Source organism: Phyllobates terribilis, unplaced genomic scaffold, assembly GCF_046119375.1.
Source record: "Phyllobates terribilis strain yellow unplaced genomic scaffold, ASM4611937v1 Scaffold_13__5_contigs__length_258822181, whole genome shotgun sequence".
Lineage (NCBI taxonomy): Eukaryota > Metazoa > Chordata > Amphibia > Anura > Dendrobatidae > Phyllobates > Phyllobates terribilis.
The window spans coordinates 226,042,319-226,114,407 of record NW_027362773.1 but is presented as its reverse complement, the minus strand read 5'-3'; positions in this window follow the sequence as shown (position 1 = coordinate 226,114,407).

Genomic DNA, 72,089 nt, shown 5'->3' with positions numbered 1-72,089 from the left:
TTGTGCTGTACATGACGTTCTCACTACATTTTGCCTGCTATCCCATACTAGACTGGTTCTTTAGAGAAGAACGTGTTTCGCTCTGTTGGAACAATTTTTTGTTTGCACTTTCCACCCAAATGTCAGGCCAAGGGCATTAGATGATTTTCTTGTTAAATTGTGCAAACAATAAGCAATTAATTGAAATAATGACAGGGACTATATTGTCTCTGTCTTGTCTTGCCAAGATGTGAGCTGGATAAAGAGTTCTGTTTTAGTTTAAACAATTCAGCTTCCTTGTACATTAGTTAATTATCTCAACATTCTTTGTAGGAAAAAAAATATACCAAAGAAGTTCTTCTGGTTTGGCAAAAACATTACTGTGTTCCTGAATTGTTGGTTCTCTATAGTAGCATCCTGTACTTCAAATCATCCATGTGCTCACACTGAAAGTGTCCCTTAAACCTCCTAGCAATTTCATCATATCCTGGAGCCTATAATCACTAGGTCATAATCAGAGGCATAACTAGAGTCTAATAGGCCCCAGGGCAAAATTTGGACCAGGGTCCCCACCTGCATGTTGGTGAGATGTATGGGCTTTCGACCCCTAATGAAATAATTTCCTCCATCCTTGCTCATTCCCATAATAATGTCCACTATCCTTGTACCTTCCTGTAATAATACCCGCTATCCTTTCCCTTTCCCGTGATAATGTCCCCCCATACTGGGCCCTTCGTATTATAATGTTCACTGTCCTGCACCCTTCCTGTAATAATGTTCCCCATCCTTGTCCCTGCCTATAATAATGTTTCCTATACTTGACCCTTCCCGTAATACTGGGCCTTTCCTGTTATTATGTTCTACATCCTAACCCCTTCCTGTAATAATGTCCCCCCATCCTTTTCCCTTCCCGTAATATTGTCCCCCATACTGGCCTCTTCCTGTAATAATGTCCCTTACTGCCATGTTCTATCCATGACGGGTACACCGACGTCAACTTGGCCGGTGGCATGTTTTGCAGTGCAGGGAGCTGGCTTGTCTCTGTGCTGCAATACAATGTGTGTCCTCGAATATACATCTCGCTGAAATAGGCTCTGTCATCGACCGGCCCCTCTCCTGCCTGGGCCCGGTCGCAGTCGAACCCACTGAGACCGTGATCATTGTGCCCAAGGATATTTCATTTCATCTAAAGAGACATTACATTGAAGCCATATTACCCTTATCCCTTTAATTAACTTTTTTTTTTGCTTTTACTCTTTAGATTTTTTCTCCCTTTTTTCAATAAAAGCATTCAAATGTACCCCAAAATGGTACCCTCAAAAAAGAACAGCTCAAGGTGCCAAAACAATCCCTCACACAGCTTCATTAATTTTATTTTGTATTCCATATCCTTTATTCACCACTAAAATAATAAATAAATTTGGTCATGTTTGGTATTGCTTAGGGATGAGCAAGCACTAAAATGTTTGGATGCTCGTTACTTGAACGGAGCAATTGCTAATGCTCAGACTCTTATTTCAAGTAACTACTATATAGGGAAATGGGAAATACAAGCATTTTTACAGCAGACCCCACAAAGAGGTCTGGTGGGCAGTAAAAATGTTGAAATGGATGGAAAAAGTGCTGAATAGAACCCGATAAAGTATCTCTGACTCCCAGATCGCTACTGAGAACAATTGTGTCTCACTTTTACTCCACTTTTAAGGAATGACAATAAAACATTCAAAATCAATGAGAAATTGGAGTTTACAGTAAAAAAATGTTAAGAAACATTTTTTCCTGTATGACTTGGCAAAATGTAAAAATGATTTTAAAAAATAATTTAAGTAAACCAAAATTTAATTTTTTATTAAAACATTGGAAATGTCAATGTAATTTATGAAGGAATCAATAATTGCTAAAAATGTGATGGAAGAGGGACTCAGATGCACTCTGTATTAGACATAAAGGAGGACCTCATGCACATTCTGTTCAAATTGTCATGTAGTGCCACTCCTAGACTCATAAAGGCTATGCACTAAGTGCAAAACATGCCAAAAATTACACGAAGGGTCATCTACACACAACTGAAGGCACCAAATGGAGTGCCTCATTAAAATATTGTAAACAATGTGTGGTTGTGGTACTCCTACGCTCATAAAAGCTCTGCACATAGTGCAAAGCCAGAAAAAAATCATGAAGAGGGTCATCCATACACCTTTGAAGGTAACAAATGGAGTGCCTCATAAACAAATTAAGAAAGTGTAGTTGTGGAACATCTAAACTAATAAAGGTTTTGAAAAAAGTGCAAAGCCAGGGTCATCCAGTCATCCATAGACCCTTGAAGGCAACAACAGGCTGGCCTCATTCAAATATTTTGAAAATGTAATTGATGTACTTACACACACATAAAGGCTTTGCACAAAGTGCAAAGCCAGGAAAAAAATAAAAGGAGGGTCATCCAGTCCTTCATAGATTCTTGAACAACTGGCGGGCCTCATTCAAATGTTAAACATTAAAAACACTTTATGTGCTGCAGTCTTCTGGTGGTGTGGAAAAGTAGGGGCTAATCCTGGCTTTGTTCATTTTTATCAGAATGAGCCTGTCTCCATTTTCTCTTGACAACCAAAAGTGCCTTTCTGTCATGACCCCCTCCCCCTGTCGGCACTAAAAACTCACTCAGACAAGACACTAGCAGTAGGACAGCACAACACCTACAAACACCTCCAAAGCATAGAGGGACAGCTCATGCCAGGTGTCCAGATTTGAGACCCAATACTTGAAGGTCACAGAGGAATTAGGGAGTATGCAGGTTTTGTCTGCCAGGTATTGCTTGACCATCTTTAAAAACTTTTCCATCCTTGTCAAACATACCAGGTCATTGGGGCAGGGACGCTGGGAGGGTGTCTTGAAATTGGTGCAGGCCTTTGACAGTGTACCGCTGCCTCTACTTTACCTGGTGTGTGACGCGCCCCCAGGGCCGTGCGCACTCGGCAGCCGGGCCTCTAGATGCCGGTTGGCAGGGAATATCACGGTGGCTGGCCCAGTCCTTGACCCAGGGCGGTTAGTGCAAAAATGGGTTATTTTTAGAAAGTTCGTGACGCCACCTGTGGTGTCTGGTGAGGATCACCAGCGCTGCAGCAGTCCTCTGAGGCAGATGTTAGGGCAGCTTGTGATGGGACGGCTCCCCACAGGTGGAGCAGGCTTCAGGGCAGTGTAAGATGGGGCGGTGGTTGCACTGGGCGTTGTAGCGCAGGGGGAACAATGGCGCCGATGAAAGAATGGATGGAGGCAGTGCAGTCATCCGAGGTTTTTACTCACAGTTCTTAAGACACTTCACAGGTGCACTGTACAGGTAAAGGCCTCCCACGTCGCGCTGCGTTCACCGGGCAGGGGTTCAAGCCTTCCTCAGGCTGCTTGGGAATACCTGGCAGAACCCCACTCTCTCGTGTTCCTATTTTGACCGACTTCACACTGGTCTTTCTCCCTCGTGCTCTGCGCTGCCCACTCTCAGTCCTGTTCAGGTACTCTGAAGTCCATGCTGTCCGTCGGAGTTACACACACTTGCTTGACCCTCAGGGGACTAGAATGCGGCGGCGATCCCTCTGTCTTCTGACAGATGCGGGGCGTACGGGTGCCGTCCTGCACGCGCCATACCCCCTGGGATCCTTTCTTAGAACGGAGCCTACTCCCTGCTCCCCTCCTGGGCCTCTGACACTGAGCCCTACTTGTGGAGCAGATCTCCTAATGAGACTCTGCTCTCGGACTGTTCTTCTGAACTGTTCCGAGCTGTTCTTCTGAACTGCTCCCTAGCACTGACCTGCCACCGTAAGATGGCTTCCCTATTTATACTCCTACTAAAGTGCTCCCTCTAACTACTTCCTCCACCCACACTCACTACTGGTTCCCCCCTACCTTTGGGTTCCCCCCACTCCAGCCAGGGTCAGGGCTCAGCAGAAACTTACATTGCATCTTGCCCTTCCAGCTGGCCTGGAGCAGTGTAGTGTTGCATGCAGGTGTTTGGGGTTCCATGCAGCACTTCCATCTTACCTGAGAGAAGGGAGACACCACACCTCTGGGTGAGGTGCAGTACCTCTGTGGCGACTGAACCCTCAGGGGCGCCACATGTGTATCTCTCCTGACTCTACTTTTTGGTTGGGCAAGGATGCTTTGTCCCTGCTGCTAGCATTATCTGATGGGAATTCTTTCAATATATTTTCTACAATAGCCTTCTGTTATTATATATTTTAAGTAGACCTCTCCACCTAAGGAAGGAGAGATGCAAGGTTCTCCTTGTAGTGAGGGTCTAGCAGGGTGAACAACCAGTACTCTTTTTTGACCAAAAAGGGTGAGGGTCACGGGAAAGGCAGTGGTACATAAAGTCATCCTTATGTGACAAGCTTCCTACAGCCAACACTTCCATGCCTCCACCATGATGACTACTCCCATCAACTCCTCCTCCATATCTTCCTCCTCATTCCCCTACTCTGTCCTGTCTACCTGTCAGGGCGGGACTCAATCCCAGCCTACAAAATGTTAAGCCAGTGTGCCATCAGGGAAATGCAGCATCCCTGTCCACAAATTACTGGACAATCCCAGTAACCGCGTTGGTAAGGACATGCTTGATGTTCCTGGACACATGCTGGTACAAGGCAGGGATGCTACAATGGGAGAAATAGTGGCGGTTGGGGACCAAATTTGTACACCTGTAGCAGGCCAAATTTGTTTTTTATTTCAAACATATGAAATTTCACGCAAACCGAATTCTACAGTATATATGACAATAGTGAATTTTTGAACAACCAAATTTGTAAATCTGTAATAAGCCAATTTTGATTTTTATTTCAAACCAATGAAATTTCACCCAAACCATTTTCGACAGTATATATGACAATAGTCAATTTTTGAACAACCAAATTTGTAAACCTATAGCAGGCCAATTTTGTTTTTTATTTTGAACTAACAAAATTTCACACAAACCAAGTTCTGCAGTATACGAGGGTCAGTCAATAAGTAATGCCTCCTATTTTTTTTCTCCTTTTAATTGGCAAGAAATTCAAATGCAATTACATAGGTTGAAAACCACAACATTAGCGATAAATTTGTCACTTTTCAATATAATCTCCATCCATTTCCACAGTCTTGGTCCACCGTTTAACAAGGGCATGTATTCCAGCATGGTAAAAAGCATTCTTGGGACCCACCGTGCACAAACTTTTCTGTATCCCAGTTGTCCAATAATTTTCATCACACTGCCTTTACTGAGGCCGATAATGCCACACAATTCATCTGCAGTCACCCGGCGGTCACCACGAATGATGTCATCGACTCGCTGAATGTTGCTTGGAGTCACTGCGGTTACTGGCCTGCCACTCCGCATTTTGTCAGCCAACTGTGATGGCCCTTCAGCTGTGTTACAGCGACGAACCCACTGTCTAATAGTACAGACATCCACTGTTGCATCACCGTACACATTTTTCAGTCTCTCATGAATTCGAATGGGAGTTTCACCTTCTGCATGCAAGAATTCAATCACAGAACGTTGTCTAATACGAACATCGATGTCAGACATTTTGCAAACGGATACAGTCCTGCCACCTATTGGTGCAGGAAGTTGCAATTGCTGTGGATTGGAGAAGAAGGTTTGAGGAATTGTGGAAAATTTGAATATTTAACATAACTACCTTATTTAAGGAGAAAAAAAATAGGAGGCATTACTTATTGACTGACCCTCGTATATGACAATGGTCAAATCTTATGAACTGTACCTGGCCAAGCGGTTTTAAAAAAATGTAACCCACTGTAACTTTACACGAAGCACGTTACACTATATGGGTGTGACGCGCCCCCTGGGCCTAGTGTGGACGTGTGTGGGTTACCCGGAGCCGGGTCTCTGTGGGTTGTAGTCTCTGTGGCGGCGACCTGGTCCCGTGGCTTAGGGTGGTCAGGACGATGGCAGTCTTTTAGGGGGGGTTTTAGGTTAATTGTCCGACTACGCCACCTGTGGATTGCGGTCAGGGTGTACCGCCGCTGCGAGGCAGTCCGTTGAGGCTGGTGTGGCGTGCGCAGCAAAAGATGGGATAACTCCCCACGGGAGGAGTATAGCCTCAGGGCAGGGAATGTGGATGATGGGTGTGATGGTGCGCGGGCGTCCCAGCACTAGGAGTGCTGGTGCGGCGATGAAGCAGGAACGACTCAGAGTCTTTGCAGTGCAGTTCAGGGTCTTTACTGGTGATATTAAGGCAGTACTGGCTAGCATAAGGGGCCTGGTCAGGCTGCGAGCAAACAGGAGTTCCCCTGGCCAGGTGGAGTTGTAGGCCTCCCCGTCTATCTGCACTCATTCTGGCTACCTTGCTGTAAGCGGGTAGAAGTAGCCCACGTCCCTGAGTATACCGTGTGGTGCTCACCTGTATGGCTGGTGACTTGGGGCCTTCTGTTAGCCTCCGCTCCTGGATGGCGGTGCTGGTCCCTTCCTTGTGACTGAGCCTCCGGGCTTCTATGGCCAGAGGACCTGGAATCCCCTGCCGGCTGGTTTCTGCTGCTGGGTGGATATCAGTCCCCACAGCCTCGGACTCTGGTGTCCGGTTATCAGATTCTTCTGCCAGGGCGAGCTCTGCTCAGCTCCAGCCCCTGGTCTTCAGCTGCTGCTCCTACAGAGCTCCTGCTGTAACTCTCCCTGTGTCTGGAACTGTCTCCAGGCTCTGACTCAACTCACTAATCCCGCCCCAGACCCAGTTTATAAGGGCAGATTCCTCCCCTCCCAGGTCTGGGCAGGAAGTGTTGCATGCTTAAGGGCTCCTGACCAGAGAAACCTCCCACTTGCTCTCAGACATAATATTTCTATTACTGTGGCAACCAGACCCCTGGGGTGCCACAGGTGACTAATTGAATTCATAAAAAGAACTGAATGTTTTTTGGGAGCTTTAGATAACATTGTAATGTAACAATAACCGTATTAAACTGTATCAATGACTAACTGAATCAAGAAAAATTTTGAACTTTTTTTGGGAGTTTTACATACCACCGTAATGTAACAATAATGACGATAACATTTGTAGATGACTAATTGAATCCAGAAAAAAAATTAAACGCTTTTTTGGAGTGTTATTTTCCACCAAAATGTACCGCAAAGCACATAATGCTGTATGGGTGAGTAGTTGAGTCCAGGAAAAAATTTCAATGCTTTTTGGACTGCTATATACCACCAAAATGTAACAGAAAGCACCTAATATTCTATGGATGATTAATAGTGATGAGCGAGTATGTTCTGTCAACCGTTTCGGCGAGAATGATCGCGTGCTCACCGAGTATCTTCAGCGTCCTCGGGTGTTATGCTTGAATCACTCCGTGTGCATGATTTGCAACTGTTTGACAGTTTTAATACATGTCAAGAATGCCTAAGAAACAGGCATCCCTCACATGTATTAAAGCTGTCAAACAGTCACAAATCATACGCACGGAGTGACTCAAACATAACACCCGAGCACGCTGAAGATACTGATACTTGGAAAACACCCGAGCATGCTCGTAAATCTCGAGTAACAAGCATTCTCGCTCAACACTAATGAGTAATTGAATCCAGAAAAAAAATTCAACGCTTTTCTGGTGTGTTATATAACACCGAAATTAACTGCAAAGCACGGGTGAGTAACTGAATCCAGAAAAACTTTTCAAAACTTTTTGTGAGTTTTATATAAACCTTTTGACCCTCCTCCTCCTCCGCCACCATGTGATACTGTGGCCCTAAATTCAAATGTTCAGAGGTCCTGCAGTAGGCAGGTAAGCTGAGTTTTGTGAGAGCCCTTGTGTCCCTGTAACATACATTTTGAAGTGCCCTCCTCTAGAAATTTTGGAGGTGCCTCTTGTGTACATTTGAGAGTGCCCTCACTTATTCATATTGTAGGGACCTCACTCTATTATTTAACTCATTTAAGGGCAGAGACTACAGAGAAAAAGGCCAAGAGACATGGAGTACTAGAAGGTAGCAGTGAGTGCGGCCTGCGATCCTCAGGTATGGCTGTACTCTGTGAACCGGAAAAATAGAGCTGCACTAGTCAACTGGATGATGAGCTCAAATATATCACTTATGCAAGTCAATGGACAAATGATATATGGTGCCCCCCTCCAGGATGGGTTGGAGAAGCTTCTCCAAATGGCTCAGAGATTTTAATTGTCAATATTCCCCAGATTATATAGCAAGAAAAGACTTCTTGATACTATACTACTTGGTCCAGTGCAGAATGTGCATTGTATTTAGAAAAATTACTCCTGGGGGCTGTGTCATAGGTGCAGGAAGATTCCATGACAAACATTATTTACGATGGAGTACTGTAGTAGTTGTGGCCCTCAATTCAAGTTTTCAGAGGGCCATCAGTCGGTCATCAACAGTCAGTGTAAATTTCTATTGAATATGTACCCCCTATCTCAGTCACAATGTGGCACAAGCCAGGCATGTTTTTTTGCCAAATAGGGTAACTGAAAGTACATTTCTATTGAATATGTATCCCCTATCTCAGGCACAATGTGGCACGACCTGTGACAAGGGCCTCCAATGACTAATATTAGTTTGGAAGGACCACTGTACATGCTAGATTTGTCCACTGCACAATGTGCATAGGGTTTTTAAAAAAATAGCCCTATGGGCTGAGTCATGGTTGACGCAGGAAGCCACCATCCCAAGGGCCTCCAATTACAAATAGTAGTTAGGCTGGAGTAGGAATACTGTCCTGGTTTGTCCACTGCAGAATGTGCATAGGGATTGTAAAAACACCTGAAAATCTGTCAAAAAAACCCAAAATTCCCAAAAAGCTTGTTGTTAAGGGACGTGGACGTGGTGTTGTCAGTGGTGCGAGAGAAGGCACTCAGTCTGTGTCAGGTCAGAAGAAGCTTGATGCATCCACTATGTTCCTGAGAAAATTTCCCGATCTGGAACGTAAACGTGTGTGGAAGCCAGAAGAGTGAGAGCAGATTCTGTCTTGGATAGCAGACGAGGCCTATATGCATTTGTCAAGCATCAACAAATCTTCCACGACCACACAGTCTACTGTGGATATACAGAAGGCTGGCACATCCAATCCTGAAGCTGGTTCTCCTTCCTCCCACCATTATCAGTCACAGGTTTGGTACATAACCTTTGGTTGGCTCTGGCCTATCACCATGAAGCATTGAAGAGGGACAAGAGGAGGTGGTATGCGTTGATGCTCAAGTATTTGAGGACCTACGGCAAAAAGAAAGCCACTTGGAGGAACGTCATTTACTGTCTCTAGAGGTGGAGACTGATGATGATGAGACATAGTTGCCAAATACCAACAAGAGGAATATAAATAGCCCGGAGGGATGCTTATGCAATATTTACCAAATGGGGAAGCCCCATATAATACCCGCCACTAAAGACTATAACATTTAACTTTTATTAAATCTTCAATTAAAATGCACACTGGGTATTAAAAAACATCCCTGATCTACCTAAATTTTCTATTATGATCACTCATATGTTTGTTCTGATGGCCTCATAGGAAGCCACTATTCATGGCAGAATAGGAAGGTAGTTTATACTAGCACATGTCACCCCAAAATGTTTCACCGCTTCAGCGGCATCGTCAGGGGATGGGACATTGGCTTGAATCATGTTGGGGGGACATGTGCTAGCGTAAACTACCTTCCTATTCTCCCATGAATGGTGGCTTCCTATGAGGCGATCAGAACAAACATATGAGTGATTATAATAGAAAGTTTAGGTAGATCAGGGATATTTTTTAATACCCAGTGAGCATTTTAATTGAATATTTAATAAAAGTTAAATTTTATAGTCTTTAGTGAGGGGTAGTGATGAGCGAGCATACTCGCAAGTACTCGGTATTCGTCTGAGCATCTCAGTACTCGAGATGCTCGGAGCTCGCCGAGTACTTGTGAGATGCTCGGGCGGATGCTCGGGTGCCCTCCCTGCATGTTTGGCTCTCTTTAGACAGCCAATCAACATGCAGGGATTGCCTGCCACTCATTGTAATGCCGCAGCCATGGTGGTTATGGCATTACAGTGATTGGCTGGCCGCACAACGTCAATAGGTCTATATCAGACCTTGCACCGCCGTGCTCGTCACAGTCACTCTGGAATCAGGCAGTGAAGGGACAGGTGCTGCTGAGCTAGGGAGAGATTTGCTTGTGTATTAGGTAGTGTAGGGAGAAAAAACGTACATTACACATATCCATCTTAACAAACAGTCCTTCTGAGGACTAATCCATCAGCAGAGATATCAGGCAGTCAGTGTATGTAGGCAGGCAGTGTACATAGCAGACTGCAGTGCACATAGCACAAGAGGCTCCATTCCAGTTCTGCCTTCTGCTGCTGTTTTTTGTATTTTAATCCTCATTATTTGCTTAAAAACCAATCCAGAGAACACCGTTTTTCTGCGCCATTTGCTTGTTGGCACTGCAGAATACAGCCAGGTCCTTTCCATATTACAGCGCAAAAAATCCAGCTATTTAAAACTGTGTTTTCTCCGTCACACGGATCACATATACGTTTTCAGAAAATACTGCCGTTTCTGGCCTCCATTAAAAATTTGTTTCAGTGTGTCAGTGACGCAATTGACACCAGTTTGCTGTTCAAAATAGTTACCTACAGGCCAGGTATTTAAAACTGTGCTTTCTCCGTCACACGGATCACATATATGTTTTCAGAAAATACTGCCATTTTTGGCCTCCATTCAAATTTTTTTTCACTGTGTCAGCAAAGTTTTTGACACCGGTTTGCTGTTCAAAATAGTTACCTACAGGCCAGGTATTTAAAACTGTGTTTTCTGTGTCACACGGATCACATATACGTTTTCAGAAAATACTGACATTTCTGGCCTCCAATAAAAATTTGTTTCAGTGAGTCAGTGAAGCAATTGACACCAGTTTGCTGTTCAAAATAGTTACCTACAGGCCAGGAATTTAAAAATGTGGTTTCTCCGTCACACAGATCACATATAAGTTCGCTCCAAATTCAGTCATTTGTAGTGAGCGTGGAAGATATTGTCCTCCATTTAAAATGGATAGGCACGGGGAACTGGACGTGATGGTGATGGTGCATGCAGAGGCCGAGGACAAGGCCGTGAGCAAGCTGAAATTGTGCCACAACAAACACCAACATCTTCTCGCCCAACCTTCCTGTCCCAATTCCTAAGGGACCGCAGCACACCACTATTGAACACAGAGCAGTGTCAAAAGGTTGTTGGTTGGATAGCGGATAATGCTTCCAGTCACTTAGCCACCACCACCATCACCCTGTCTTCCACACGGTCAAGTCTCAGTAGCTGTGAGTCTGGACCGCATATTCCTCACCCTGATCCTCCTTCCTCCCACCATGCCGAGTGCCCGGAGACAACTGATCCCACACTTGGACACTCTGAAGAGCTGTTCACTTTTCCATTTATAGATTCGGGCCTCTCGCCTGGTCCACTTGAAGCAGGGCAAGAGGAGATCGCATGTAGTGATGCCCAAATATTTGAGCAGCCACGGTCACATGAAGGCAATGGTGGGAAAGTGTCACAAGAAGTGGACGATGATGAGACACAATTGCCAGAAAGTCAGGAGGAGGATCAGGGTGCAGAAGTGGAAGACGAGGTGATGGATGATATAGTAACTTACCCAACCTGGAAGGAGGACATGCGGAGCGAGGACATAAGAACACAGGGGGAGGGAGGCAGAGCACCCCAACAGGCAGGAAGAAGCAGTGTAGAGGCCGCAGACAGAAGGCAGGCAACCATTCCCTGTAATACCAACATGAAGGAAGTTGCCAGTACAGCAGTTAGGTCTTCTCTAGTCTGGTGCAAAAATAAGTCCATTTGCACCACCTACCAGGCCAGGATCATAAGGGGTGGCAAAACTAGCAGCCTGACCACCACCAGCATGATCAGGCACATGGCAGCAAAGCACCTGACTTTGTGGGCCGAACCCCAAGGTCCAGGAACAGTGTCTGCGGGTGGCACCATTGCTTCTTCCGCTGTTGTGCATGCAAGCCAATCCCTTGTCCATGGTGCATGCGAAGATGCCTCCTGCCCTGCATCTGTCGTTGCACACTATCAAGTAGCATCATCAGGAAGCACGTCCACGTCCTTGTCCCAGCGCAGCGTTCAGTTGTCCATATCCCAGTCCTTTGAACGCAAGCACAAATATGCAGCCAACGCCCCACAGGCCACACTACTAAATTCTCATGTTGCCTTTTAGGCTCGTGGAGACGGAAGCATTCCGCAACCTGATGGCGGCGGCAGTCCCTCGGTACTGTACTCGGTCTCCAGCCGCCACTATTTCTCCCGGTGTGCTGTCCCAGGATTACACAAGCACGTATCCCAAAACATTAGCCGTGCCCTCAACAATGCTGTTACCGGGAAAGTCCACCTAACCACGGACACGTGGACAAGTGCTTGTGGGCAGAGATGGTACATCTCACTGACGGCACACTGGGTTAACATACTGCAAGCCGGGACCCAGTCGGACCTTGGGACGGAACCTGTCCTCCCGACGCCAAGGATTGCGGGTCCTAGGTCAATCAGGGTTGCCCCCATGGTCTACAGCTCCTGCACCTCATCCTCCTCAGCCTCCTCCTCCTCTTCAGCCTCCATCTCCAAAATGACCCCATCAGTCACAAGCTGGAAGCACTGCAGCACTGCCTCGGCCAAGCGGTAACAGGCTGTGCTGAAGCTAATATGCTTAGGTGACAAACCGCACAATGCTGAAGAGTTGTGGATAGCTCTGAAAGAGCAGGCAGATCTGTGGCTCACACCGCTGAACCTACAGCCAGGCATGGTCGTGTGTGACAATGGCCAGAACCTGGTGGCGGCTCTGAGGCGAGGCGAGCTCAAACATGTACCATGCCTGGCCCATGTGTTTAACCTCGTGGTTCAGCGGTTTCTCAAAACCTACCCGGAGCTGCCGGATCTGCTTGTTAAAGTACGCCACGTGTGTGCCCATTTTAGAAAGTCAGCTACAGCTTCCACTACTCTTGCCGTGTTTCAGCAGCGTTTGCAGCTTCCGACTCACACACTGGTGTGTGATGTCCCCACGCGTTGGAACTCTACACTGCAGATGTTGGGAAGGATTTGTGAGCAGAAGAGGGCAGTTATTGAGTACCAGCATCAACAAGACCGTCGGTATTCAGTTCAGACTCCACACATAAGACCTCAGGAGTGGACATGGATGTCAGACATATGTACCATCATCCAAAACTTTGAGGATTCCAAGATGGTGAGCGGCGATGACGCCATAATTAGCGTCACTATCCCGCTTCTCTGTCTTCTGAAACGCTCTCTGCTCACAATCAAAGAGGATGCATTGCAGGCAGAGCACGATGAGATGGAGCAAGGAGCCATACAGGGTGATTACACACAGCCCAGCCTCATCTCATCCCAACATGGATTGGGTGACAATGAGGAGGAGGAGGAGGAGGAAGAACAGGAGCTAGTTTCATGTGCTATAGATGGTACTACCTGCACAGCTGTCATACCGTCTGTTCAGCGTGGATGGCCAGAGGACAGAGAGGAGGAGAGCATGGTCAGTCATCCTGTTGGTGAGGACACGGAAATCTTGCCTGTTAGTAGTCTGGCACGCATGGCTGAGTTTATGTTACGCTGCCTTTCCCATGACCCTCGCGTTCTGAAAATTTTGGGTGACAGTCATTACTGGTTGATGACACTTCTAGACCCACGCTACAAGGAGAACTTTATATCTCTTATTCCTGAGGCGGACAGGTCTACAAAAATGGGGCTGTACCAGAAGGCCCTTGTTGCGGATGTATTAAAAAAATTCCATCTGAAAACGCTGGCGGCAGAGGGCACATTTCGTTGGACAGCCAAGGAGTACAGGCGAGAGAGACAGAACTTTAATCCAGCAGAGGCAGGGGAACACTGTCAAAGTTCTGGGAGAATTTTCTCAGCCCCTCCCATCGCACAAGCCTTGAGGCGCAGGGTACTCGCACAAGCAGTGCAAAGTTTCGGAAGATGCTGAGGGAGTACCTTGCCGATTGCACCAACGTGGTCCGTGAATCCTCTATGCCTTATAATTATTGGGTATCCAAGCTGGATACGTGGAATGAACTGGCTCTCTATGCCTTGGAGGTCTTGGCCTGCCCTGCCGCCAGCGTTTTATCAGAGCGGGTTTTTAGTGCCGCTGGTGGAATTATAACTGATAAGCGCATCCGCCTGTCAACTGAAAATGCTGACAGGCTGACTCTTATAAAAATTAACAAGGGCTGGATTGGGCCAGACTTCTCAACACCACTGAATGATAGCAGCGTAGCATAAACTCAAATCCAGTGTCTTTTTTTGGAAGGTGTATTCCCATGCACCTTTTCACACCCACACATGGGTATACGCTTCCTGATTTTGGCTGTTTGCTCTTGTCCTCCTCCTTCTCCTCATCCTCCACCACCATATCACCAGGCTGACTGTGGTCCGTGATGCAACACCCACATAATTTTTTTAAAGGGTTTTTAATGATGCCAGTAAAAAAAAATTTTTATACAGTTTGTTCATGTATACACCCCAGGAGTAAATGTTTGTTAGCCCATATGACTCGCCCCCTGGGCCGTGGGGCACTCGGAGCCGGGCAACAGGGCAATATTGGGAGTAGTAGCGGCAACCCGGTCCGTGGCTCAGGGTGGTCAGACCAGTGTGCTGTGACAGTCTATTTGTAAGGTTTTAAATGTCCGACTACGCCACCCGTGGATTGCGGTCAGGTTAACCACCGCTGCAGTGCAGACCGCTGGGGCAGATGTAGGTGTGCAGCACTAAGTAGTATAACTCCCCACGGGAGGAGTATGGCCCCAGGGCAGTAGATGGATGATGGAGGGGATGATTCCGGTCGCAATAGCCAGGAAACGGAGGCCTCTTAAAAAGTTTAGGGTCTTTATTAGAACAGGTGAGACGACCCAAAAACAGTGCCGGCTAGGAGGGGGCCTGGATGTCTGAGAACAAGTGGGAAACTGGCCCTGGACAGGGTGCGGATGAAGGCCTACTGTATTCTCTGCGCTCTTTCTGGCTATTTCCCTCCTGGTGGTGTAACAGCCCACGTTCCTGAGCTCGGCGTGTCTTCTCGCCCGTATGGCTTGCAACTTGGGTTTCTTTCTATTCTTGGCCTGGTGCAGCTTTGCTGGTCCCTTCTGCTGTGGCGGAACCTCCGGGCTTCTTAGGCCAAGGGACATACAATCCCCTGCGAACTGGTTATTTGCTGTAGGACTTGGAATCCTAACAACCTCGGACACCAAAGTCCGGTAGTTCAGTTTCTCTCTCAACCAGGACAGGCTCCCCTCGCCTTCTGTCCCTGGCTTGTGGTTCCTCTACTGCCACTCGTCCTCCTCAGCCTCAGTTGAACTGGCTCTCCCTTCTCTGGGACACCTCTCACTCCAGAGACAGGTCGTCCAGAACTCTCTAACCCTGCCCCCAGTTCCAGCTTTTATAGGGGCAGCCTGCTCCCCCTACTGGCCTGGGACAGGAGGTGCTGCATGCTAATGGTCCCTGACCAGAGAACCTCCCCCTTGCTCTCAGACACAGCTTTATTATACATTTGTGGCATCCAGGCCAGGGTGACACATTCCCCCCTAGTAAAACTTAGTACTCCGGGACTAAGCTTAAAACAAGAGTAATATGCATGACCATAAAATATTATTAGGCAAAAAAAAGCAAACGACGCACAGGTTGAGTTCTTAAGGTCACAGTGTGGTCTGTGACCGGGTGTCCATTTCACCAACAACAACGGGGAGCTCTAAACAGATGGGGGTCTGCCGTAGCCCCAAGTCCTTGACAGTCCTTGTTCCTTCCGTTGGTTAGCTCCATACATATTTGCAGGAAAGTCTGGGTTACTCACAGTTCATAACCTGTTAGTCCATGTATTAACTGAAAGAAACTGAGAAAACGCGTAGTTACTGGTCATGCAATTACATTTTAAACAATTCAACATTTTGCAGGCTATTTACATTTGCTATCACACCCTACACTCTCCAGCGAGCTGGTAATTGCCCCTTAGTGCTCTGGGTTGACCTACGTAACCCACTGTCTGGTGGTGGTCTAACCTAGCTTTTCTCACTAGCGCTCGGGTTGCAGTCACTGGCTAGACTTACAGGCAGGGCAGGCAGCTGTCTGCGGGTCCTTTGGCTTACCGCAGGCATGGCAGGCTCACTGTCAGCAGAGGGTTGACTCTCTGCCTCTGAGGCTGCTTGTTCTTCTTCCCCTTCCTGCTCTAGTGTAGGTTGCTGCTGAGTTGGTTGCAGGAAATGCAGGACGGGTACCACTATGGCATCATTTATCCGAGTCCAGGTTCGGGGGAACTCTCCGAGATCGGTGATGATCATTTCTTCCTTGTCCTCTGCGGGTTCAAGGTCACTTTTATCCTCTTCTGCACTCTGTAGTTGGGGCACCTTTTTAGGTGGTCTCTGGAGACGGTACTAGTGGTTTCTCCTCCATCCTTGGTGATCACGCACACCTTCGGGTTGTCATGATCAGACTGCAGTACTGTGTAGGGCTCCCTTTCCCACTGGTCATCCAGCTTGTGTAGCCTTCTCTTTCGCTTCAGGACCTGCTCACCAGGTTCTAGGGGACCAGCAGGGGCGTGTTGGTTGAAGAGTCTCTCTTGCCTTTCTCTCACCTGGGCCAGGCTCTTCTCCACACACTCCTGTACCTTCTTGTACTGCAGTCGCCTTTCCGTATCCCAGTCCACATCTGGGGAGGTGTCCTCGGGTGTTAGGACTCCCATCTCCAGATCTATGGGCAGCTTACCTGGTCTGGCTCGCATCAGGTAAGCCGGGGTGCAGTTTGTAGCATTCACCGGGATATAGTTGTATAAGTCTATCAGGTCCGGCACTTTTTCTGGCCACAGGCTGCGTTCCTCCAGGGGCAACGTCTTCAGGAGATCAATGACTATATTGTTCATTTTCTCACACATCCCGTTGGTTTGTGGGTGGTAAGGCGTTGTCCGAATCTTCTTACAGCCATAGAGGTTGCAGAACTCTTGGAAGATTTCAGCCTCGAACGCTGGACCCTGGTCTGTCAGGACCTGTTCGGGATACCCGCGTGGGCGGCAGAAGTATTGCTGGAAGGCTCTGGCCGCCGTTTGAGCTGTCAAGTCTTTTACAGGGACCACCACTAGAAATCGGGAATAGTGGTTCACGATTGTCAGGGCATAAAAGTATTCTGACCGCCTTGGAGCCAATTTGACGTGGTCCAGAGCTACCAGCTCAAGAGGCTGCTTGGTGACGATGGGCCTCAAGGGTGTCTTCTGGCTGGTGCAGTCCTTCCTCCTTAGATTACAAGGGCCACAGTCTCTGCACCACTTCTCTACAGCCCCTCTCATGCCGATCCAGAAGAACCGTCCTCTTAGCAGGAACTCCAGTTTCTTCCAGCCGAAGTGCCCCGCTCTGTCATGGTAAGCCTCCAGGACCATAGCTGCATCTCGCCTTGGGACCACGACTTGCCAGGTCAGCTCATGCGTCCGATGGTTGACGAGTCTCCTGCACAGCTTACCTTCATAGAGGAACAGCCTGCTCTTCTCTTTCCATAGCTGCTTGGCTTCCTCTGGAGCATCCGGATCTAGACGGGCGTCTTCCCAGGTCAGCAGGTCTTTCACCATGCGGATTGCAGGGTCACTATCTTGGGTCTCGGCCCAGCTGTGGTGAGGTAGGGGAGTGATCATGATGGTTGTTAAGTCTTCCTCCTTCACACGGTGGGAGTATTGAGTGGCTCCATACCGGTGGATCGCAGGGAGTTCTACCTCCTCCAGCTCTTTTGGGTCTTCGCCTCCGTCAGGTAAGTGAGGCATTCTTTATAGGACGTCAGCGTTGGCATTCGTTCTGCCTGCCCGGTACTTGATCGTCAAGTCATAATTCGAGAGTCGCGCCATCCACCGCTGCTCTAGGGCACCTAGTCTTGCATTGTCCAGGTGTGTTAACGGGTTGTTGTCCGTGTACACGGTGAACTTTGCGGAGGCCAGGTAATGCTTAAACCGTTCTGTGACGGCCCACACCACTGCCAAGAATTCTAGCTTGAAGGAGTTGTAATTCTCCGGGTTTCTTTCAGTGGGCCTCAGCTTCCGGCTGGCATATGCGAACACCCTTTCTCTGCCCTGTTGGTTTTGTGACAGTACGGCTCCCAGCCCCACATTACTGGCGTCTGTGTGGAGGATAAAAGGCTGGCCATAATCGGGGTAGGCCAGGATCTCATCCCCCGTGAGGGCCATCTTCAACTGGCGGAAGGACTCCTCTTCCGGCTTGTCCCACTTGAAGGGTGGCTTTTGACTTCTGGATTTGGATTGACCTATCAGGAGGTCCTGCAATTGAGCGGCCATCTTAGTGAACCCGGGGATGAACCTTCGGTAGTAGCCTACCAACCCGAGGAACTGCCTCACTTCTTTGATGTTTGAGGGGCTTGGCCAGCTCTTGATTACTGTGACCTTGTCGGGGTCGGGGGCTACTCCTTCTGCACTCACCACGTGCCCTAGGTACTGGACCTTCGGTTTCAACAGGTGACACTTCGATGGTTTCACCTTCAGGCCATAGCCTGCCAGGGTTTCGAACACCTCTGCCAGGTGTTTATGGTGGTCCTCGTAGGTCTTCGAATAGACGATCACGTCGTCCAGGTAAATTAGGACCGTCTCGAAGTTTCCGTGCCCTAGACAGCATTCCATCAGCCTCTGGAAGGTCCCTGGTGCGTTGCAGAGCCCGAAGGGCATACAGTTGAATTCGCTCAATCCCATCGGGGTGGTGAAGGCGGTCTTCTCCTTGTCAGCCTCTGCCACAGGAACCTGCCAGTACCCGCTAGTAAGGTCCAAAGTAGAGAAGAAGTTAGCTGATTTTAGGGCTGCCAAAGACTCCTCTATCCTAGGTAACGGATACGCGTCTTTATGGGTGATATGGTTGATTTGTCTATAGTCCACGCACATTCTCATGGTACCGTATTTCTTTTTTACCAGAACCAAGGGGGCTGCCCAGGGGCTACAGCTATCTCTAATGACCCCAGCTTCTTTCATTTCTCTTAGCATCCCCTTTGCGTTCTGATAATGTGCAGGGGGTACAGGTCTGTGTCTCTCTTTTATTGGTGGGTGGCTCCCCGTGGGGATATGGTGTTCCACTCCCTTTACTCGGCCGAAGTCTAGCGGGTGCTTACTAAAAATTCTCTCGTACTCCTGAACCACCCGGTAGACTCCTTGTTTTTGGTGCAGGGGAGTGGAGTCAGCACCCACATGGAGTTTCTGGCACCAGTCCTCCTTTTTTTTCTGGGAGCCATTACCCTCCGCCTGTGGAGATGGGGGCAACGGTTCCACGGCCCTGATAGCTTTGTGTTCGACAACAAACAGTTTGGCAAGTGTAGCGTACCTGGGTAAGTGTACCTCCCTCTCCCCAATGTTGAGGATGCGAACGGGCACCCTCCCATGACGGACATCAACCACGCCCCCGGGCTGTCAAAATGGTGAGCCTGCTGTCTGAGTACACGGGTTCTACCATGGCTTGCTAGTCTCTGCCTCTCAACCCGATTGCAGTCCGACACCAGATCATCATTTCACTTTTGGGAGGCATGGAAATGGGGAATGGGTCACTCATTCTTACGCTACCGATCTCACCACCAGACAGTTCTACCTGCTGCCGTCTCATCAGAGCCTTTATCTCTTTGTTGAGGACTCTATGTTGGCTGGAACTAGCATTCATCGCCACCTGCTGCAAAATCATAATTACTTTTGAAAGACAGTTTTCAATCACGTTAGTACCCACAGTTATTTTAGGGTGACTCTCACGGCGATCAATGTCCACAATGATCACTCCCTGTGCCGGCAGTTCAACCTTACCAATCTTGATGGTCATCTCTCTGAACCCCACTTGCGGCACAGGTTGGCCATTGCTGGCGATGATGCTTAAGTCATCGTCTGGATAACGGGTTATATCCGCGTCACTCCAGTACCGCTTGAAAAGTACGTAGGGGATGGTAGTCACTTGAGACCCAGTGTCCAGCAGTGCACTCATGGGGATACCGTCCAGCACTACGGGTAAGACCGGGCGTCCCCCCACGTACTTATCACGCCAATTAGAATGGGCCTGGTGACCTTATGCCTGGGGGTTGGCCCTCTGCCCCAGGTCGGGCCCACTTAAAGTACAGTATCTGGTAGGTGTCCTGGCTCACTGCCACGGTGGCAAATCGGCTGTCCATCCTCAGTGTAGCGGTAGGCGGGCCTCCCTCTGAACGGCGGGATCCTCCTCTGTCGACGCCACGGGACATCCTCCGGACTGGAAGCCAGCTTGATGGGTCCTGACGGGTCCACCTGTAAAGACTGTATGGTCCTGGTCAATGCAGCAACACTTCTGGTTAGTTCCTGGACCTGATGGTGCAGGTCTGCAGGCGGGGATGGGCTTGAGACCTGCGCATCAGCCCCCACAAGGCCTGCAGGGTAGGGCGCCGCCCCCTGGTGGTAAGTAATGACAGGGCGCCGGGAAGTTACAGCGCCACTTGGTGGGGGTTCTCGGAGCACCTGGATGGCCCTATCCTTGAACTGCGCAAAAGTCAAATCGGGGTTCTGTAGGGCCATGAGGCGCAGCTGGGTCCTGTGGGCGCTGGACAGCAGACCTTCTATGAACTGGTCAGTTAACAGCTTATCGGTGTCCTGCACGCTACCAGGGTCAGCTTGTTTGATAGCTCTCAGGGCTTCTTGCAGCTTCAAGGCATAGTCTCTGATACTATCCTGGGCTCGCTGCTTACAGCCATAGAACCGCATTTTAATCTCTGCTGAGGTACGGGTATCAAAGGTACTCCGCAGCCGGGTCAGAATGTCCTTTACTGTCTTTTTCTCTTCATCTGACCATGATTTCACTTCCCGCTGGGCTGCATCGGTTAGCTGCCCCGTCAGAATGCTCACTTTCTGTTCTTCTGTCAGGGGATAAACATTTTGTAAATGTTTTTTCCCAGCGATATGCGCTCCTGAAGGATGATGATGGAACTTGATATTCGGATTCAAAGAATTTTTATTTCAAACTAAAATACAACCGGTTTCAACTTCTTTGAGTCTTCCTCAGGTATAACATCATGCATATAAACAGATCTATCTACACACATTTTATAGCAGATATCCTTGCTTGTCATTTTGGGTGGAGACTGAAAGATCTGTTTTTCAGACACACCCAGATACTCAGATATGCAGGATTTTGCACTCTGAGGAATCTAACAAAACCCATATACTAAATGACTTTCATACAGTTTTAAAAAAAAAAAAAATTTTTTTACACACAAATTTTTTTTTTTTTTTTTTTCTCCTTTCCTTCCTTCCTTCACACAGAAAGCATTTTCTTTTCTAAAAACACTATAAATATAATTATAATTTTACCATATATAAAATGTCTTCTAAAATGTTATTGAACATACTAAAAGTGTGATTTCATACAGAAATGTAAAATCCTGCAAAAATGTACATTATGACAAAATTTAAAACCTTTTCTTTCTTCATATTAAAACCATTATCAAATACAATTTAGTAGAAAAAAAAAATATATATATATATACACATATATATATATACATACATACACATATATACACATACATGCACACATGCATATATACACACGAAAAAAAATATATATATATATATGCATGCACATGCATACCTGTCGACATTTGCATGTCAAATACCCTCTATAATATCATTTAATCCATCTGGGTATAATGTACCCAGACGGAAGATCCAATATGATTCTTTCCGGTTTAAATTTTGTACCCTATTAGTACAATTCTCAGGTATTTGCTCCAACGGGGTCACGGAAATATTAAATATTTTATTATGCTTCAAACATAAGTGCCGAGATAAGCTCTGTTTTAAAAACCCATTTTTGGTATTGTGCCTGTGGCCATTCATACGGGATCGTAGGGACTGGATGGTCCGACCCACGTATTGCAGGCCACAGGTACAGGTAATGACATATATTACAAAATCACTATCACATGTTAATTTTTGTGTGATTGCTATAGTTTCACCCGTACTGTACGATGTAATGTACTGAGTCATATGATTGATGATTTTGCAGGTACAACATTTTCGGGAGCCACATCGATGGACCCCCGATTTGAAAGCATCCGTTTTATTTGTCCTAGTTTTTTCTTTTTTCTTAATACATTCCTGTTCCCCATCTTTGGTCATTCTGAGATTACTAGGGGCAATTATACCCTTCACTGTTTGGCCCCTACGAAAGGTAATATTGGGTCTATCTGGTAGAAGTTTTTTCAAAAATGTATCCTTTTTCAACAAGTACCAGTATTTATTTAAAATGTTTCTTATCTCCGTATTACTACGATTGAAAGCGGTAATAAAGTTATACTGCCACCCATCTTTTTTTCTTTCCTTATTCTTATTAATTATCTGCTTGGGCTTTTCTCCTCCTTCCTTCGTTATCCCCTCCTCCACATCCTTATTTTTGTTATTCTCTCTAGATAAGCACTCCTGCTGAGTTCTTGCTAGATTAGTTCTGTATGCTGCCATAATTAATCGTTTTGGATATTTCTTATCTGTAAACCTATTGATCAGAATTTTTGATTGTTCCACATAATCTTCCTTATTTGTATTATTTCTCCTAATTCAACGAAATTGGCTATAAGGAATGTTTTGCTTCCATTTTTGATGGTGTGCGCTCCGAAAATCAAGGAAGCCATTAGTATCAGTTTTCTTAAAGTACGTTTTAGTGCTGATTTTTTTATTTTTATGGGATATTTCTAAATCGAGGAAATTTATTTTTTATTTATTGACCTGTGCAGAAAACGTGATCCCCCAGTCATTCCTATTTAATGTCGTGATGAATTCTCGAGCTTCAACCTCAGTACCTTTCCAAAAAATGATTAGATCGTCAATATAGCGACGATAATATAATATGTTGTTACAGTGGGGGCGCTGACACAAGGGCGATGAGGACTCGAAGCATCCCATGAAAAGATTTGCAAAACTTGGGGCTACCCGAGTCCCCATCGCTGTGCCAAGCCGCTGTATATACAATTGCCCCTGGAAAGTGAAAAGGTTATGTTCCAATATAAATTTTAGACCCATTATTAAAAATCGTCTCTGATTTTCTGGCATATCTACTATCCCATTCAAATAATGTGAAACTGAATTGATTCCCAATATGTGTTCAATATTGGAGTAGAGAGCATGTACGTCTAAGGTTATGAACATGTAATCTTCTTCCCATGCAAAAAACATATTGAAGAATATCATAGGTTGATAGACACTGCCTTCAAACAAGACATCATAAATAAAAGGGAAAAACGATTCCTGACTAACAAAAATCCAAATACAGCCCTCTTTTATCACCTGCCAAAGGTGCATAAAGACCCTGTGAAACCTCCCGGACGACCGATAATTTCGGGTATAGGGTCACTAACCAGTCAACTGTCACATTACATCGATCTGCACTTACAGGATCTAGTTAGAAAATTACCCTCTTTTCTCCTAGACTGCAGTCAATTAATAAAAGAATGTGAACATTTTGCATGGGAAGAAGATTACATGTTCATAACCTTAGACGTACATGCTCTCTACTCCAATATTGAACACATATTGGGAATCAATTCAGTTTCACATTATTTGAATGGGATAGTAGATATGCCAGAAAATCAGAGACGATTTTTAATAATGGGTCTAAAATTTATATTGGAACATAACCTTTTCACTTTCCAGGGGCAATTGTATATACAGCGGCTTGGCACAGCGATGGGGACTCGGGTAGCCCCAAGTTTTGCAAATCTTTTCATGGGATGCTTCGAGTCCTCATCGCCCTTGTGTCAGCGCCCCCACTGTAACAACATATTATATTATCGTCGCTATATTGACGATCTAATCATTTTTTGGAAAGGTACTGAGGTTGAAGCTCGAGAATTCATCACGACATTAAATAGGAATGACTGGGGGATCACGTTTTCTGCACAGGTCAATAAAGAAAAAATAAATTTCCTCGATTTAGAAATATCCCATAAAAATAAAAAAATCAGCACTAAAACGTACTTTAAGAAAACTGATACTAATGGCTTCCTTGATTTTCGGAGCGCACACCATCAAAAATGGAAGCAAAACATTCCTTATAGCCAATTTCGTCGAATTAGGAGAAATAATACAAATAAGGAAGATTATGTGGAACAATCAAAAATTCTGATCAATAGGTTTACAGATAAGAAATATCCAAAACGATTAATTATGGCAGCATACAGAACTAATCTAGCAAGAACTCAGCAGGAGTGCTTATCTAGAGAGAATAACAAAAATAAGGATGTGGAGGAGGGGATAACGAAGGAAGGAGGAGAAAAGCCCAAGCAGATAATTAATAAGAATAAGGAAAGAAAAAAAGATGGGTGGCAGTATAACTTTATTACCGCTTTCAATCGTAGTAATACGGAGATAAGAAACATTTTAAATAAATACTGGTACTTGTTGAAAAAGGATACATTTTTGAAAAAACTTCTACCAGATAGACCCAATATTACCTTTCGTAGGGGCCAAACAGTGAAGGGTATAATTGCCCCTAGTAATCTCAGAATGACCAAAGATGGGGAACAGGAATGTATTAAGAAAAAAGAAAAAACTAGGACAAATAAAACGGATGCTTTCAAATCGGGGGTCCATCGATGTGGCTCCCGAAAATGTTGTACCTGCAAAATCATCAATCATATGACTCAGTACATTACATCGTACAGTACGGGTGAAACTATAGCAATCACACAAAAATTAACATGTGATAGTGATTTTGTAATATATGTCATTACCTGTACCTGTGGCCTGTAATACGTGGGTCGGACCATCCAGTCCCTACGATCCCGTATGAATGGCCACAGGCACAATACCAAAAATGGGTTTTTAAAACAGAGCTTATCTCGGCACTTATGTTTGAAGCATAATAAAATATTTAATATTTCCGTGACCCCGTTGGAGCAAATACCTGAGAATTGTACTAATAGGGTACAAAATTTAAACCGGAAAGAATCATATTGGATCTTCCGTCTGGGTACATTATACCCAGATGGATTAAATGATATTATAGAGGGTATTTGACATGCAAATGTCGACAGGTATGCATGTGCATGCATATATATATATATATTTTTTCGTGTGTATATATGCATGTGTGCATGTATGTGTATATATGTGTATGTATGTATATATATATATGTGTATATATATATATATATTTTTTTTTTTTTTTTCTACTAAATTGTATTTGATAATGGTTTTAATATGAAGAAAGAAAAGGTTTTAAATTTTGTCATAATGTACATTTTTGCAGGATTTTACATTTCTGTATGAAATCACACTTTTAGTATGTTCAATAACATTTTAGAAGACATTTTATATATGGTAAAATTATAATTATATTTATAGTGTTTTTAGAAAAGAAAATGCTTTCTGTGTGAAGGAAGGAAGGAAAGGAGAAAAAAAAAAAAAAAAAAAATTGTGTGTAAAAAAATTTTTTTTTTTTTAAAACTGTATGAAAGTCATTTAGTATATGGGTTTTGTTAGATTCCTCAGAGTGCAAAATCCTGCATATCTGAGTATCTGGGTGTGTCTGAAAAACAGATCTTTCAGTCTCCACCCAAAATGACAAGCAAGGATATCTGCTATAAAATGTGTGTAGATAGATCTGTTTATATGCATGATGTTATACCTGAGGAAGACTCAAAGAAGTTGAAACCGGTTGTATTTTAGTTTGAAATAAAAATTCTTTGAATCCGAATATCAAGTTCCATCATCATCCTTCAGGAGCGCATATCGCTGGGAAAAAACATTTACAAAGTGGTATTGCCTATGAAAGCTCTGTCCAGTGCTCTCATCAGCTCCCAGATTTCTGCAGCAAACTGAATGGAAAGAGGAATGGAGTGATCCACTGATTGGATTTACATGCTTTACCTCAAGATACCAAATAGATGAGTGGATTTATACTGAGTATATACCCTTGGAATCTAACTACTACACTTAGAAGCCTGCGCTTCCTATTTTCTCTCCCTACAATCCTCTCTTGTTTCAGGGGATAAACATTAAATAAGCTGTGCAATCTTTCTTTAAAGTCAGTCAATGTATGGGATTCCCCTGAGTATTGGGGCAGCCAGGCTGCTCTGGGGATGTAGGGCATAGAGAATGGCATTACCGCTGCTGCAGCCACCCTGCTGGTCGAGGGTCCCTCCGCGTCCGTCATCTTCTTCCCCCCTAGTTAACCGTGGCCTAACTTCCGTTGATCCTCTTCTGTAGGCCGCGGCTCCGCTGGTGCTGCCCCGTGCGAGGACCTTGCGTCGCGTCCCGGTGACGTCAGCGTCGCTCTCTCTCCCTTCCAGGACCTTGCGCAGCGTCTGTGCGTAGGGCGGAGCTTCAGGTCTCGCGCGGTTTGTACATCCACGCCCCTCTTCTTCCCGCGCGGCGTCCTGCAGATGGCGTCCGATGGTGGGAAAACGGCTGAAGATGGCGGGAAACTGCTGAACATGGCGGGAGACGGCTGAAAATGGCGGGAAACGGCTCTGGGTGACGGGAAACCTCCTTCCCAAGGTACGCAGACAGTCTTTTCAGGCACGCAGTACCCGTTTGTGGCGGGTTGGTCACAATCCTGCCGACTACGCCAAAGCTGACTCGCCCCCTGGGCCGTGGGGCACTCGGAGCCGGGCAACAGGCAATATTGGGAGTAGTAGTGGCAACCCGGTCCGTGGCTCAGGGTGGTCAGACCAGTGTGCTGTGACAGTCTATTTGTAAGGTTTTAAATGTCCGACTATGCCACCCGTGGATTGTGGTCAGGTTAACCGCCGCTGCAGTGCAGACCGCTGGGGCAGATGTAGGTGTGCAGCACTAAGTAGTATAACTCCCCACGGGAGGAGTATGGCCCCAGGGCAGTATATAGATGGATGATGGAGGGGATGATTCTGGTCGCAATAGCCAGGAAACGGAGGCCTCTTAAACAGTTCAGGGTCTTTATTAGAACAGGTGAGACGACCTAAAAACAGTCCCTGCAAGGAGGGGGCCTGGATGTCTGATAAAAAGTGGGAAGCTGGCCATGGTCAGGGTGAGGATGAAGGCCTACTGTATTCTCTGCGCTCTTTCTGGCTATTTCCCTCCTGGTGGTGTTACAGCCCACGTTCCTGAGCTCGGCGTGTCTTCTCACCCGTATGGCTTGCAACTTGGGTTCCTTTCTATTCTTGGCCTGGTGCAGCTTTGCTGGTCCCTTCTGCTGTGGCGGAACCTCCGGGCTTCTTAGACCAAGGGACATACAATCCCCTGCAAACTGGTTATTTGCTGTAGGACTTGGAATCCTAACAGCCTCGGACACCAAAGTCCGGTAGTTCAGTTTCTCTCTCAACCAGGACAGGCTCCCCTCGCCTTCTGTCCCTTGCTCGTGGCTCCTCTACTGCCACTTGTCCTCCTCAGCCTCAGCTGAACTGGCTCTCCCTTCTCTGGGACACCTCTCACTCCAGAGACAGGTCGTCCAGAACTCTCTAACCCTGCCCCCAGTTCCAGCTTTTATAGGGGCAGCCTGCTACCCCTACTGGCCTGGGACAGGAGGTGCTGCATGCTAATGGTCCCTGACCAGAAAACCTCCCCCTTGCTCTCAGACACAGCTTTATTATACAATTGTGGCATCCAGGCCAGGGTGACACACATACACTTAGTGCATTGGCATTACAAGTATAGGAGGCCCGCTCCTTTCTAATGGGAACATTTTTTTATGAGGCCCTCCTCCACGTCTCTTCCAAGGGGCATTGGAGTGCCTCCAAATTTTTGGCAGCCCTTGCATTCACTGCATAGGCAAACACAATGGGAGACCCACTTCCTAATAATGGGAACATTTTTTTATGAGGCCCTCCTCCACGTCTTTTCCAAAGGGTATTGGGGTGCATCCAAATTTTCAAAGTGGTATTGGGGTGCGTCCAAATTTTGGGCAGCCCAACCACTCACTGCTGATGCAATAACAGTATAGGAGACCCACTCTTTAGTAATGGGAACAATAAAACATAGACGGCTGATGGCTCTCTAAGAATAGTGATGGCCGACTGCTGGCACTATAAAAATAGGCTTTGTGACTTTCAGAGTCCCTCCTTCATAAATAAAAGGCGATGTGTCTGATGATATCTCACATCCACATGGCCAGATAAGGTTGTAAAATGTTAAAATGACATTTTCTGGTGAATGCATTTTTCACGGTTGAAAGCAATGCAAAAGTAAAAAAAAACGCCTCAAAAACGCTACATGTGAACATAGCCCAAGGTGTAGAGGAGAATTTTTGTTTTTGGTTATTTATTTTGCTTTATATACAAGTCATTACCCTGGAAAAGATGTTCCTTAACATTTTTCCCAGGAAAATCCATTTTGGTTTTGTTTTTGTATGTTTTATTGTGAGTCCGTAAAAGTGGCGTAATATCTCTGACAAAATTGTTGACAGAAGTGACCTGGCAGTCAGAAATGCTTCCAGGGGTCTTCCCCATGCTGTCCCCATGTCATTTGAGCACTATTCCCATCGATTTGAGCAATTTTTAGGCCCTCTGCAGACCGCTGGGGAGAGCCGCCTGAAAAATGCTCAAGTTTCCCTAAGACTTACATTGGGCTCGTTGCTCGGGTCGAGCACCCGAGCATTTTAGTGCTCGCCCATCACTAGTGAGCACTATATGAGCTTTCCCCATTTGGTAAATATGAGACACAGTTGCTATCAGGTCAGCCTACAATGTCAACTGGGAGGAGGATGAGATGGTAGATGAGGTGGTCGATGATGAGTCCACTGATCCGACCTGGACCACTGGCACCCTTAGCCATGACAGCAACACAGAGGAAGATGGATATGTAGCACCAACACAGGCACCAAGGGGTCGTGGTTTGGCCAGAGTGAGAACTGGGTCAACGGTTCCCAAGAACACCCCCGCTGTGTGCCAAGTCAGGGCAAGGGGGCGTTCAGCTGCTGTATGGAATTTTTTTTCTGAAAGTCCTTCAGAGAAAACATTGTAGTCTGCAGCATCTGCCATACCAAGTTGAGCAGAGGCCAGGGCAAAGGCAACCTGAATAGAGATGAGCTGTGTTTGACTCGAACTGTTCGCCAATCTCAAATTCGAGCTGTTTTGGGCGGTGTTCGAGTCGTTCGACGAACTCGAACGATTTGCAAAAAATTTGGCTGTTCGAGGTTATGTTCGATAACTGTTCGTGCACCGAAAACGTAACTGGATTTTTTCACAGTAATACTGTTAATCAATTTTAATAGACAGTTTCAGCATAGAGTGGGTGGGGGGAGGGGTAGGGGATGGATCTCTGCATAAATAATGCCGATCTCCATTTTTTTTTCTTTCCCGCATTTACAGTGGGGCGGTGCAGTCTGTCAGCCTATCAGCAGCGCACACACGCAGCGAAGTGCTTTTTTTTCACACAAGCAAGGGCATGTATCATTGGCTGTGTATGTAACATGTCCTTGTCCTATAAGAGCCAGCCATTTTCCCCGTCGCCACCATTTTCTCACTACTGCAGCTGAGTGTTAGACGGCACCGCTGCTGCTGTGGGCGCTATACAGTATAACTGTGTGAATTGCGAGCGAATTTCCAGTTACATAGAGAGATAGGTTTAGGGAGTAGGGACTAGTTCTAATTGCAGCCCTTTTGAGGGCTAGGTTACAGCAGTTCATAGCACTCTTTGCCAAGTAGGTCTGTGCCAGTGCTGTGCAAGTGTTTTTCACAGCATTTGGCGAAATGTAGCTCAGCCAATCCTTTTGGGCCTGTAGCAGTGTCTGTTCGTCATTGGAGTAGCCTATCTGTGTTGCAAGCTACACCACCTGTGTATCTAATACCAATTTTTTACTGCATCAAAGCCAGCCAATCCTTTTGGGCCTGTAGCAGTGTCTGGTAGTCAGTGGAGTAGCCCATCTGAAGCAAGCTACACCACCTGTGTATCTAATAACAATTTTTTACTGCATCTAACCCAGTAAATCCTTTTGGGCATAGTAGCAAAGGCAAAGGGGCTGGGACTGGCGGTAGCACGCCTTGCGGCGGACCACCAAGCTTGATCCTTATACAAGCTTTTAACTGCAGCAGCTTTAGTGGAGCTGGAATTAGACTTGCCCTCCAATAGATCCTTGTAAAAGGATTTAAAGTGTACTCATTCAAATTACAGAGCCAATTTAAATTACAGAGCTTAGACCTGCCTCCACTGCGGGGTGTCTCGACCCACCAGCGGACAGGCACCAGTATTGGGAGAGGGGGGCTGGCTGTCAGGGTCCACCGCGGCTCTGGCACAAACCCGGCAACACGGAGGTCGCACGGGCAGGAACGGCCTGGCCGTGTCGGCTTCGCACTCCAGCATAGTCCCTCTGCCCGCTCGCACCCGTAACCTCAAAGGGATGCGCAAGCGGCTTTTCTTCCCAGGGCTGTTCCCCGCCCAGCAGGAACGTGGGGGAGCTCAGGTCGGCCTTCCACCGTACTCCCTTACCTCCCTCGCCCTCTTTCCTTCTTCCGTTCTCCATCTAACCCCGCTGCTCTGTGGTGTCCGCTCTCCCTCCAGCTCTCTCCTTATCACAGGTGGACTACCGCATGTATTCTCACTGTGGCGAATCTTTTGGGCCCAGGCATAAGAAGTCGTCGAGGTAATGGATAATATGTGCCCCTTAGAAACGTCCATGACGACCCATTCGAGGAAGCAACTAAAATGCTCAAATAATGAGCAGGATATGGAGCACCCCATGGGCAAACAGCGATCTATATGGTATGCTCCTTCCCAGAAGCAGCCCAATAGGCGGACACTATTTGGAGGCACAGGTAGTAAGTAACCGGAACGCCCTCTCAATGTCTGTTTTGGCCATTAGGGTGCCCCTTCCCAACTTCTTGACCCGCCTGATTGCCTTGTCAAATGAGGTACAGTATATACTACTGTAATTGGTTCCACGTCGATGTTGTCATTTACTGACCTGCCCCTTGGATATGACAAATGGTGGATTAGTCCGAATGTATTGGGTTCCGTTTTTGGCACGACTCCCAACGGGGATACCACTACTTCTTGTAAGGAAAGTGTTTTGAATGGAACCGCCATTCTACCTAAAGATATTTCTTTTTTTAATTTTCTTGTCACGACGTCTGGGTGTTGGTAGGCTGATTTTATATTTTTACTCCAGCCTTTCTTGATTTTAGAAGGGCATGACATGCCTATATCTGTGTCTCCTCCTCCTTTTACTCCTCCACCTCTTTTCTTTTCGCATGACTATATGTACTTGTCACTTTTCCATGTGTTAGTTGTGTCTTGTTAGCAGTTTGTCAGCTTTTGGACACCTTTGAAGATGTTTTCTATGTGTTTTCTATGTGTGTCTATGTGTTTTTGTTAGCCTGCCATTGGTTTTAACGGTGTTCGACGAACCGTTCGGCGAACATGCTGGTGTTCGACGAACCGAATGGAACACTACGGGGGTGGCTCAACACTAAACCTGAGCACCACCAATATGCGAAACCACATGGCAGCCAAGCACCCCAGTAGGTGGGTGGAACACCAGGCTACCAAATCTGCATCTGCGGGTCAAACCAATGCCATGTCACTGGGCTATGTCCTTCAGAATCTGCTGTCCAGGAAGCAGACGCTCATACCTCCTGCTCACAAGATGTGGTTGCTCACACACAACAAACGTTAACCACATCCATTTCCTTGTCCCAGCGAAGCGTCCAATTGTCCGTGCCTGAGAGCTTGGAAAGAAAGTGTAAATACCCTGCCACGCACCCACAGGCACAAATACTAAACTCGCACGTTGTCAAATTGCTAGCTGTGGAGATGTCGCCATTTAGACTTGTAGGAACACAGTCTTTCCGTGATCTCTTGACTGTGGCTGCCCCACGATACAGTGTTCCCAGCCGCCACTATTTTGCCCGGTGTGCCATCCCTGTGTTACACAGGCATGTGTTAAACAATCTGAACTGTGCTCTCACCAACGCCGTAACCGGAAAGGTCCACCTAACAACAGACACCTGGACAAGTTGTGGACAGGGATGATACATTTCTGTCACGGCACACTGGGTGAACCTGGTGGAGGGTGGGACAAAGGCGCAAACTGGAACATCACATATCCTACCCACGCCAAGAATAGCGGGCCCAACTTCTGTCAGGGTTTCTGCCTCTTCATATTCCACTTCCTCTCTCCCCTACTCCTGCTCCTCATCCTCTGCTGAATTACCCTCCCCATCACTGCCAAGCTGGGACCTGTGCAGCAGTGCAATACGCTCGACTGAAGCTGATCTGTTTAGGTCAGCAAGCACACACTGCAGCAGAGCTGTGGCAAGCTTTAAAACAACAGACCGATTAGTGGCTCTCCCTGCTGCACCTACAACCCGGTCTGGTGGTCTGCGATAATGGGCGTAACCTGGTGGTGGCTTTAGAGGTCAGCAAGCTGGCACACGTGCCATGCATGGCTCACGTGCTGAACCTAGTTGTTCAGAAATTTCTGAAAACTTACCGTGACTTGCTGTACCTACTTGAGAAGGTGCGCCGTATTAGCGCCCATTTCCGCCATTCCTCTATCGCTTTTGCTACTCTTACAGCGCTGCAAAAGCGCTTGAATTTGCCAAGTCAGCAATTCATTTGCGACCTGCCCACGCGGTGGAACTCAACCTAGTATATGTTGGTGAGGATTAGTGAACAGCAGAGGGCAGTAGCTGAATACCAGCTTCAACATGCCCGTCAGACTGAGAGTCAGCCACCACACATAACAACTGTCGAGTGGGTGTGGATCGCTGACATTTGTGAGGTTCTTGAGAACTTTGAGTACTGCACCAACCTCGTGAGCGGTGATCAGGCTATTATCAGCGTAACCATCCCGCTGCTGTGTCTCTTGAAACAATCACTGCATAATCTCAAAGAGGAAGCTTTGAGTACCCAGCATGTTGGTATAGAGCCAGATTTCCCAATGGGTGATACTACCCTGCCCAGCCAATATTCTGAGGCAACATTGGGTGATGAGGAGGAAGATGAGGAGGATGAGGAGGGAGAGGACTTGTTTTTCTGTGCTACCGAGGGGACTCGTAATGCTACAGAGGGGACACCCAACCCAAGCTTCATGTCTGTCCAGCTGGGATTGGCTGGAGAGGAGGAGGTGGAGGAGGAGGAGGTGAGTCAGCGTGAGGAGAGGATGGGTACTGTTTCTAGTGTTGGGGACACAGAACATTTGCCTTTTTGCAGCTTGGCCCACATGGCACAGTTTATGTGTAAGTGTCTGTGGCAAGACCCTCGCGTGATACACATTTTATCCAACAATAATAATAATAATGATCATTTTTATTTATATAGCGTCAACATATTCCGCAGCACTTTACAATTAAGTGGGGACATGTACATATGACGCGCCCCCTGGGCCATGGGGTACTCGGTGCCGGGCCGGTCGTTGCTAAGGGAGATGTCACAGTGGCGGTGACCCGGTCCGTGACCCAGGGCGGTCAATAAAAGGGGTTTTAAAAAAAAGGATTATAGTTTTTATGTTGAATGTTTGTGACGCCACCTGTGGTATGCGGCTATATGGAGCCACCACTGTGGTGCAGATCCTCTCGAGCTGTTGGTAATGCAGCGGAGTTGGTTCAGCTCTCCACAGGCAGAGCTAAGCTCCAGGGCATTGCTGTAATGATTATAGATGAGGTAGATGTTGTTGTACAGTGTGGTGCAGGGGATGATGGCGCAGCAATAATTCACAGAGACAGTGGGGTGCAGTCTTCAGGGTTTACTCACGATTATCACGTTGCTCTTGGTTACAACTGCAGATTATAACCACCCACGTCGTACTGCGTTCACCACGGGAGGGGTTCAGCAATGCCTCAGATAATTCAAGAGCACTTAACGGGACTCCTTTCTGTGTGCCTTTCTCAGTCGTCTTCCTGGCTCTCACCCTCCTGCCCTGCGCCTCGCAAACAGTGTCCCAAGCCGGTAATCTCAGATCTTGGTGGGCAACCTGGAGTTCCCTGGATCCTGTACGGCTACCTTTTTGGCGTTTAATTGCGGCTGTGGCAACTACCCCCTTTAAAATGTAGAACCCTCCGGTTTCTAGCTGAATATTGCAATTCTCACTAGTTAGGGGCGGTCCCCTCTGCGGCTTGATCTCTCCACGTCCTGGTAGATTCAAGCGTACTGGTGGCCTCCAGCACTTCCCGTACCCCTAGGATCCTCTCTTTTCTTCTGGAGCCTTTCTCCCTGCTCCTCTCCTCTCTTCAGTCAGTCAGTCTCACCTCCTGGGCCTCTCTCACTCAGGCCCGCTCCTCCTGAGCAGAGCTCCTGCAGACCTCCTGCTCCTTTCACTGTCCACACTCTCTGTTACCTCAGACTGTTCTGAACTCCCAAGATGGCTTCCCTTTTTATACTCCTTCTGAAGTGCTCCCCTAAACTACTTCCTCCACTTACACCCACTACATGGTTCCCACTCTCTTGGTTCCCCCCCATTCCAGCCAGGGGCAGGGCTCAGCAGTGAGCAAGGTGCGTCTTGTCCTGCCTGCTGGTCTGTAGTGGTGTAGTGTTGGATGCAGGTGTTTGGGTCCCGGGCAGTACTCCATCCTTACCTGAGAGTGGGATACCACACCTCTGGGTGAGATGCAGTGCATCTGTGGCGACTGAACCCGCAGGGGCGCCACACATACAATAAATTCAATACAAGGTAAGACAGTTTAAACAGTTACATTAGAAGTGAGGTCCCTGCTCGCAAGCTTACACTCTACAAGGAAATGGGGGGTGGGACACAATAGGTGAAAAGTGCTTGTTATTTCAGGTCTAGCAATTATAATAAGTTGGGATTTTCATATAAATCTGCATGATCCGGTCATCAGCCAGTATGCTTAAATGCAATAATTAAGTATTGAGTGCTGTTATCATGTGCATGGAGGGTGTGCAGACAGATGAATAGTAATGTGCAGATTCTGAATAATATTTAGAAGGAGGGAACAGGGGAAAGTTAGTTTACTGAGTAGTTGAGGTGGTAGGCTTGTTTAAAGAGATGGGTTTTTAAAGCGCGCTTGAAGATGTGTGGGCTAGGCATCAGTCGGATCGTCTGGGGTAGAGCATTCCAGAGAACTGGTGCAGCACGAGAGAAGTCTTGGAGACAGAGGTGCGAGGTTCTGATTATGGGGGATGTTAGTATCGGGTCATTTGTAGAATGGAGGGCACGTGTAGGGCGATAGACAGAGATGAGAGAGGAGATATAAGGCGGTGCAGAACTGTGGAGAGCTTTGTGGGTGAGAGTGATGAGTTTATATTGGACCCTGTAGCGAATGGGCAACCAGTGTAATGACTGGCACAAGATGGAGGCATTGGTGAAGTGGCAGAAATACGACCCTGGCTGCCGCATTCAGGATGGATTGAAGAGGAGAAAGTTTGGTAAGAGGGAGACCAATCAGAAGAGAGATGCAGTAGTCCAGACGACAGTGAATAAGAGGGACAGTAAGCGTTTTAGAAGATTCAAAGGTGAGAAAAGGTTGGATTCTGGAGATGTTTTTAAGGTGCAGGTGACAAAAGCGACCTATACTGGTTGGCCACCTTTCTCGATCCACAGTTCAAGGAGAAATTTCCTTCTCTCCTTTTGGAGTCACCAAAGAGTTTTACAATGGATTCTGGAGGTGTTTTTAAGGTGAAGGTGACAAGAGCGACCTATACTGGTTGGCCACCTTTCTCGATCCACGGTACAAGGAGAAATTTCCTTCTCTCCTTTTGTAGTCACCAAAGAGTTTTACAATGGAATCGTTCAAGAGGGCCATTGTAGATCAGTTGCTGAAAACATCACCCTCAGACAATGCTGGTAGCAGAGGTACTGGCTCTTTTCAACACCACAGGGATAATGGGGAGGGACACGAACACCAGTTCCAACAGAGGTGGGGGGAAAATGTGCACAAATTGCACAATTTTCAATAAACCAGCACAACAGCAAGGGCTATCTGTGCCTGTAACAATGCCAAGGAGGGATAAGTTGCAGAGCATGGTCAATGGGTAGTTAAGTGACCATACATGTGACTCGCCCCCTGGGCCGTGGGGTACCCGGAAATGGGCTTCTGTACGATGCTAGGGGGTAGTAGTGGTGGCAACCCGATCCCGTGGCTCAGGGTGGTCAGACCAAATGGCAGCAGTCTATTTATCAGTGTTTCGAATGTCCGACTACGCCACCCGTGGATTGCGGTCAGGGATAACCGCCGCTGCAGGGCAGACCGCTGAGGCTGGTGTTGTGGGTGCAGCAGAGTGTAGTACAACTCCCCACGGGAGGAGTGTAGCCTCAGGGCAGCGTGTAGGGAGGATGGGAGTGATGGTACAGGCGCAGCAGTAATCACACAGAGTCCAATGATGCAGTCCAGGGTCTTTTACTCACAGTTGTTATCCAGGTCACTTCTGTCAGCAAGGACTGCCCGAGCCGTGCTGCGCTCACCAGGTGAGGTGCTCGATCAACCTCCAGGTAATTTAGAAGCGCTTCACAGGACCCCCTTTATGTGTCCTTTCTCTGGCCTCTCATACCCCACCAGTGACCTCACTTCTGTCCGGCTGCCTTGGACCTTGTCGGGATAACGTGCCGGCCGTTTTCCCTGGGCCCTATGTGGTGCCTTCCTAGCAGGTTTAGCAGGGGGCTGCACCAATGAATGGTCGCAACCTCGGGTTCTTGGCTGAGTGTAGTTTCTCCTCCACCAATTTAGGGATCTGGTTCTACCTTCTGCGGCCTGACCCCTCCACTCAGATGAATTTGGGCGTGCAGTGGCTACTGACCGTTCTGCACCCCTGGGGTCCCTCCTTCCTCCGTGTTCCTGGAGCCTCCCTGCTCCCCTTCTTTCTTCCCTCAGGCTCCGGCCTCTGTGCTAGGCCTGCCCAGGGAGCAGAGCCCATGCAGCAGCTCTGCTCCCTGCCTTCTCCTCTCACAGAACTCCCTCCTAAGATGGCCCCCATCTTTTTATACTCCTCTCTCTGTGCATGCAGGATCTGCTTCCTCTCTGCTCCTGCACTACTGGGTTCCCCTTGTTCTGGGTGTTCCCTCCCTCCCACTCCAGCCAGGGACATGGTCTGTCGTGCTCGCTGCTAGGAGCACCGTCGAGCTGTCCCCCGGAAATGTGGTGTAATGCATGCAGCTGTCAGGGTCCTGATCCACACTCCATCCTTACCTGGAAGTGAGATACCACACCTCTAACTGAGATGCGATACCTCTGTAGTAACCGAGCCCTCGGGGCGCTACACAAGCGTCCTTTCTGACGCTTCAGTTCCCTTTAATTATTGGGTGTCTAAGCTGAACACTTGGCACGACCTCTCCTTATATGCCTTGGAGGTGCTGGCCTGCCTGGCAGCTAGTGTGGTGTCAGAGGGTGTTTTCAGTTCCGCTTGGGCAACCATCACTGATAGGCGCACACGCCTCTCCACGGAAAATGCAGACAGACTTACTCTGATTAAATTCAACAAGGACTGGATTTCTCCACATTTTGTAATCCCTCCAGATGACAGCAAGCCAACCTAAATGCAGATTCATGCTACTGCTGTTAACATCACCCCCTTCCCATAAAAACCCGTTTCCTTCCTTCGTCAACCTTGACTCAGCCCATAGGGCTAATTTTTACAAACCCTATGCACATTGTGCAGTAGACAAACCAGGACAGTATTCCTACTCCAGCCTAACTACTATTTGTGATTGGTGGCCCTTGGCATGGTGGCTTCCAAAATAGTAGGGAAAATGGCCTGGTGCGTGATTGGTAGCGGGCAGTAGGAAATGTTTGAACTACTGCTTTGTGTAGGGCACCGAACACTTTTTTAAGTGGACTAATGTGGACAGAAGGCAGGTTGACACCCCAAAAACAGCGGCGAAAATGGCCTGGTGCGTGCTTGGTAGCAGGTAGTAGGAACTGTTTGGATTACTGCTTTGTGTAGGGCACTAAACGCCTTTTTAAGTGGACTAATGAGGACAGAAGGCAGGCTGTCACGCCAAAAACAGGGGGAGGAAAAATGGCCTGGTGCATGCTTGGTAGCAGGCAGTAGGAACTTTGTGTATTGCACTAACCGCCTTTTTAAGTGGACTAATGTGGACAGCAGAAGCCAGACTCTGACCCCTAAAACAGAGTAAATATACTGTTGCTTTTAAAAAAAAAGACAGCACAAAATGCTACTACTCTGTGTGCTGGAAAAATATAGCTTTGCCTCTGACAAGAGCTGTTTTAAGATGGACACTGGAAGAACACTTTAACCTCTCCCTACTAGTGTTGAGCGGGTATGTTCTGTTAACCCTTTCGGCGAGTATGCTCGGGCCGAGCTCCGAGTATTTACAGCTGCTCGGTGATATGGTTAAATCACTCCGTGTGCATGATTTGCAACTGTTTGACAGTTTTATTACATGTGAGGAATGTATATTTCTTACACATTCCTCACATGTAATAAAGCTGTCAAATAGTTGCAAATCATGCACATGGGAGCGATTTAACCTTATCACCGAGCAGCTGTAAATACTCGGAGCTCGGCCAGAGCATACTCGGACAGAACATACTCGCTCAACCCTACTCCCTACCTAATACACAAGCTCTCCCCTGTACTCTGACTTTGTTGTGAGTCTTCAGCTGTGAAAAGAGCTATTTTTTGGTGGTATTATGGAGCTAGTGAGCGGCTCCTTTAAACACTAACCTAGTGTACACTGCAGGTAGCTCTTAAAATGGTTTTTGTTTTATCAAGAAGCCTAAACACTCTCCCTAGCAGCTCAGCGATCTCTCCCTATGCATATAGAACGCAGGCTCCAGACGCAATGTGCACAAAATGGTGGCGGCAGGGCTTAAATAGACCCTATGACGCTGGGCGACCAGCCAATCACAGTAATGCCACAACCAAGATGTCTGCGGCATTACTGTGATTGGTTAAGAAGCCCAACATGTTTAGTGGCTGCAAAGGAGGCACCAAAAGTGCAGGGCGGGACATGCGAATATAGCGAGGCGAGTACACAAATACTTGCAATATAACGAGTAACCCGAATACTGTACTATCTGTGTGAATAGCTAATAGTAACGAATGCACTCGCTCATCACCACCCACTGTCTCTTCCTGCCTGTTTTGGTGCTGTCTATCCTTCACCATTAGCACTGCTGGCTTCACTCTGCATGCCAGCTTCTCAGGTTCGGTCGGTGACTTCGTCATCCACCACCTCATCTTCAACCAACGTACCCTGGTCTTCCTAACTTTGTGACATAACAATAACCTGACTTAACTGTGTCTCATCCTCATCTACCTTGTTAAGACAAAATTTGCCGTTCCCACCATCTTCTTGTAAACGTGTCTGCTCTAAGTTTTGTCTATCACTAAACAGCATCTCCTCTTGTCCCTCTTGGAACATGCAGGTTGAGAGGCCACAATCAAGAAATGGTTTTGTAAAGAGTTCCTCAGAGTGTCCTAGTATGGGATCACTGATCTCCTGGGACTAAACATGGTGGGAGGAAGTAGGATCAAGGTGAGGATTAAGTGACCAGAATATTGTCTGGTGAGACTGAACCGAGTGGAAGAATGGGTGGTGCCAGCATGCTGAAAGCATTATCTGCTATCCAACTGACCACCTGTTCGCACCGGTGTGGCTTCAGAAGTGGTGTTCCATGCCTCCCTGCAAAGAGGGACAGGAAGCTATGTGTCAGGGGCGGAACTACCGCCCGTGCAGCCGGTTCATTGAACGGGGGCCCCGAGGGAGAGGGGGCCCCTTCAGCCTCCAGCAGGGCCGCCATCAGGGCATGACTGCCCTGACTCCAGTATGGGGCCCAGCCGGTAGGGGCCCCCTTGGGGGCCCCCCTCTTGTGCGTCTCTCTCCTCATGGGGCCCCCGGCCCCATGCTAAGCGCCGGGGCCGGGACATCTCAGCGCTGCGCTGCTGCGGCAGCGCTTTCATGATTCCCCTGACTTCCGGTCATGTGACGGCACCGTCACATGACCGGAAGTCAGGAGAACCTGGTGTCAGCGATTTGGACGAGCGCCAGGATTCTGCAGGGATCGCATGGTGGTAAGTATAACAAGTTTTGTTTTTTTTTTTTAAATACAATTTACTAGGAGTGGGGGGAATGGGAGATGCACATGTGGTGGAGGGGGATGAGAGAGGTGCACATGTGGGGGAGGGGGATGAGAGAGGTGCACATGTGGGGGAGGGGAATGAGAGAGGTGCACATGTGGGGGAGGGGGATGAGAGAGGTGCACATGTGGAGGAGGGGAATGAGAGAAGTGCACATGTGGGGGAGGGGGATGAGAGATGTGCACATGTGGGGGAGGGGGATGAGAGATGTGCACATGGGGGGGATGAGAGAGGGGCACATGTGGGGGAGGGGAATGAGAGAGGTGCACATGTGGGGGAGGGGGATGAGAGAGGTGCACATGTGGGGGAGGGGGATGAGAGAGGTGCACATGTGGGGGAGGGGGGTGAGAGAGGTGCACATGTGGGGGAGGGGGATGAGAGAGGTGCACATGGGGAGGGGGATGAGAGAGGTGCACATGTGGGGGAGGGGAATGAGAGAGGTGCACATGTGGGGGAGGGGGATGAGAGAGGTGCACATGTGGGGGAGGGGGATGAGAGAGGTGCACATGTGGGGGAGGGGGATGAGAGAGGTGCACATGTGGGGGAGGGGGATGAGAGAGGTGCACATGTGGGGGAGGGGAATGAGAGAGGTGCACATGTGGGGGAGGGGGATGAGAGAGGTGCACATGTGGGGGAGGGGGATGAGAGAGGTGAACATGTGGGGGAGGGGGATGAGAGAGGTGCACATGTGGGGGAGGGGGATGAGAGATGTGCACATGTGGGGGAGGGGGATGAGAGAGGGGCACATGTGGGGGAGGGGGATGAGAGATGTGCACATGGAGGGGTTGGGAGCTGCACATGTGGGGGAATTGGGAGAAAATGAGCTGCACATGGGGGAATTGGGAGTAGGGGGATAATGAGCTGCACATAATGAATGTGGGGTGGGGGACAGTAAATGATAAATGATGATGGGGTGGATGGGGTGGGGAGAGCAGGACATGATATAATGAATTGGGGCAGGGGGTGCATGTAAATAATGAATGCGGGGAGCAGGAAGTATAGAGTAGGGGGCGTTGCGGATGCAGGAGTGTAACTGGTAACAAATTGGCGGAAAGAGTAGAGGTTCTAATTAAATTATATATTAAGTGCCTATTTACAGTTAATGGGGGCACCGTGGTGGATTACAATTTATATTTGGAATGGTAGGTTGTATAATAACTAACCATATATTGATGGTGGATACACGTCTGTATTCAGCTGCGTAATGTAGAAGTTGGGGAATGTGCTCTAGATAACTGTGTTATTTTATGCAGAGACGAGTCCTGGCTGGAAGACGTAATGGCGGTCTGTGCTGGATGAAGGAGAAAAGCGTAGCTGAAGGACTTCACCTAGAGACGTCACCAGTGAGTCAGTGTATTACATGTACACTTACACTATATACTATGTACCGGGCTCCTGTGTATAATGTCACTGGTGATCACTGTATTACCTGTACACTGACACTATATACAGAGCTCCTGTGTATAATGTCACTGGTGATCACTAGATTACCTGGACACTTACATTATACATACCATGTATAGAGCTCCCGTGCATAATGACACTTATGGTAATATTAGTAATGTGGTGGTAATATTAGTAATGTGGTGGTAATATGTGGTCTGGTCATGGTGTGGCAGTTTTTCCCCCTTCTGTGTGGTATTATTCGGTCACTATGTTGTGGTAATATGTGGTCTGGTCATGGTGTGGCGGTATTCCCTGTATGTGGTATTATTGGTCATTTTAAAAAAAAATGTATATGACACATTCCCTTAAAGAAAACTAAATAAAAATATATCTAAAAAGAGTATTGGATATTTTAAGAAAATTTTAATAGGTTAGAGTAGGGCCCTGCCAGAAGAGTCTACCTTATCGTGGTTGCGGCTTTAAAAATCTTTTGGCCAAAACAAAAGCTGATGTCTATGCATGTGGCACCGTCTGGTGGCAGCGACGTGGACGAGCGCCAGGATTCTGCAGGGATCGCATGGGGGTAAGTATAACAAGTTTTATTTGTTTTAAATACAAGTAGTTAACTAGGAGTGGGGGGGATGAGAGATGCACATGGGGGGGTGAGAGATGCACATGGGGGGGGGATGAGAGATGCACATGGGGGGGGTGAGAGCTGCACATGGGGGGGGTGAGAGATGCACATGGGGGGGGATGAGAGATGCACATGGGGGGGATGAGAGATGCACGGGGGGGATGGGAGATGCACGGGGGGGATGAGAGCTGCACATGGGGGGGATGAGAGCTGCACATGGGGCGGATGAGAGCTGCACATGGGGGGGATGAGAGCTGCACATGGGGGGGCGAGAGATGCACATGGGGGGGGTTATGTTTAGATAACTTTGTTGCCTTATGAAGCGCAGGGGGGGGGCCCAAAAAATTTCTTGCACAGGGGCCCACTACAGTCTGTGTCCGCCCCTGCTATGTGTTGTGGATGTTGTGCTCCAGCAACAGGCATAGTCGCACCTGCCCCACGTCCTCGGTGTATGCGTGTCATCAGCACTTCAACTTCCCAGTCTCTTATTGCACACCTTATGCATTTTCTAATTGCTTGGTCTCTGGAAACCAAGTTTACTTTATTAATTGAAACTAAATGTTTTTAACAAATCAAAAAATGTTGTCAGCTGTAGCAGGCCAAGTGGTTTTTAAAAATTTTAAACCTTCGGAATTTTACACAGAGCATGTTAAACTGTATGGATGACAATAGTCAATTTTTGGAACCAAATCATTTGGTCAACTGTAGAAGGCTATGCGGTTTTTAAAAATTTTAAACTGTATGGATGACTAATTGAATACAGATAATTTTTTAGAACATTTTGTTAGAATTTTATATACCTCTGTAATGTAACGCTAACCTTGTTAAACTCTATGGATGACTAATTGAATCAAGAAAAAAATGTTGAACTTTTTTTGGAGTTTTATATACCATCGTAATGTAACACTAAGCAGTGCGTAGAAGTCTCTGGATGACTCATTGAATCCAGAAAAAAATGTAATGTTTTTTTGGGGGAGTTTTGTATACCACCGTAATGTAACAATAGCCATGTTAAAGTCTATGGATGGCTAATTGAATCCAGAAAAAACATTTGAACATTTTTTTGAGTTTTTTCAGACCATCGTAATGTAACAATAACCACATTAAACTCTATGGATGGCTAATTCAATCCAGAAAAAAATTGTGAACTTTTTTTGCAATTTATTTACCACCATAATGTAACACTAACCACGTTAAACTCTATGGATGACTAATTCAATCCAAAAAAAGTTTGAACTCTTTTTTAGGTTTATATAACACCGTAATGTAACACTAAGCATGTTAAACTGTATGGATGACAATATAGTTATTTTTTTCAAAAAAATAATGTGGTCACGTTCAGCAGCTAAATATTTAGCATGGACTGCAAGCCCTAAGAGCTGCCTGGAGCCTGTATTCTTCCACTCTCTTTGCTCCCGCAAAAATGTCTCTAGACTAAATGAAAAATGTATCTGGAACAAACAGCAAAGCACAGAATTAGCTGTTAGAAGAACTGTTCGTATGATGGTTCAACATCAGCACCAGTATCGCCACTAGAGGACTCTGATTAGCTAAACTGTGCACACTCACAGGCCTGGATAACTGTTCTCTCCCTCCAGTCACAACTGTCACTGAGCTGTGCAATGGCGTCAGTGTGCCGATCGTGGTGGCACCTGTCCTTTTATAACCTCTGATGAGGTAATGCAGCCAGCCAATCAAAGTAATGCCACTACCAAGATGGATACGGTATTACTGTAACTGGCAGGCAATCCCCACATGTTTATTGGCTGTGTAACAGGAGCCAAACATGTAGGGCGGGGATTCGAGCTTCAAATCAGAGCACCAGCCAATGCAAACCGAGTGCCGAGCACATCCAAGCACCCAGATAATCAAGTGATATCCGAGTATCACCGAGCACGTTCGCTCATCCCTAGTATTGCTGTAATTCTACTAATCTTGAAAACTATGATACTGGGTCATTTGTAAAAACCCAAAAAATAATGCCAGAATTGTTTTTTTTTTCACAATTTCAGCACACTTTGAATTTTTTTCCCATTTTCAAAAACATTGTATGATAAAAGGAATGGTGTCATTCATAATTAGAAGTTGATCCACGACAAAACAGACGTATGTATGTTTTTTTTGCAAGTGGAGTAAATGAGAATTATTTGTGACTGTATGCCATGAATTTGTATATATCAAGGTTGTACATGTAGCAAATATGCAATAAAATAATGAAGCATGAAGTTGGCCGAAAACATCAATTCCATTGGGATCAGTTGACATCTATTGTGAATGGTGACCTCTAATGTCCCTGAAGAACAGAAGGACTGGGTATTAAAATTTTCTCCTGAAATCATCTGAGTGAAAGATCAGGCACAAACATGTCTCAAACAAAATCAGATTCTGGTCATGTCACTGCATTGTTACTGTTTTGCTCCCGGTGGTGAAAAATCTTTTTCTTTCTGTATACTACAAAATACAACCTGTTCTCACTTTCCCTAATAGCTCAGTATGCTGTTAGGTTGATTCCCAAGTGAAAGGTCACTGGCTTGAAACAATGTGAAGCCATGAAGAAGATTTCCCATGAAAACAGAAACAGCATCATCCAGCTCATCGATAGTGGTCTCTTGGCAAGAATATTGCCAAACTGCATCATGTGAGTGCCATGACAGCTGGAAGAATACAAAATGAAGTTTGTCAATTTATTCAAAAGCCAAGAGGAGGACATTCAGGCAAAAGTCGGCTCATCACAAGGTCTGTCAGTTCTGGCACAACAAACACAGTAGAGATGGCTCGTATGCTTCATAATAATGAGGTCACAGATGTCCATGCAAGCACCATGCGACATACATTATAAAAGTCTGGAATGATGCATCAAAAAAGGTGAAGAAGCCTTGACTTCAATATAGTCATAAGAGGCGTCAGCTAGAATTTGCAAAAAGAGGACTGTAGACGAATGGAAACAAGTGATTGGAGCAATGAGACTAAAATAGGTTGGTCTGATGGGTGCAAATGAGTCTGGAAAAATCAATGGATAAAAGGGTTAACGGATCGGGAAATTGAAGGAACTGTTAAGTTTGGTAGGTATAGCCTGATGACATGGGGTCGTTTCACAGCCAAAGGCATTGAACGCTTGACCAAGATTGATGGTGGTCTCAGTGCTGAGCTATATGTGAGTATCCTACAAGATGAGCTACTTTGTAAACTCGAGTACTATGGGAATAAAAAGGATGACAGTGTTCCAGTAGGACAACGACCCGAAGCATACGTCAAGACTGGCGAAGAAATGGTTCAATGACAATAAATAAGATGTGCTGAATTGGCCCCGACAGTCCCCAGACCTCAACCCAATCGAACACTTGTGGGTAGGGATGAGCGAACCTGAAAGGTAAAGTTTGGGGTCCGTACCAGACCAGAACCTCTAACACAGGTTTTTTACTGTACATCCAGTTTTCTGTTTCTGTTAAAAAAAAATAACAGGCAATGGAAGAAAAAGTGCACAGTGCAAATGGCTATGTGAATAAAGGACGTGCAGCCGTGGGGACATAATTTATGGTAATATCAATATAACAATATATACATATATGTGTTTGTCCCCTCCATATCATTAAATCATAACCATGCTAATGCACAATAATGCAGCACATGTGTACATATACCTGCATGTCACCCCTATCAAAAATATAATGGCATTTCCTGATATAACCCTATGCCTATGGGCATGGTAATGGGGAATACTATCTTACAATATTAATTACCCATTAGTATAAACAGCACATCAGTGTTTATGTCTTACTGACAGATAGATTAGGGGCAATCCAGAACTGTAGGGGTGAAAGAAGGCAACAGGCTCCACCAGCAACGCTGCCGCGTTGCTGTTGGAGCCTGTTGCCTTCCTTCACTCATAATCTAAAGGGAATCCTAATCCTAATCCTAAAGGGAATGCCATTATATTTTTGATAGGGGTGACATGCAGGTATATGTACACATGTACTGCATTATTGTGTATTAGCATGGTCATGATTTCATGATATGGAGGGGACAAGCACATATATGTATATATTGTTATATTGATATTACCATGAATTATGTCTCCACAGCTGCGCCTCCTTTATTCATATAGCCAATTGCATTGTGCACTTTTTCTTCCATTGCCTGTTATCATTATTTTTTAATAAATGAAGATTAATTTCATTAATATGTATTGTGGCCTGTGTACATTGATAAACACAGTCATATATGCATGCGCGCACACACACACGTCACTCACCATTCCCCAGCTCGGCTCCCATCGTCCAGCTCCTCTCCGGTGCAGCAGTGCAGGCCGGGCGCAAATTGCCTGCCGTCACATTAGCAGACACAACTGTGCACAGGGCCATGTCTCCTAGCTGTGAAGTGGCAGGGCCAGCACTCAAAGTTTACAGGTGCAGTGCTGGCCCAGCTGAAGAAGAAGCAGGGGCCCTGTGCAGCTGCTGGGTGAGCGGCCCGGCTCCCCCCACCCCTTGACGTCCAGCCCGCCTCTGCCTTCCGGAATATGTGCGCCGCATCCGCGGCACACACATTATAGTGAGGGCAATCTGGCCAAGGGCCCCCCTGGAGCTCCGGGCCCCGGACGGTTTCCCAGATTGCCCTCACTATAATCTGCCTATGCATAGAGGTAATGCTGAAAGCCGTGAGACTATGAGCTGTCCCAGGCCGAAGGTGTAGATGGAGAAGAGCAGGGGTCCTAGAACTGAACCTTAGGGGACACCGACACATAGGGGGCGAGATGAGGAGTTGGTGTGAGTGGGAGACACTGAATGTCCTGTCGGTTAGGTATGAAAAGATCCAAGATGGGACCAAGTCTGTGATGCCAAGATATGAGAGTCTGTAGTAAGAGGGAATGGTCTACTGTGACAAGGCTGATCACAGATCTAGGAGGTGGAGGACAAAGTAGTCTGGCTTGGATTTGGCAGTTAGTAGGTCGTTGATGACTTTAGTCAGGGCAGTTTCAGTGGAATGGTGCGGTCGGAAGCCAGATTGTAAGCAGTCAAAGAGGGAGCAGGAGAGGCGGGAGGACAGTTCAAAATGGAAGTGTTGATCCAGTAGTTTAGAGGCATAGGAGAGAAATGAGATGGGGCAATAGCTAGATATAGGATGGATCAAGGGAGGGCTTTTGGAGGATGGGTGTGATTGAGGTATGTTTGAATCATGAGAGGAAGGCCCCAGTTGTTAGTGACAGGTTGAAGAGGAGGGTTAGGCTTGGGATTTGGACCGTAAAGATGATCTTCCGTGATGGCAAAGAAGCTGGTTTTGGAGGAGGAGAGTTGAGTAGTTATGAGGAGGGGCTGTTGGGATTTTCAGCAAAAGCTTTGCCCTATGTTGTCAATCGTCTGCTTGAAGAATGAGGCTAAGTCTTCAGCTGAGATGAGAGAAGAAGGAGGGGGAGCTGGTGGAGAGAGGAGAGACTTGAAAGTACTGAATAGCTGGATAGGGTTGTGAGACACGTATGATATGAGAGATGAGAACTAGGTTTGTTTTGCTGCAGTGAGCAATTGTGCAGCATTTTGAAAACTTCTGTAACTGGACTCCACTCCCTTTGTTTGCCAGTCGCACAGCGGTATGCCTTGCAGATGAGGGCCAGGAAGAACATGTGCTCCAGTAGATGACAAGCACTGCATCAAGTGGCCTCCGCTGCTCTTCCTCCACCTTAACATAACACACAGTACAGTCCTCAGAGGTGGCACCCCAATTACCCTTGTTTTCATCCGCATCACAACTCTTCAACCACTCAACTGACTGTGGGGAACCACAGATGGGCGAGTCTGAAGAGCTGTTCACACATTCTATTCCGGGGCATCAGAGGTCTAATCCAAAGCTTCACAAACTCAAGAGGGGGAAAGCATGTGTCGCGATGCCCAAATTTTTTTCAGTTGATCTGAGCCTGGATGAAGTAGGGGCCAAGAGGAAGCCAAACCCTCATCACCAGATGTTAACCCCTGGGGGTGGGCATGGATGAGTTGGAGAATTAAATAAATACACAACAGAACAAGGAGAACTAAACTAATATACAACAGGGGTTGGAAAACTAAACTACTAAACAACTAGGGTTGGAGAACTAAAGTACTACACACCAGGCGATGGAGAACTAAACCACTAGAGGTGTCACTAGACAGCAAGTGTTGGAATCCCCAAGGCTTGTGGGACAAACCTCTGTATGTAACGCTTCCTCCAGTGCTTATGCCTCCTCTACCTCCTCTATGGCCTCCACCTGCACCCTCAACCTCTGCTTAAATGAGACACACGTTACAACACTGCAGAGAGAATCCCCCCCATATCTACAGTATGCTTTGTACAGATATATGCTCTGAAATACAACTGTTATTACACCCTATAGTTTCATCCTTTCCTGTCAATCTCCAATCAATAAAAGAAGGTTACAAGTTCACAGCCTCTTTTTCTTAAAGAAGACGGGGTTTAGCTACATGTCTCACTGCACACTGTGCTATCGTGTGAGGACAGTATAGTGAAGCAACTGCTAAGAACAAGCTCAGAAGATCTGACTATATGAAGCCCGCCATTATCCATGTGGAGCCCGCAACGGTTATCGCAGCAGCTTCCTAACGGTCACACTAAATTGTCGTACCATACGGGGCCTGCCATTATCCACGCAGAGCCTTCATAGAGATATTGCAGTGGTCTCCAACCAGTCACATCATGTCTGAAGGATGAGCATCCTCTATTAAGATGAAATCACGAGTTGGTTCCCCCAAGGCATCATCCGTCAGCAATGCCGCCGCCATAGCACGCGCAAAAGCGGAAGCAGCGAAAGCATGAGCCACCTTTGCTGAGGAAGAGATCCAACTGAAACTATAGCATGCATCCCTGGATGCAGAAAGGGCACTCCAACAAGCTTGACTTGCCTCTTTTTCTTAAAGAAGACAGGAGGGTTAGCTACATGTCTCACTGCACACAATGCTATCGTATGAGGACAGTATATACCTTACATGGCTCGCATCCTCAAACTGATGGTACAGCAATTTGTCCGCCACTATTCCAGCCTGGATGCACTGCTTCAGAAACCATGGTCTTTGTGTACTCACTTAAAACTATAAAAATGAGCGGGATCTTTAGTATAAAAACCAGACTACTAGACATTGATCAAACTCCTACATGATGATAGAGGTCACCATCTCCTTAGCTTGCTGGTACTTTTCTGTGGGAATGAGCTTGTCTCCAACCAGCCAGGAATATTCAATGAATGGCACGCCACGGTTTGGTATTAGCACCCAGTACCAGTAGCGAAGCCATCCACAATTTCCATACTTCAGGAATTTTATTTGGTACACTGGTTGCCCAAACTTTAGTTTCTCACAAAGGAGCTGAATACACTGAATGGCAGTAGGTGCAAGTTTTTCCAGCATGACCTGTTTGTTATTGTTAGATATCAGAGGGAGAACATAACTGGGTTTTGCCAAGGTGCCATATTGCATCTTAAGTCTTATAGAATTGCACTTGCGGCCTTACGTTCTACAGGATGGTAGGGATGGAGACAATAGGTTGTGGAGTTGCATTAGCTCCAGTGGTGTTGAGGTGGCAGTGAGACAATGGCAGGCTGTAGGTTTTCAGGTTCAGTCTGAAGGATCTGAATGTGGTAGCTGATCGGGCGTGTTGAAGCACAGAATTCCGGAAGATGGGGGATATTTGGTAGAAGCCTTGGAGGTGGTGGGTGAGGAGAAAATAAGTGTGGAGGAGAGAAGGAGGTCTTGGGAGGACAGGAGATTACGTAAGGGAAGATATCGGGAGGTTAGTTCAGAGATGTACAGAGAAAAAAGCTTATGGATGGCTTTTTTACGTCAGTGTTAGTAATATGAACTGGATACACTGGGCAATTGGGAGCCAGTGAAGGGATCTCATAGATTGCAATATTATAGATTGCTGGAGCCAGTCCACAGTAAAAATGCAGCCATAGAGTGTCTGGGAACCTTCACACAGACTTTTCTTAGCCAGGGCTGCTTCTTGGTAGGGTTGGACAGGCCCACCAGAGAACCCGGAGACTCCTCCAGTGGGCCCTGGCTTCTCCTTCAGGAGAGTTCATAGCGCAAACCTTGCAGCTGCTATGGGGCTCTTGATCAGGGGAGAAAGGTGGTCCCTCGGAATCAAATCCTGTGGTGGGTCAAATGTTCTTCAGTCTTACATTGCTTCTCGTTGACAGTTGTATTTCACCTCAGCCATATTCTTTAGCTTAGTGAAAGGACTGGCATAGAGGGAAACTGTACATACTCCGGCTGTTAGTTTGCCCAGGAAAGTCCTGTAATGCAGCTTGTTCCATAAGTAGTGACAGCCCATTCAACATCAGCTCACACTTCTTGGTGGTGCTTCGACACACAAAGATCTTTCTTTGCGCCTTGAATTTCATAACTGCAGAGTTGGGCAATGGCCTGATCTGCAATGCGTTTTGAAAAATAACTTGCATAAGTAAAGCCAAAGTTTTCACCTCTCAAAGGCCATCATTAATGAATACAGCTTTCCCACAGACTGAAAGAGGGGTATCAAGACTTCCAAGACAGCCAAGACATCCCTGTCCTCACCAAGAGGATGACTGTCCAAGTTCTCCTCCTTCTCATTATCACCCAATCCGCGTTGAGATGAGGCTGTGTAGTATCACCCTATATAGTTCCTTACTCCGCCTGCAATGCCTCCTCTTTAACTGTGAGCAGCGAGCATTTCAGTAGACAGAGAAGTGGGATGGTGACGCTAATTATGGCATTGTGAAGACTTGAGGTCTTCCGTGGGCATAGCGCTACTCAGACAACACAGGGTGCGGGTAAAACAGTGTGGCAATACATTATTGAACCACAAAGCGGACAATAAACACACAGAACAGTCCCAGCAAATACCCGAGATGGTACAACATTACACAGTCTCACCCTTCCTTCTCTGCTCACCTGGGATAGAACAGCTGCGACTTTGGAGACTTCCAGGGCCGACTATCTCAACCAGTGGCCCCCCACTTCTGGTGGGCCCCCACAAAGAGAAGGTAGCAGCAAGCTTAGGAAGCTAGCAGTCCATTGAGGTACAAAACCAGGAGACCCGAGGGTCCTAACCTGGCCTCTCTGAGAGTTTTCATGGAGCCAGGCAACCGGTGGGTCCCTCCTGGCAACTTCAAATGTCTCCATGGGTTCTAGGCGACCGGTGGGTCCCTCCTAGCAACCCCAAACAACATATCCATGGGGCCAGGTGACTTCATCGTCCTCTCCTAGATTCCCCAAAATGTATCCATGTCTCTCTGATGGTTAATTGAGCAGATTCTAATCTTTCCAGTCAGGGCCGGTACCCTTAGACTAGAATTATGTAGAATACAAATCTGTGTCTAAATCAACATTCATCTGGCTTTTAGTACAATTAGCATATTAGCAACCAGCATTGTTTCCAACCCCAAGAGGGGATAACAATCATGGTTATACGAATACTGGCCTGTTCTTATTGACCAGACACAAATGCACAAAGGTAATAGGGTATTTCTCTTAGATTAACAAATCTAAACGTCTGGCTTATTAAGATTGAGCTCTGTATCATTACAGGCGTCATCACTGCTCACCATCTTGGTGGAGTCCTCAAAGTTTTGGAGGATGGCACAGATGTCAGACATCCATGCCCACTCAACAGCTCTTTTGTGCGGAGGTTGACCTGAATTCCGACGGGCGTGTTGAAGCTGCTACTCAGAAACTGGCCTCTGCTGCTCACAAATCCTTCCCAACATCCGCAACGTTGTTTTCCAACGTGTGGTGACATTGCACAACAGTCGATGAGCTGGAAGCTGTGAACCGCTGCAGAAGCACTGCCAGGGTGGCGGAAGCTGTAGCTGACTTTCTGAAATGGGCACACATGTTTTACTTTCACAAGCAGCTCTGGCAGATCAGGGTAAGTTTTGAGAAACCGGCGAACGACTAAGTTGAGCACATTTAGTGCTCTCTCTTAACTAATGTGTACCACTGTATAGAGAACAATGTCAGCACCAACAAATTAAAAGATGAAATATAGCCTGCTTTATATACCACGGTACTAAATAAAACTATTTTGATTATATCTTGTGTACCCCTGTGACAACAATATCTGTACCATAGAATTAATTTCACTAGAGTAGAACTAGTACAATGGGGACCGAAAACTCTTCCACTACAGCCAACCCAGCAGATGGAGATCCAATCAGGATTCTCCACATTTCTAAAAATTAGTGTCAGACACCACCAAAATGACGTCAATTTCACTAGAGTAGAAGTAGTATAATGGAGACCAAAACCTCTTCCACTACAGCCAACCCAATAGATGGAGATGGAGACCCAATCAGGATTCTCCGCATTTCCAAAAAATAAGTGGCAGACACCAGCAAAATGGTATCAATTTCACTACAGTAGAAATAATGTAATTAGGACCGACACCTCCTCCAGTACAGCCAACCCAGGGGATGGAGACCTAACCAGGAGTGTTCAAATTTCAAAAAATTAGGGTCTGACACCACCATTTTCTTGGCCAACTAATTGGAGATGGTGGAGTTCAATCTCTTAGAGAGCTGCAGACCCACAATCGCTGCTTGCCACAGCCACATTTGTGACTAAGGATGCAGTGCTCATCGCGGTTGCATCACTCTGTGTGTGAGCATAGGACACAACATAACCTCCTCATCTTCCTCCTCCTACATCTCCTCAGATCAACTACTCAGCTGCGAGCCTCTGGGTTCACACCAAGTGGGATCCACAACCTCAAAATCATCCAATGTTTATTCCATTTCTCTCCCTAAGATGACAGTCACCCTCTTCCTCTTCTCGCCCTGACAGCACAGTACAGTCCGCATGACCCTCAGGTATCTGAGTCTCTTCAGGATCACCTCACCCCACCCAGGAGTTAATGTCTGGGGTCGATGGTGAGGAAGCTGCTCGGACCCAACTTTTTTTTTTCCCCTATATGGAGAACAATATTTGCCCCAAAGAATTTTTAGCTCAGATGTAGTCTACTTTCTATACCAATTTTGAGTTTACCATGTCTGTGTTCCCCTGTGTGGAGAACAATGTCTGCACCAAAGAATTAAAAGATGAAATATAGCCTGTTTTATATTCCACGGTAGAAAGAAAATCAATTTCTATTTTATCATGTGTACCCTGTGAGAACAATATCTATACCAAATAATTAATTTCAATAGAGTATAACTATTATAATAGGGACCAACACCTATTCCACTACAGCCAACCCAGTAGATGGAGACTCAATCAGGAGTGTTCACATTTCCCTAAATTAAGACCTAACACCACCAATGTAGCATCAATTTTAGTACAATAGAAATAGTAGAATTAGGAATGACACCTCTTCCACTACAGCCAACCCAATAGATGGAGAGACCCAATCAGGATTCTCCACATTTCAAAAAATTAGGGCCTAAAACCACCAAAGTGGAATCAATTTCAGTAGAGTATACATAGTATAATGGGGACCGACACCTCTTCCACTACACAGCAGATGGAAACACAATCAGGATTGTTCAGATTTTAAAAAAATTAGGGCCTAACACCACTATTTTCGAGGCCAATAGATTGGAGATGGTGGAGTTCAGCCTCTTAGCTTTGTCATGTGTAGGAGGAAACAATCTTTTATGTGACCACAACTGCGGGACCGAGGGCTGACTGCAGTGCTGAGATGGGGCGGAGTATGGTGAACCAGACAAACTGCTGGACCGTGAGTGAGGTGCAGGTGAAAATGTTACAGTGGATTGAGAAACATGTGTTGTGCTTGGTGAAACAAACACAGCAAGCATGTCAGCTTCTGTCAGAGCTGAGGGTCTCTCACTGTACCTGACTGGAGCAGATATACAATTGGAGGCTCTGCGGTCGGAGACCTGCATGACATAACTTGGCACGGTGACAAAGGAGGAGGAAGAAGCAACAGATGCGTTTGATGGAGCAGCTGATGGTTGTTTATAGAAAACCAATTTTGAGTTAATCATGTTTGTGTACCCGTGTGGAGAACAATATCTGCATCAAAAAAATAATTTCATTACAGTATAACTATTATAATGGAGACCAAAACCTCCTCTACTACAGCCAATCCAGCAAATGGAGACCCAACCAGGACTGTTCACATTAAAAAAATTAAGGTCTGACACCACCGAAGTGGCAACAATTTCAGTAGATTAGAAGTAGTATAATGGGGAGAGACACCTCTTCCGTTACAGCCAACCCAATCAGGATTCTACACATTTCCAAAAATTAGTCGCAGACACCAGCGAAGTGGCATCAATTTCACTACAGTAGAAATAGTAGAATTAGGAGCCAAAACCTCTTCCACTACAGCCAACTCAGCAGATGGAGACTCAATCAGGAGTGCACCATCCTCTCCAGTCGTTCACCACGTGTCAGACTTGTACTCTGTTGTGTTGGTACACAAGGTGGTCTAAAAAATATGTGAAAGGACTCACAGAAATTGCTTCTGCCACTTACACTACTGCTGCTGCTAAAATTTTGGCGTTGACGAATTGACGTGCCTGAGTTTGGAAGTGTAGGGCTGCAATGCACTCTGTGTGTCTCACTGCTGTCTTGAGGAAAACCTATCTTAAGATTGTGTAAAAGTGTGTTTCGATACTCCAGCATTAGCGGATCCCTTTCCAGTGTGGAAAGCATCTGGAAAATGTACTCTTATAACGTGGATGTAACAGAGTGGCAACCCAGTAGCTGGCACTATTTCGAATCATAACTATACGGGAATCATGTTGCAGATAGTGCAGCAAGAAGGCACTCATATGTCAGGCTCTTCAATGAGGTTCAAACCCATGCTGTGTTGGTGGCTGGGTAATTCTGATGCTTGTTTACTCTACCCCCCCCCCCCCCCACCAAACACGAACAGAGAGGGGATGATTATCCTCTTCATGTTATGACTGTTGCTCACCCATCACCTCTTCCCCTTCCATTTGTTCCTCACTTCTTGCACCTTCACTATTAGTTTTTCTGGTATCACCAACCTCCCTTGGCACCCTGAGATGTCCCTTAGTGTATGATGTTAATAACAGAAGAAAGTATTTTTTTAGTGTGGATGAGGACTGTATAACCTAGGAGATATGCTACAAACAATTTCAAACTGAGATGTCTCCTACTGTATCACATTAGTCACAGCAAAAAATAGATTTTTTTACTCTGCATAAGCTCTGCATACAGCTGAATTTCACCTCCACTAAAGAACTAGGTGGCTTATAGCAGAGTGTAACACATTTGCAACAGAAAAAAATCTTTTGTGGACTCTGCCTAGCAACAGAAAAAAATTTACTTTTTTTACTCCAAAAACAGCTGAACTTCATCGTCACTAAAATAGTAGATGATGTATCACATTTGCGACACAAAAAAATATTTTGTGTACTCTGCCTAGCAAGACAAAAAATCTACTGTTTTTACTTTGAAAATAGCTGAAGTTCAACCCCACTAAAATAGTAGGTAGCTCATAGCAGAGTGTATCACGTTTGCAACAAAAAAAAATCTTTTTTGGACTCTGCCTGGCAAAAGAAAACATTTTTTTTTCACTGTGCATACAGCTGAATGTCACCCACCAAAAAACGACAAAGTGGGCTACTATAGCTTGCACTATCACATTAGCAAATGAAAAAAAGTGTTTTTGTGCTCTGCACTGAGAAGATCTGGAAAGTCTGCATACAGCTGAATTTCAACCCCACAAAGTCAAAAGGTGGGCTACAAGGGCTTGCTTGCTTTATCACATTAGCAAGTGAAAAAATAGATTGACAGGATACTCGTGCATACAGCACAATACAAGCAGTGTCCAACACAGTTCTATGCCATGGGCCCTGCTGTTTCTTTCTGAATCTCAGTAATTGTCCAAGAAAAAAAATGTGCTCCAAGGTCAATTTCACAGGTACACAGCAGAGGATTTATCTACACTATCTGACTTGCAAACAAGCTCTCAACTATCTAGCTAATATCTGTCATTAGACAGGAGCAGGGTGCAGGAGCAGCATCTACCACGAGTGACTTGCATAAAAAGGCACTGAGAGAACATGGCCGCTCTTTATATAGAGAGGACATGTGATTTCAGCAGCCAATTGCAGAAGCCCTTGTGCTTGGACAGTGTGGATGCTCCCTGTGCTCTGATTGGTTAGACACGCTGTCTCACCTAAAGTTACAGAAAAAAATATTACAAGCGTGCCGCTGATCTGACCTGTTCTGAGCTCTCCCAGCCCCTGAAATTTGAAAACATGTTCTGTTGGTGAAATTTTTAACTGGACTGCCTGTAGCAAGCCTCATTGAGCACCGCCAGCTCAACCCAAGATCATACTAACAGCTTTTCATAGGCGGCATTTATAACGTACACTAATGGAGCTGACATTATGGAGCAGTGGAGGTTCATGCTCTGTGGGTGAAATTTGTTTATCAGGTTCTGTGGGGGTACTGTGCCCCATGCTCTGTGGGTAAAATTTGAAAGCTGTTTCTATAGGGGTACTGTGCCCCATGCTCTATGGGTGAAATTTTGAAACTGACTGGCGGTAGCAAGCTTTAGTCTCTGTGGGGGCACTGTTAACATTTTTTTTGTTATTCATTTACTTCCTATTTTAGGATTGCTATGATGACAGAACCCCTTTAAGTCATTTCCCTGTCCACATTTTATTTGTAGAGCAATTGTCCGGGTCTTACCCTCATTTTTTTTCCTTTTGCTGCCCGCTAGCCATTATTCTGCCCATTTTAGTGCACTGAAATTCAGGTCCCCATTGACTTATATAGCGTTCGGGGGTTCAGGGTCAAGTTCGGACTAAGTTCGTGTCCCAAACCAAACTTTTAAAAATGTTCGGCCAAACCTCAGCAGACCCGAACATCCACTGGTTTGCTCATTACTTGTGGGTAGAGTCTAAAAAAAATCTGTAAACATAACCAAGTGAGTTGACCAGTATGCATCAACTTTGGGAACCTGCAGAAGAGACCTTGGATCAGATTTTGGTTAAGACATGTTTGAATCTGATCGAGAGCATTCCCAAAAGGATTCAGTCAGTGTTGAAAGTCAAAGGTGGATTTACAAAATAGTAACAAAATAATTAAAATTAGATTTCTAGGCACAAAACAGAAACAATGCAGTGACATGTCAAGAAACTGCATAACTATATGGTAAATATTTGTTAGTCAAATTTATGTATGAGAGAGCCAAGGTGATTGTCTATAAAATTATGGTAGTCTCACATTCGAAGCAATAGTGGATGATGAACTATGAAACCTGAAAGACAAAAAGTTTAAAACATTGTTAATAGTGATGACTAGTGTTGAGCCACCCCCGTAGTGTTCGAGTTCGGTTCGGTTCGTCGAACACCCGTGTGTTCGCCGAACTGTTCGTCGAACTGTTCGTCGAACACCTTCGAACACCATTAAAACCAATGGCAGGCAAACAAAAACACATAGAAACACATAGAAAACACCTTCAAAGGTGTCCAAAAGCTGACAAACTGCTCAGAAGACATAACTAACACATGGAAAAGTGACAAGTACATATAGTCATGCGAAAATAAAAGAGGTGGAGGAGTAAAAGGAGGGGGAGACACAGATATAGGCATGTCATGCCCTTCTAAAATCCAAAAAGTGAGAAGCCGACACGGCCAGTCCGCTTCTGCCAGTGCCACCTCCGTGTCGCCGGGTTTGTGCCAGAGCCGCGGTGAACCTTGACGGCCAGCCCCCCTCTCCCAATACTGGTGCCCGTCCGCTGGTGGGTCGAGCGAGCCCCCCTGTGGTGGAGGCAGCTCTATGCTTTTTAATTTAAATTGTCTCTCTAATTTGAATGAATACACTTTAAATCCATTTACAAGGATCTATTGGAGGGCAAGTCTCATGCCAGCAGCCGCGTAATTCCAGCTCCAGTAGCGTCCACTAAAGCTGCTGCAGTTAAAAAGCTTTTATAAGGATCGAGCTCGGCTGTCCACCGCAAGGCATCCTACTGCCAGTCCCAGCCCCTATGCCTTGGGGTGCCTCCAGATGCTCTTCACTGAGTATCCCGTGGTCCCAAAGCATTTCCTTTGAAAAAATTAAGTGTCCAAACTACAGGTGGTGTAGGGATAATCCGCTGACTAGCAGACACTGCTACTAGGCACAAAGTATTTCCTGGGCTAGATGCAGTTAAAAATTTGTAATTAGATACTCTCGTTGGATGCTGAGAAAGCATTCCATAGAGTCTCCTGGCACGCCATATATTATTCTCTTAAAAAGTTTGGGGTAGGGGTCTAGGGGACCCTTTTATAGCCAAAATCACGGCCCTGTATCGCAATACGTCACCTAGGCTGAAGATAAATGGAACTGTAGCACCCTGAGGGCTCGGTTGCTACAGAGGTATTGCACCTCACCCAGAGGTGTGATATCTCACTCTCAGGTAAGGATGGAGTGTGGATCAGGACCCAACACCTGCATGCATTACACCACATTGCCGTGGGGCAGGGCGACCAATATGCCCCTGAGATGGACACGACAGTCCCTGTCCCTGGTTGGAGTGGGGGGAGGGAACACTGAGGAAGGGGAACCCTGTAGTGCAGGAGCAGGGAGGAAGCAGTTCCTGGGTGCATTGAGAAGGGAGTATAAAAGGTGGGCACCATCTTAGTTCAGTGCAGAGAAGTCTGAGCAGAAGTGACAGGGAGCAGGGGCTCTGCATGAGCTCTGCTCCGGAGGCGGGCCTAGTAACAGAGGCCCAGGCCTGGAAGAGGGAGAAGGAAGGAAGAGGAGCGGAGAAGGCTCCAGGAATGAGGAACGAAGGGATCCCAGGGGTGCAGACGGGCGAGTCGCCACCGCACGCCCGAATCCACCTGCGTGGAGGGGTCAGGCCAAAGGGGGAGACCGGTCCCCGAAACTAGTGGAGGCGGGAAACGACCCTCAGCTAGAAACCGGAGGCTGTGACATTTTATGTGGCGCAGCCCCTCGCTACACCCGCTAGGAAGGCACCACATAGGGTCAGGGAAACTGGCGCCAAGTTTACCAAGAGGAGGCCCGAGGCAGCCGGACAGAAGGGTTGGTAAGAAAGGCCAGACAAAGGACACACAAAGGGGGTCCTGTGAAGCGCTCCAAAGTTATCTGGGAGTTGTCTGAGCCCCTCACCTGGTGAGCACAGTACGACGTGGGCAGCCGTTACCTGCAGACGTGGTCAGGATAATAAGAACTGTGAGTAAAGGCCCTGGACTGCATCACTGACTCCGTGTCGTTACTGCTGCTGCCCTGCACCATCACCCCCATCCTCCGCATACACTGCCCTGAGGCTATACTCCTCCCGTGGGGAGTTATGCTACGCTCTGCTGCACCCACAACACCAGCCTCAGCGGTCTGCCCTGCAGCGGCGGTTCACTCTGACCGCAATCCACGGGTGGAGTAGTCGGACATTTAAACATCAAAACCACATAAATAGTTCCGCCACTGGTTTGACCGCCCTGAGCCATGGAACCGGGTCGCCGCCACAGAGACTACAACCACAAGCATCCACCAAAAAGGGTCCGGCTCCGGGTGTCCCAAGGCCCAGGGGGAGCGTCAGAACATTTTCATCACCTTTCATAATCACCAATGGGACAAGGCAGGGATGTCCTCTGTCCCCTCTCTTATACATCCTAGTGATGGAGCACCTGCTCTCATCAATTCGCCATAACCCCAATATTAGGTGGATTGAGGTGGGAGGCACCGAGTACAAGTGCTCTCTATTTGCTGATGATGTCCTAGTATATATCACTCAATCACATATATCCATCCCTGCTGTTATGGCTGAAATAGATCACTTTGTTACATGGTCAAATTTTAAAATCAATGCAGCGAAGTCTGAGGCCCTCGATGTCTCCCTCCCCAAATCCATACAGGATTCCATCCAGTCCAACTTTCCTTTTGCCTGGCCCTCACAGGGTATTAAATACTTAGGAATTCCTATTCATAGAGACCTCTCCCATCTATGTTATCTTAATTTTGGGCCCTTTATTGAACAACTCCATACAGACCACGGTTGGCAAGTTAGAACTGTAAGATTCACTACGTGAACCACTGGTGTTTTGTGGAAAAGCACATGTACACTGTGTTCCAAATTATTATGCAAAAAGTGTTTAGGAGTGATAAGGGAAGAATTTGTTTGTTTGTCAGTTAAACTCATTGATGGTGATGTGTGTCAGGGCTCTTTATATCACTGTAAGCAATTGCAGACACCTGTGCTAATCAGTTTGGCAGGTGTGTCCAATGAAAGGCAAGACTACTTAAGAAGGCTGTCCCACATTATTAAGCAGCCTACATTTTCTGCCAAAATGGGAAAGAAAAAGGATGTGTCGGCTGCTGAGAAGCAACAAATTGTGGAGTGTTTAGGTCAAGGCATGACTACAATCAACATTGTGCGATGATCAGGATGAAGTGTCTTGGCAATCAAGAAGTATGTAGCTGATTCACAGTACACACGTGTGCGTGCTGATAAGGGCAAATTGAGGACTCTTTCCTACAGGCAATTACGTCAGGTTAAAAGAGCAGCGGCAAAAAAGCCTTGTCATAGCAGCAGACAAGTTTTTGAAGCTGCAGGTGCCTCCAACGTCCCCCGAACAACAAGATGCAGGGTCCTTCAGAGGTTTGCAGCTGTGCATATGCCATCCTGTCGACCTCCTCTATCCACTTCACACAAGCAGAAACGGCTCCAGTGGGCCAAACATTACAAGAAGACTGATTTCAAAACTGTTTTGTTCACGGATGAGTGCCGTGCAACGCTCGATGGTCCAGATGGATGGAGTGGAGGATGGCTGGTTGATGGACACCCCACGCAAACACGGCTACAGCGCCAACAAGGAGGAGGTGGAGTAATGTTTTGGGCTGGAATCATGGGGAGAGAGATTGTCGGCCCCTTTAGGATCCCTGAAGGGGTAAAGATGAACTCCATAATGTATGTGAAGATTCTCAAACAGCACTTCCTGCCATGGTTCAAGAAGAAGAACCGTGTATTCCACAGCAAGATCATTTTTATGCATGATAATGCACCGTCTCATGCTGCACATAACACATCTGCATCTCTGGCTGATATGGGCATAAAAGAGGACAAACTTATGGTGTGACCCCATGCTCCCCTGACCTCTACCCCATTCAGAACCTCTGGAGCATCATCCAAAGGAGTGTCTATGATGGCGGGAGGCAGTTCACATCTAAGCAACAGCTCTGGGAGGGTATTCTGTCCTTATGCAAAACAATTGAAGCAGAAACCATCCAAAACCTCACAAATTCAATGGACGAGAGAGTTCAGAAGCTCCTTTCGAACAAGGGGTCCTATGTGCAAATGTAACATCACCTAGAATAAAGTTTTGAGTTGAAAACTGTTTGATTTCAGTTTCTAATAACCTGCTAATGCTTATAATTTCAAAAATGACCATTTTTTTGGTCTTTATTAAAATGAAAAGGTTGATCGAAGAGTGTGGGGGATCTAAGAGTGTGGCAACCCAGTAGTCAGGATTACTTCGAATTCTGACAATCTGAGGGTCATGTTGCAGGTAGTGCAGCAAGAAGGCACTTATGTGTCTTGCGCATCTCGGAGCCCCAAAATTATTTTCCGGGCTAGATGCAGCTAAAAATTATTATTAATTTTAAATCTGGTGGAGCTTAGTATAGATGACCTAATAGAATCAGTACTGCACACTGCTACAAAGCCCAAATTATTTTCCAGCCAAGATACAGATAAACATGATTAGTAATTTTAAATCTGGTGGAGCTTAGTATAGATGGCCTAATAGAATCAGTACTGCACACTGCTACAAAGCCCAATTAATTTTCCAGCCAAGATACAGATAAACATGATTAGTAATTTGAAAGCTTAAAATTGTTGGTGAGGTGATTTTAACCAATCATCAAGCTTTTACTCTCCCCAGGATGACACAGGGGTAGAAAAGTCGTTTCGGATTCAAGATTTGTTCATCTTTATAAACGTGAGTCTGTCTACATTATCAGTGGAGAGCCGCGTGCGCTTATCTGTCAGCACACCACCAGCAGCGCTAAACACACGTTCAGACAGAACGCTGGCTGCGGGGCATGACAAGATCTCCAAGGCGTAAGTGGCTAGCTCCGGCCATTTATCCAGATTGGAAGCCCAAAAAGAGCAATGGTCCAGTGACACAGTCATGGCTTCAATGTTTACTTGGAGATACTCCTGCACCATCGTCTCTAGGCGTTGACTATGTGTCAGACTTCTTGTCTCCTGTGGCCTTGCAAAGGATGGGCTAAAAAAGTGGTGAAATGATTCCGCAAAATTGATGTTACCAGCAGATACTGTGTTTCTGTTACGGTTTGAGTGCTGAACACTCGACGGTCCCACGGTTGGCAAGTTGGAACTGTGAGATTCAGTACGTGCACCACTAGTGTTTTGTGGAAAAGCACATGTAAGATTCTGCAACAGTCTCTGCTGACACTCCTGCATGCGTGCATCCCTTTCTATGGCAGGAATAATTTCTGCAAATTTTCTTTTGTACCGGGGATCTAACAGTGTGGCAACCCAGTAGTCAGGATAATTTCTAATTCTCACAATTCGAGGGTCATGTTGCAGGTAGTGCAGCAAGAAGGCACTCCTGTGTGTTGCGCATCCAGGAGCACCAAGTCCCTGTTGTGTTGGTGGCGAGGTAGCAATCATGCTTCCTTCCTCTGTCCTCTCCCCCCAACCTCGCACAACAGAAATGTGATCAAGGTCTCCCTCATCTGATGAGTCTTTCATCAGTTCGTCCTCCACTTCTTCCTGGGCTCCTGCACCTTCCTCACTAGTTTCGCTGCTACCATGCGCCCTGGTAAAACCATCTCCCCCACCCTCACATGCCTGCCGCCTTGGTGCTGCCGACCGTCTGGACCTTGCAGATGTTAGCCCTTCCGCATACAACTCCTCCTCCTCTACTTCCTCCACCTCCTCTTGTGCCACCACCTGACTCCGAATTCTGTTTAACATGTGCTCCAGCATGTAAATCACCGGAATAGTCATGCTGATAATGGCATCGTCAGCACTAAACATCTTCGTCGCCATTTCAAAACTGTGCAGAAGGGTGCATAGGTCCCTGATCTGAGACCACTCCTCCAGCGTGATTTGCCCCACCTCTGGATCTCGTTGGCCCAGGCTATACGTCAGAACGTATTGCACCAGGGCTTGTCGGTGCTGCCACAGTCGCTGCAACATGTGCAGAGTTGAATTCCACCAGGTAGGCACATCGCATTTTAGCCAGTGAAGTGGCAGGCCCAACGACTTCTGTAGAGATGAATGTCGCTGCGCGATGCGAATGGCGGAAGTGAGCACACAGCGACCGTGCCCTCTGCAGAAGGCCATCTAGTCCGGGATAGTGGGCTAAAAATTGCTGGACAACCAGGTTCAACACGTGAGCCATACAAGGCACGTGTGTGACATTGCCCCGGCGAAGGGCCGCACCCAGGTTTGCAGCATTGTCACACACGGCCTTCCCTGGTTTCAGGTCCAGTGGAGACAACCATTCATGAAATTGGTTCTCCAGAGCTGACCACAACTCCTCAGCTGTGTGACTCACATTTCCCAGACATTTCAAAGTAAAAACCGCCTGATGACGTTGAGCCCTACTGCCAGCATAGTAAGGAGGTGTGCAGGATCCCTTCTGCGCAGTTAGAAAGCTTGTGGCATGACCAGACAGGCTTTGGGTGCAGGTGGAGGACCGAGAGGAGGTTGAGGAGGCAGAAGCAGTGGAGGAACTTTGAGATAAAGAGGATTGACGCACATCTCGTGGGGACGGCAAGACTTGGACAGCAGCCCCTTGTCCTGCTGTCACCATAGTTACCCAGTGCCCAGTTAGCGACATGTAACGCCCCTGTCCATGCCTACTCGTCCAAGTGTCTGTGGTGAAATGCACCCTGTCAAACACAGAGTTTCTCAAAGAAGCGGTGATGTTGTGTGCGACATGCTGGTGGAGCGCAGGCACACCTTTCTTTGAGAAGTAGTGCCGACTGGGCATCTGGTACTGGGGCACTGCGATGGACATAAGGTCTCTAAAATCCTCTGTGTCCACCAGGCGGAAAGGCAGCATTTCTGTAGCCAAGAGCTTGCAGATGGTGAAATTCAACCTCTTAGCTTTCTCATGGCTAGGAGGAAATGGTCTTTTACTTGTCCACATCTGAGGGACCGAGGGCTGGCTATTGTGCTTAGACAGGGTTGATAAGGGTGTCCCCGGCAAACTGCCGGTCTGTGAGGAAGATGCAGGCGGACATGTTAGGTTGCCTTGATCCAAAGGTGGTGCTATCGATGTCGGACAGCGCTCAACACCAGCTGGTGTTACCACCTCCAAAGAAAATGATGACCTGCCAATCACGCTGGCTGTTGCGGGTAAAGAGGTGGCAGGTCTGCGCCCCAAAACAGGTGTGACTGCTGTCTCCCCAGTCACAGAGGATGAAGAGGCCGCGGATGCACAAGATATGGCAGACGGTGGTTGGCCCGGCCGGCTAGGCCGCATTGTAGCACAGTGAGCTTCCCACTGCAACTTATGCTTCATGTCCATGTGCCGGTTCATGCATGAAGTACTCAAACTATGTATTTTTTGGCCTCTACTTAGCTTTTCTGACAAATGTTACAGATAACACGAGTTGGGTCATCTTTATCGATCTGAAAAAATGCCCCACACACAGCTAGAAGCCCAAATATTTTTTCAGAGGTAGATGCAGAAAAAAATTATATTCAGTTTGCAACCTGATGGAGGTCAGTATAGATGGACTAATAGAACAAGTCCCACACACTGCTAGAAGGCCAAATATTTTTTCAGAGCTAGGATGCAGAAAAATATTATATTCAATTTGCAACCTGATGGAGGTCAGTATAGATGGACTAGTAGAACAAGTCCCACACACTGCTAGAAGGACAAATATTTTTTCAGAGCTAGATGCAGAAAAAAATTATATTGAATTTGCAACCTGATGGAGGTCAGTATAGATGGACTAATAGACCAAGTCTCACACACTGCTAGAAGGCCAAATATTTTTTCAGAGCTTGATGCAGACAAAAAAATATTTTTAATTTGCAACCTGATGGAGGTCAGTATAGATGGACTAATAGAACAAGTCCCACACACTGCTAGAAGCCCAAATATTTTTTCAGAGCTAGATGCAGACAAAATATTAGTTTGAATTTGCAACCTGATGGAGGTCAGTATAGATGGACTAGTAGAACAAGTCCCACACACTGCTAGAAGGACAAATATTTTTTCAGAGCTAGATGCAGAAAAAAATTATATTCAATTTGCAACCTTATGGAGGTCAGTATAGATGGACTAATAGAATGATGCTATGCCCAAAAGGTTTTACTTCACTAGGTGCAGTAAAAAAAATTGGCATTCTATACACAGGTGGTGTATCTTGCAACACAGATAGGCTACTCCACTGACTAACACACTCTGCAATAGGCCAAAAAGGATTAGCTTTGCTAGATTCAGCCAAATGCTGTGAAAAAAACTTGCACAGCACTGGCACAGACCTGCCTGGCAAAAACTGATAGGAACTGATGTAACTTAGTCGTGAAAAGGACTGCAATTACAATTAGTCTTTACTCCCACAACCTATCTATTTAAGAGCACAGACCAGCCTGATAAAAGTCATAGGAAAAGCTGTAACCTAGTCCTTAAAAGGACTGCAATCACAACTATTCCCTACTCCCAAGCTATCTGTAGATTTGTGCGAAAATTGGCTTGAAATTAACAAGGTATAGCGCACACAGCAACAGCGGTGCCGTCTAACACGCAGCTGCAGCAGTGAGAAAATGGTGGCGACGGGGAAAATGGCTGGGTCTTATAGGGCAAGGACATGTGACATACACTTCCAATGACACATGCCCTTGCATGTGTGAAAAAAAGCACTTCGCTCCGTGTGCTGATAGGCTGACAGATTGCACCTCCCCACTGTAAATGCGGGAAGGAGAAAAAAAAATGGAGATCTTCATTATTCCTGCAGAGATCCATCCCCTGCCCCTCCCCCCGCCCCGCTGTACACTCAAACTGCGTATTAACATTAATTTTCATCATTACTGAGAAAAAATCCAGTTATGATTTTGGCGCACGAATAGTTATCGAACATAACCTCGAACAGCCGAATTTTTCTCAAATCGTTCTTGTTCGCCGAACGGCTCGAACACCGCCCAAAACAGCTCGAATTTGAGATTGGCGAACAGTTCGAGTCGAACAACGCTCATCCCTAGTGATGAGCGAATGTGCTCGCCACTACTCGGTACTCGCCTGAGCATCAAGGTGCTCGGTGAGTATTTCCGGGTTCCTCAGGCGGGAGCTGGGGTCCCCGCCCTGCATGTTTGGTGCTCTTTAGAGAGCCAATGAACATGCAAGGATTGCTTGCCATGCACTGTAATATCGTAGCCATGTTGGTTGTGGCCGCATAGCGTCATCGGGTCTATATAAGACCTGGTGCCGCTATGCTCGTCACAGTCTACCCCGGAAACAGGCAGAGTAAGATGAGCTGCTTTTGAGGTTTGCTTGTTTATAGTTAGTATAGGTATTCCACAGCATATCTATATATCCTTCTGAACTAACAGTTCTTCTGAGGACTAATCCAGCTGCATATATTCAGTGGTGATAGCAGGAGTTAGGCAGGCAGGGTATGTGGCAGACTGCAGTGCATATAGCACAAGAGGGTCCATTGTATGTTCTGTCTGCTGCTGCTATTGTTGCAGATATTTCTAGACATAACCCCAGAAATCAGGGGCCAGGGCTATTTTTTTTTTCAATCTTAATCCTGGTTATTTGCTTAAAAAGCAAGGCAGGCAGGGTATGTGACAGACTGCAGTGCATACAGCACAAGATGGTCCATTGCATGTTCTGACTAATCCTGCTATTACAGATATTTGTAGACAGAGAACCAGGTATCCGTGGCCAGGGCTAATTTTTTTTATCTTAATCCTGATACTTTGTTTTAAAAGCAATCCAGAGTACACCATTTTTCTGCTCCATTTGCTTGTTAGCACTGCAGAATACAGCCAGATCTTTTCCATATTACAGTGATAAAAATCCTGAAATTTGAACTGAACGTGAAAAATATTGGCCTCTATTTCCATTTTGTTGCAGTGTGTCGGTTAAGTTATTCACACGAGGTTGCTGTGAAGAATAGTAACCTACAGGCCTGCTATTTAAAACCGTGATTGTCCGTCAGACGTATAATATATAACTGAATACAAACACATGGGCCATGCACACGGTGAACTTGTTCACCATGTGCATGGCCCATGTGTTTGTATTCAATTTGTTTCTTGCTTTTGCAAGATTAGGGAAGTCTCCACCCCTCCCTTGTGGGCCATGCACATAAATGCCGTCCTCTGCAGCATGTCCACATTGACATTACCTGTCAGATCTGCTCATATAGGTACGATACGCATGATCAATTTTTAAATACATCATTTAGGGACTGCTCTGATGTGGGTTACCTTGACGTTGGTAGAGAGGCTTAGTATACATTTTTTGCAAAAAAATGTGTCAACCAAATACCCTGTTTTTATCACCTTTTTACTAACACTTGCTGTTTACTGTTACTTTTTTCCAACAGAGTATTTTTATACGTTTGTTTTACTGTGTCCTTGTGTGTTTCAGTATAATATATAACTGTGGTTCAAATCCAGCCATTTGTTGTGAACGAGGAAAATATTGTCCTCCATTTAAAATGGGCAAGGTGCGTGGCAAGGGATGGGGAAGTGGACGTGATGGTGATGGTGCATGCAGAGGCCGAGGCCGTGGCCATGGGCAAGCTGAAATTATACCACAACAAACACCTACATCTTGTCACTCGACCTTCCTGTCCCAATTACTAGGGGACGGCAGAGCACCATTATTGAACAGAGAGCAGTCTCAAAAGGTTGTTGGTTGGATAGTAGATAATGCTTCCAGTCACTTTACCACCACCACCACCACCCTGTCTTCGACACGGTCAAATCTCAGTAGCTGTGAGTCTGGACCGCATATTCCTCACCCTGATGCTCCTTCCTCCCACCATGCCGAGTGGGAGACAACTGATGCGAGGGCCCAGAGACAACTGTTCCCACACTTGGACACTCAGAAGAGCTGTTCACTTTTCCATTTATAGATTCGGGCCTCTCGCCCAGCCAGCTTCAAGTGGGTGAAGAGGAGAATGCGTGTAGCGATGCCCAAATATTTGAGCAGCCACAGTCATACAGTACATAGGCAATGGTGTAAAAGTGCAATTACTTTCGCGGTGGATGAAGATGAGACACAATTGCCAGAAAGTCAGGAGGGGGACCAGGATGCGGAAGTGGAAGACGAGGTGGTGGATGATATAGTAACTGACCCAACCTGGCAGGGGGACATGCAGAGCGAGGACAGCAGCACACAGGGAGAGGTAGGCGTAGCACCACAACAGGCAGGAAGAAGCAGTGTGGTGGTCGCAGACACAAAGTGGGAAAGCGTTCCCCATAACACCAACATGATAGAAGTTGCCAGTACAACCGTTGGGTGTTCCCAATTCTGGTTGTTTTTTAAAGACTCTGCAAAACTAGCAGCCTGACCACTACCAGCATTATCAGGCACATAGAAGAAAAGTACCCGGCTAAGTGGGCCGAACCCCAGGGTCCAGAAACAGTGTCTGCGGGTGACACCACTGTTTGTACCACTCTGGTGCATGCATGCCAATCCCCTGTCCATGGCGCATGTGAAGATGCCTCCCGCCCTGCACCTGTCGTTGCACACTCACAACTAGCACCATCAGCAAGTACGTCCACGTCCTTGTCCCAGCGCAGAGTTCAGTTGTCCCTACCCCAGTCCTTGGAATGCAAGAGCAAATAGGCAGCCAACGCCCCACAGGCCACACTACTAAATTCACACATTTTGCGAATGCTTGAGCTCAAAATGTTGCCTTTTAGGCTCATGGAGACAGAAGCTTTCCACAACCTGATGGTGGCGGCCATCCCTTGGTACTCGGTCCCCAGCTGCCACTATTTCTCCTGGTGCATATACGAGCACGTGTCCCACAATATTAGCAGTGCCCTCAACAACGCAGTTACTGGGAAAGTCCACCTAACCACGGACACGTGGACAAGTGCTTGTGGGCAGGGATGGTACATATTGCTGATGGCACTTTGGGTTAATATAGTGGAAGCCGGGACCCAGTCGGACCTTGGGACAGAATACATCCTCCTGATGCCAAGGATTGTGGGCCCTGGGTCAATCAGGATTGCCCCCACATTCTACAGCTCCTGCACCTTCTCCTTCTTTTCAGCCTCCATCTCCGAAATGACCACATCAGTCGCAAGCTGGAAGCACTGCAGCACTGCCACCGCCAAGCAGCAACAGGCTGTGCTGAAGCTAATATGCTTAGGTGACAAACCGCACAATGCTGAAGAGTTGTGGATAGCTCTGAAAAAGCAGGCAGATCTGTGGCTCACACCGCTGAACCTACTGCCAGGCATGGTCATGTGTGACAATGGCGGGAAGCTGGTGGCGGCTCTGAAGCGAGCGAGCTCACACACGTACCATGCATAGCCCATGTGCTTAACCTCGTGGTTCAGCGGTTTCTCAAAATCTACCCAGATCTGCCGAATCTGCTTGTCAAAATATACCTCGTGTGTGTCCATTTTATAAAGTCAGCTACAGCTTCCGCCGCCCTTGCCGTGCTTCAGCAGAGTTTGCAGCTTCCAGCTCACTGACTGGTGTGCGATGTCCCCACATGTTGGAACTCTACATTGCAGATGTTGGGAAGGATTTGTGAGCAGAAGAGGGCAGTTGTTGACTACCAGCATCAACAAGGCCATCGGTATTCAGACTCCACACATAAGACCTCAGGAGTGGACATGGATGTCAGACATCTGTACCATCCTCCAAAACTATGAGGACTCCACCAAGATGGTGAGCGGCGACGATACCATAATTATCGTCACCATCCCACTTCTCTGTCTTCTGAAATGCTCTCTGCTCACAATTAAAGAGGATGCATTTCAGGCAGAGGACGATGAGAAGGAGCAAAGAACCTTACAGGGTGATTCCACACAGCCCAGCCTCATCTCATCCCAATGTGGATTGGGTAAAAATGAGGAAGAGGAGGAGGAGGAAGAATAGGAGCTAGTTTCCTGCTCTATAGACGGTACTACCTGCACAACTGTCATACCGTCTGTTCAGCGTGGATGCCCTGTGTTCAGCTTGGATTGCCTGAGGACTGGGAGGAGGAGGAGGATGAGGAAGAGAGCATGGTCAGTCGTCCTCTTGGTGAGGACACAGAAGTCTTGCCTGTTAGCAGTCTGACACACATGCCAATGCACCCCTGTCTTCACCCCCAGACATGGGTATACGCTTCCTGATTTTGTTTATTTGCTCTTGTCTTCCTCCTTCTCCTCTTCCTCATCCTCCACTACCATATCATCACCATATCTTCCATATTACCATATCTACGCCTCTTGCAAGGGGCTCTGGAATGCCTCCAGTTTTTTGCCAGCCGTTGCATTCACTGCATAGGCAAACAGTATGGAAGACCTACTTCCTAATAATGGGAACATTTTTTATCAGGAGGCCCTCCGACCTCTACGTCTCTTGCAAGGGGTATTAGAGTGACTCCAATTTTTTGACAGCCGTTGCATTCACTGCATAGGCAAACAGTATGGGAGACTCACTTCCTAATAATGGGAACATTGTTTTCAGCAGGCCTTCCTCTACATCTCTTGCTAGGGGCTCTGGAGTTCCTCCAAATTTTTGGCAGCCGTTGCATTCACAGCATAGGCAAACAGTATGGGAGACCCACTTCCTAATAATGGAAACATTTTTTTCAGGAGGCCCTCCGACCTCTACGTCTCTTGCAAGGGGCATTGGAGTGCCTCCAATTTTTTTGCAGCTGTTGCCTTCACTGCATAGGCAAACAGTATGGGAGACTCACTTCCTAATAATGGGAACATTGTTTTCAGGAGGCCCTCCTCTATGTCTCTTGCAAGGGACATTGGAGTGCCTCTAAATTTTTGTTAGTCGTTGCATTCACTGCATACGCAAGAACAGTATGGGAGACAACTCCTTTCTAATGGGAACATGTAGTTACTGAGGCCTAGCTCTATGTGTCTTTAAATTGTTATTGGGGTTTTTCCTAAATTTTGGCAGCCGTTGTACTCACTGCATACCGTACAACTGTATAGCAGAACCGCTTCTTTCTAATGGGAACATGTCATTACTGAGGCCCGCCTGTATGTGTCTTTAAATTGGTATTGGGGTTTTTGCCAAATTTAGGCAGCCCTTGCAGTCACTGCATGAGCATTACCACTATAGGAGACCCACTCCTTTATAATGGGAACATTTTTTTTACTGAGGCCCTCCTCTATGTCACTTCAAAGGGGTATTGAGGTGTGTCCAAATTTTTGGCAGCCCTTGCAGTCACTGCATACGCAAAAACTGTATAGCAGAATCGCTCCGTTATAATGGGAACATTTTGTTACTGAGGCCCTCCTCTACGTGTCTTCAAAAGAGTTTTGGGATGCGTCTAAAATTTAGGCAGACATTGTAGTCACTGAAATGCTCGGGTACTCGTTGCTCGAGTTGAGCAAATTGGAATGCTCGAGTGCTCTATCCGAGCAGCGAGCCCAATGTAAATCTATGGGAAACTCGAGTATTTTTCTGGCGGCCCACCTGGAGATCTGCAGAGGGCCTAAAAATTGCCCTAATCAATGGGAATCATGCTGAAATGACATGGCAACAGCATGGGGAAGAACCATGGACGCATCTCTGACTCTCAGGTCACTGCTGTGAACAATGTTGTCAGAGTATTATGCCACTTTTACGGACTCACAATAAAACATACAAAAACTAAACAAAAACGGATTTTCCTGTGAAAAATTTTAAGAAACATCCTTTCCAGGGTAATGACTTGTATATAAGGCAAAATAAATAACCCAAAACAAAAATGCTCCTCCACACCTTGACACGTAGAGTTTTTGATGCGTTTTTGCATTTTTACATTGCTTTCACTGCATTTTTACAACCTTATCTGGCCATGTGGTGTGTGAGACATAATCAGACACAACCTGTTTCATTTATGAAGGAGGGACTCTGAAAGTCACAAAGCCTATTTTTATAGAGCCATCAAGCGGCCCTTACTATTCTTAAAGGGACAGCAGTCGGCCCTCACTATTGTTAGTGAGCCATAAGCTGGCTATGCTTTGGCGTTCCATTATTAAGAAGCGG